Source organism: Mytilus edulis, unplaced genomic scaffold, assembly GCF_963676685.1.
Source record: "Mytilus edulis unplaced genomic scaffold, xbMytEdul2.2 SCAFFOLD_90, whole genome shotgun sequence".
Lineage (NCBI taxonomy): Eukaryota > Metazoa > Mollusca > Bivalvia > Mytilida > Mytilidae > Mytilus > Mytilus edulis.
The window spans coordinates 82,897-154,985 of record NW_027267187.1 but is presented as its reverse complement, the minus strand read 5'-3'; the positions used below and the strand labels follow the sequence as shown (position 1 = coordinate 154,985).

General features: G+C 35.0%; 1 protein-coding gene and 1 long non-coding RNA gene across 2 annotated transcripts; one reads left to right on the top strand and one right to left on the bottom strand.

Annotated features, from left to right (window-relative positions):
* Positions 1-39,578: 39,578 nt before the first annotated feature.
* LOC139504963 (uncharacterized) lies at positions 39,579-46,694 on the bottom strand (the record flags this gene model as incomplete). The annotated part of the gene is made up of 2 exons (XM_071294836.1): positions 42,429-46,694; positions 39,579-41,549 (listed from the first exon to the last, which is right to left on the bottom strand). Coding segments are annotated over exons 1-2 (6,237 nt in total), but the record flags the coding sequence as incomplete, so codon positions are not given.
* Positions 46,695-50,575: 3,881 nt separating this feature from the next.
* LOC139504964 (uncharacterized) lies at positions 50,576-54,783 on the top strand. The gene is made up of 3 exons (XR_011659466.1): positions 50,576-50,639; positions 53,136-53,182; positions 54,135-54,783. It is a non-coding gene; the product is annotated as an uncharacterized lncRNA (long non-coding RNA).
* The last annotated feature ends 17,306 nt before the right edge of the window (positions 54,784-72,089 follow it).

The following is a 72,089-nucleotide window of genomic DNA, read 5'->3' as shown; positions in this document are numbered from 1 at the left end:
ACAATTTAATTACACGCTTATCGATTGATTTCAGCTAATGTGTATATTTTTGCAGGTGTTCGATTAACGGATGTGTACTTTAATGCAAGTGCAGAAATGTCAATTATGTGTACTCTTCATGTTTCTCTCTCTCTCTCTCTCTCAGTGGCGATTTTCTCTTCAGAGCACGATTTTTGTATAGAATAGAAAGAAGAACGTTAAATTATATATTCGTTTTCTTCTAGCATATTCTAGAAGATGTTTTGCACATAGTCTTCATCACAGAATTTTGTCTCAAATTTTCCTTTTTTTTTTTTTTTTTTTTTTTTTTTTTTTTAAGGCTGTTTCCATGGCAACGGCGGCCATTTTGAAAATTTCGAAGACAGATGACAATACAATAGCATTTAAACGGGAATGAGCTTAAAATTTGTACGAAAATGTTACTTTGACGTTTTTTACCGTATGGGTCCAATGTGCACTTTTAGCGTTATCTCCATGGTAACAGCAGCTATCTTAAAAATTCCAACGGCAATGAATTCTACAGTTTATACTGCTGTTTTCTACTTACGGTTTTTTTTGCCGTATCTGTAGCGGTTTATTTTCTATGAATTAATTAAGGATTTATTTTCGTTTTTTTCACGTTTGGACCGTTTCCATGACAACGGTAGCCATTTTAAAAGTTCTTAAGATGGATGTCACGCCTTCTAACGATGAGTTATTAGTTCTGAAAGTTTCATTAAATTTGGACCATTTTTCGGTTTTTTACATTTTTGCCGTTTCCATGGAAACGGCGGCCATCTTGAACCATTCCATGCTTACTGCAACTTTGCACATGGGGATTGTCATTATGGTGCAGTTTTATAAATATATGTCAAGGCATCTCCGAGAAATCGGCTGGACAAAAAGTGTGGAAGAAAAAATTCGTAGAATAACAATATATCCCCCCTTTTTCAAAGGGGTGACATAATAATACGCGAAAGTCGATTGTTCAACAGAAAATTAAAGGTATTTTCTTTCATAAACTCAACGTAAAAGATATGTGGATTGGTTGGTTGATGGTTTGTGATCATGATTGATCAATCATTGATTGATTAATCGTTTGATTGATTGATTAATCGACTGATAGGCAGTTTGTAAAATGGTAAGGGGACGTTTTTTTTCGATAATTGCACTTGATTCATTACTTGTTTGATATCAAAACTTGATTGATTGATCACTTATCATGATTTGATCACTTGAATCATGATTTGATTGATTGATCAATACTTTGTATAGCATAAAGTGACACATTTTGCATTGGTTTATTCCTTGTCTATACGTTTTGTGCTGTTCAGTGACAAATATCTGTGAACAATTTTACACGTAAAATTGAGAAAAATACTCTATTTCCTGTTTTCTCATCAGAAAAAATGAATTGCGAATGAGTTATTCTAACACTAGATTTGCCATTGCAAGCAATAGCGGAGGATGTCACCCCGTTCTTGACATTGTCACAGTAGCAGCAACCAGTTTGAGTGTATCAAAGTCACATGGCACGTCTAGTATACATGCCTTTGACCCCCCCCCCTTTTCTCTTCTCGGAGACTAAGAGTGATGTCTATTTATAGTTGGGGAACTCTTTAAAATCTTAAATTAGACACACGCTTGAGGAAGAAAGGTGCTGTCACGTGATACTGAAGTATATTATCGTGGAGTTAGTACATTACTATTCTTTTTAGAGGGGACCTTGGACAGACAACATGTGTATATATTGACGGAGCGGCATACTAACTGTTCATTTTATTCTTCAATATCACGCGTATCACACGATATCTTGTACAATTTAATTACACGCTTATCGATTGATTTCAGCTAATGTGTATATTTTTGCAGGTGTTCGATTAACGGATGTGTACTTTAATGCAAGTGCAGAAATGTCAATTATGTGTACTCTTCATGTTTCTCTCTCTCTCTCTCAGTGGCGATTTTCTCTTCAGAGCACGATTTTTGTATAGAATAGAAAGAAGAACGTTAAATTATATATTCGTTTTCTTCTAGCATATTCTAGAAGATGTTTTGCACATAGTCTTCATCACAGAATTTTGTCTCAAATTTTCCTTTTTTTTTTTTTTTTTTTTTTTTTTTTTTTTAAGGCTGTTTCCATGGCAACGGCGGCCATTTTGAAAATTTCGAAGACAGATGACAATACAATAGCATTTAAACGGGAATGAGCTTAAAATTTGTACGAAAATGTTACTTTGACGTTTTTTACCGTATGGGTCCAATGTGCACTTTTAGCGTTATCTCCATGGTAACAGCAGCTATCTTAAAAATTCCAACGGCAATGAATTCTACAGTTTATACTGCTGTTTTCTACTTACGGTTTTTTTTGCCGTATCTGTAGCGGTTTATTTTCTATGAATTAATTAAGGATTTATTTTCGTTTTTTTCACGTTTGGACCGTTTCCATGACAACGGTAGCCATTTTAAAAGTTCTTAAGATGGATGTCACGCCTTCTAACGATGAGTTATTAGTTCTGAAAGTTTCATTAAATTTGGACCATTTTTCGGTTTTTTACATTTTTGCCGTTTCCATGGAAACGGCGGCCATCTTGAACCATTCCATGCTTACTGCAACTTTGCACATGGGGATTGTCATTATGGTGCAGTTTTATAAATATATGTCAAGGCATCTCCGAGAAATCGGCTGGACAAAAAGTGTGGAAGAAAAAATTCGTAGAATAACAATATATCCCCCCTTTTTCAAAGGGGTGACATAATAATACGCGAAAGTCGATTGTTCAACAGAAAATTAAAGGTATTTTCTTTCATAAACTCAACGTAAAAGATATGTGGATTGGTTGGTTGATGGTTTGTGATCATGATTGATCAATCATTGATTGATTAATCGTTTGATTGATTGATTAATCGACTGATAGGCAGTTTGTAAAATGGTAAGGGGACGTTTTTTTTCGATAATTGCACTTGATTCATTACTTGTTTGATATCAAAACTTGATTGATTGATCACTTATCATGATTTGATCACTTGAATCATGATTTGATTGATTGATCAATACTTTGTATAGCATAAAGTGACACATTTTGCATTGGTTTATTCCTTGTCTATACGTTTTGTGCTGTTCAGTGACAAATATCTGTGAACAATTTTACACGTAAAATTGAGAAAAATACTCTATTTCCTGTTTTCTCATCAGAAAAAATGAATTGCGAATGAGTTATTCTAACACTAGATTTGCCATTGCAAGCAATAGCGGAGGATGTCACCCCGTTCTTGACATTGTCACAGTAGCAGCAACCAGTTTGAGTGTATCAAAGTCACATGGCACGTCTAGTATACATGCCTTTGACCCCCCCCCCCCCCCTTTTCTCTTCTCGGAGACTAAGAGTGATGTCTATTTATAGTTGGGGAACTCTTTAAAATCTTAAATTAGACACACGCTTGAGGAAGAAAGGTGCTGTCACGTGATACTGAAGTATATTATCGTGGAGTTAGTACATTACTATTCTTTTTAGAGGGGACCTTGGACAGACAACATGTGTATATATTGACGGAGCGGCATACTAACTGTTCATTTTATTCTTCAATATCACGCGTATCACACGATATCTTGTACAATTTAATTACACGCTTATCGATTGATTTCAGCTAATGTGTATATTTTTGCAGGTGTTCGATTAACGGATGTGTACTTTAATGCAAGTGCAGAAATGTCAATTATGTGTACTCTTCATGTTTCTCTCTCTCTCTCTCAGTGGCGATTTTCTCTTCAGAGCACGATTTTTGTATAGAATAGAAAGAAGAACGTTAAATTATATATTCGTTTTCTTCTAGCATATTGTAGAAGATGTTTTGCACATAGTCTTCATCACAGAATTTTGTCTCAAATTTTCCTTTTTTTTTTTTTTTTTTTTTTTTTTTTTTTTAAGGCTGTTTCCATGGCAACGGCGGCCATTTTGAAAATTTCGAAGACAGATGACAATACAATAGCATTTAAACGGGAATGAGCTTAAAATTTGTACGAAAATGTTACTTTGACGTTTTTTACCGTATGGGTCCAATGTGCACTTTTAGCGTTATCTCCATGGTAACAGCAGCTATCTTAAAAATTCCAACGGCAATGAATTCTACAGTTTATACTGCTGTTTTCTACTTACGGTTTTTTTTGCCGTATCTGTAGCGGTTTATTTTCTATGAATTAATTAAGGATTTATTTTCGTTTTTTTCACGTTTGGACCGTTTCCATGACAACGGTAGCCATTTTAAAAGTTCTTAAGATGGATGTCACGCCTTCTAACGATGAGTTATTAGTTCTGAAAGTTTCATTAAATTTGGACCATTTTTCGGTTTTTTACATTTTTGCCGTTTCCATGGAAACGGCGGCCATCTTGAACCATTCCATGCTTACTGCAACTTTGCACATGGGGATTGTCATTATGGTGCAGTTTTATAAATATATGTCAAGGCATCTCCGAGAAATCGGCTGGACAAAAAGTGTGGAAGAAAAAATTCGTAGAATAACAATATATCCCCCCTTTTTCAAAGGGGTGACATAATAATACGCGAAAGTCGATTGTTCAACAGAAAATTAAAGGTATTTTCTTTCATAAACTCAACGTAAAAGATATGTGGATTGGTTGGTTGATGGTTTGTGATCATGATTGATCAATCATTGATTGATTAATCGTTTGATTGATTGATTAATCGACTGATAGGCAGTTTGTAAAATGGTAAGGGGACGTTTTTTTTCGATAATTGCACTTGATTCATTACTTGTTTGATATCAAAACTTGATTGATTGATCACTTATCATGATTTGATCACTTGAATCATGATTTGATTGATTGATCAATACTTTGTATAGCATAAAGTGACACATTTTGCATTGGTTTATTCCTTGTCTATACGTTTTGTGCTGTTCAGTGACAAATATCTGTGAACAATTTTACACGTAAAATTGAGAAAAATACTCTATTTCCTGTTTTCTCATCAGAAAAAATGAATTGCGAATGAGTTATTCTAACACTAGATTTGCCATTGCAAGCAATAGCGGAGGATGTCACCCCGTTCTTGACATTGTCACAGTAGCAGCAACCAGTTTGAGTGTATCAAAGTCACATGGCACGTCTAGTATACATGCCTTTGACCCCCCCCCCTTTTCTCTTCTCGGAGACTAAGAGTGATGTCTATTTATAGTTGGGGAACTCTTTAAAATCTTAAATTAGACACACGCTTGAGGAAGAAAGGTGCTGTCACGTGATACTGAAGTATATTATCGTGGAGTTAGTACATTACTATTCTTTTTAGAGGGGACCTTGGACAGACAACATGTGTATATATTGACGGAGCGGCATACTAACTGTTCATTTTATTCTTCAATATCACGCGTATCACACGATATCTTGTACAATTTAATTACACGCTTATCGATTGATTTCAGCTAATGTGTATATTTTTGCAGGTGTTCGATTAACGGATGTGTACTTTAATGCAAGTGCAGAAATGTCAATTATGTGTACTCTTCATGTTTCTCTCTCTCTCTCTCAGTGGCGATTTTCTCTTCAGAGCACGATTTTTGTATAGAATAGAAAGAAGAACGTTAAATTATATATTCGTTTTCTTCTAGCATATTCTAGAAGATGTTTTGCACATAGTCTTCATCACAGAATTTTGTCTCAAATTTTCCTTTTTTTTTTTTTTTTTTTTTTTTTTTTTTTAAGGCTGTTTCCATGGCAACGGCGGCCATTTTGAAAATTTCGAAGACAGATGACAATACAATAGCATTTAAACGGGAATGAGCTTAAAATTTGTACGAAAATGTTACTTTGACGTTTTTTACCGTATGGGTCCAATGTGCACTTTTAGCGTTATCTCCATGGTAACAGCAGCTATCTTAAAAATTCCAACGGCAATGAATTCTACAGTTTATACTGCTGTTTTCTACTTACGGTTTTTTTTGCCGTATCTGTAGCGGTTTATTTTCTATGAATTAATTAAGGATTTATTTTCGTTTTTTTCACGTTTGGACCGTTTCCATGACAACGGTAGCCATTTTAAAAGTTCTTAAGATGGATGTCACGCCTTCTAACGATGAGTTATTAGTTCTGAAAGTTTCATTAAATTTGGACCATTTTTCGGTTTTTTACATTTTTGCCGTTTCCATGGAAACGGCGGCCATCTTGAACCATTCCATGCTTACTGCAACTTTGCACATGGGGATTGTCATTATGGTGCAGTTTTATAAATATATGTCAAGGCATCTCCGAGAAATCGGCTGGACAAAAAGTGTGGAAGAAAAAATTCGTAGAATAACAATATATCCCCCCTTTTTCAAAGGGGTGACATAATAATACGCGAAAGTCGATTGTTCAACAGAAAATTAAAGGTATTTTCTTTCATAAACTCAACGTAAAAGATATGTGGATTGGTTGGTTGATGGTTTGTGATCATGATTGATCAATCATTGATTGATTAATCGTTTGATTGATTGATTAATCGACTGATAGGCAGTTTGTAAAATGGTAAGGGGACGTTTTTTTTCGATAATTGCACTTGATTCATTACTTGTTTGATATCAAAACTTGATTGATTGATCACTTATCATGATTTGATCACTTGAATCATGATTTGATTGATTGATCAATACTTTGTATAGCATAAAGTGACACATTTTGCATTGGTTTATTCCTTGTCTATACGTTTTGTGCTGTTCAGTGACAAATATCTGTGAACAATTTTACACGTAAAATTGAGAAAAATACTCTATTTCCTGTTTTCTCATCAGAAAAAATGAATTGCGAATGAGTTATTCTAACACTAGATTTGCCATTGCAAGCAATAGCGGAGGATGTCACCCCGTTCTTGACATTGTCACAGTAGCAGCAACCAGTTTGAGTGTATCAAAGTCACATGGCACGTCTAGTATACATGCCTTTGACCCCCCCCCCCCCTTTTCTCTTCTCGGAGACTAAGAGTGATGTCTATTTATAGTTGGGGAACTCTTTAAAATCTTAAATTAGACACACGCTTGAGGAAGAAAGGTGCTGTCACGTGATACTGAAGTATATTATCGTGGAGTTAGTACATTACTATTCTTTTTAGAGGGGACCTTGGACAGACAACATGTGTATATATTGACGGAGCGGCATACTAACTGTTCATTTTATTCTTCAATATCACGCGTATCACACGATATCTTGTACAATTTAATTACACGCTTATCGATTGATTTCAGCTAATGTGTATATTTTTGCAGGTGTTCGATTAACGGATGTGTACTTTAATGCAAGTGCAGAAATGTCAATTATGTGTACTCTTCATGTTTCTCTCTCTCTCTCTCAGTGGCGATTTTCTCTTCAGAGCACGATTTTTGTATAGAATAGAAAGAAGAACGTTAAATTATATATTCGTTTTCTTCTAGCATATTCTAGAAGATGTTTTGCACATAGTCTTCATCACAGAATTTTGTCTCAAATTTTCCTTTTTTTTTTTTTTTTTTTTTTTTTTTTTTTTTAAGGCTGTTTCCATGGCAACGGCGGCCATTTTGAAAATTTCGAAGACAGATGACAATACAATAGCATTTAAACGGGAATGAGCTTAAAATTTGTACGAAAATGTTACTTTGACGTTTTTTACCGTATGGGTCCAATGTGCACTTTTAGCGTTATCTCCATGGTAACAGCAGCTATCTTAAAAATTCCAACGGCAATGAATTCTACAGTTTATACTGCTGTTTTCTACTTACGGTTTTTTTTGCCGTATCTGTAGCGGTTTATTTTCTATGAATTAATTAAGGATTTATTTTCGTTTTTTTCACGTTTGGACCGTTTCCATGACAACGGTAGCCATTTTAAAAGTTCTTAAGATGGATGTCACGCCTTCTAACGATGAGTTATTAGTTCTGAAAGTTTCATTAAATTTGGACCATTTTTCGGTTTTTTACATTTTTGCCGTTTCCATGGAAACGGCGGCCATCTTGAACCATTCCATGCTTACTGCAACTTTGCACATGGGGATTGTCATTATGGTGCAGTTTTATAAATATATGTCAAGGCATCTCCGAGAAATCGGCTGGACAAAAAGTGTGGAAGAAAAAATTCGTAGAATAACAATATATCCCCCCTTTTTCAAAGGGGTGACATAATAATACGCGAAAGTCGATTGTTCAACAGAAAATTAAAGGTATTTTCTTTCATAAACTCAACGTAAAAGATATGTGGATTGGTTGGTTGATGGTTTGTGATCATGATTGATCAATCATTGATTGATTAATCGTTTGATTGATTGATTAATCGACTGATAGGCAGTTTGTAAAATGGTAAGGGGACGTTTTTTTTCGATAATTGCACTTGATTCATTACTTGTTTGATATCAAAACTTGATTGATTGATCACTTATCATGATTTGATCACTTGAATCATGATTTGATTGATTGATCAATACTTTGTATAGCATAAAGTGACACATTTTGCATTGGTTTATTCCTTGTCTATACGTTTTGTGCTGTTCAGTGACAAATATCTGTGAACAATTTTACACGTAAAATTGAGAAAAATACTCTATTTCCTGTTTTCTCATCAGAAAAAATGAATTGCGAATGAGTTATTCTAACACTAGATTTGCCATTGCAAGCAATAGCGGAGGATGTCACCCCGTTCTTGACATTGTCACAGTAGCAGCAACCAGTTTGAGTGTATCAAAGTCACATGGCACGTCTAGTATACATGCCTTTGACCCCCCCCCCCCCTTTTCTCTTCTCGGAGACTAAGAGTGATGTCTATTTATAGTTGGGGAACTCTTTAAAATCTTAAATTAGACACACGCTTGAGGAAGAAAGGTGCTGTCACGTGATACTGAAGTATATTATCGTGGAGTTAGTACATTACTATTCTTTTTAGAGGGGACCTTGGACAGACAACATGTGTATATATTGACGGAGCGGCATACTAACTGTTCATTTTATTCTTCAATATCACGCGTATCTCACGATATCTTGTACAATTTAATTACACGCTTATCGATTGATTTCAGCTAATGTGTATATTTTTGCAGGTGTTCGATTAACGGATGTGTACTTTAATGCAAGTGCAGAAATGTCAATTATGTGTACTCTTCATGTTTCTCTCTCTCTCTCTCAGTGGCGATTTTCTCTTCAGAGCACGATTTTTGTATAGAATAGAAAGAAGAACGTTAAATTATATATTCGTTTTCTTCTAGCATATTCTAGAAGATGTTTTGCACATAGTCTTCATCACAGAATTTTGTCTCAAATTTTCCTTTTTTTTTTTTTTTTTTTTTTTTTTTTTTTTAAGGCTGTTTCCATGGCAACGGCGGCCATTTTGAAAATTTCGAAGACAGATGACAATACAATAGCATTTAAACGGGAATGAGCTTAAAATTTGTACGAAAATGTTACTTTGACGTTTTTTACCGTATGGGTCCAATGTGCACTTTTAGCGTTATCTCCATGGTAACAGCAGCTATCTTAAAAATTCCAACGGCAATGAATTCTACAGTTTATACTGCTGTTTTCTACTGACGGTTTTTTTTGCCGTATCTGTAGCGGTTTATTTTCTATGAATTAATTAAGGATTTATTTTCGTTTTTTTCACGTTTGGACCGTTTCCATGACAACGGTAGCCATTTTAAAAGTTCTTAAGATGGATGTCACGCCTTCTAACGATGAGTTATTAGTTCTGAAAGTTTCATTAAATTTGGACCATTTTTCGGTTTTTTACATTTTTGCCGTTTCCATGGAAACGGCGGCCATCTTGAACCATTCCATGCTTACTGCAACTTTGCACATGGGGATTGTCATTATGGTGCAGTTTTATAAATATATGTCAAGGCATCTCCGAGAAATCGGCTGGACAAAAAGTGTGGAAGAAAAAATTCGTAGAATAACAATATATCCCCCCTTTTTCAAAGGGGTGACATAATAATACGCGAAAGTCGATTGTTCAACAGAAAATTAAAGGTATTTTCTTTCATAAACTCAACGTAAAAGATATGTGGATTGGTTGGTTGATGGTTTGTGATCATGATTGATCAATCATTGATTGATTAATCGTTTGATTGATTGATTAATCGACTGATAGGCAGTTTGTAAAATGGTAAGGGGACGTTTTTTTTCGATAATTGCACTTGATTCATTACTTGTTTGATATCAAAAATTGATTGATTGATCACTTATCATGATTTGATCACTTGAATCATGATTTGATTGATTGATCAATACTTTGTATAGCATAAAGTGACACATTTTGCATTGGTTTATTCCTTGTCTATACGTTTTGTGCTGTTCAGTGACAAATATCTGTGAACAATTTTACACGTAAAATTGAGAAAAATACTCTATTTCCTGTTTTCTCATCAGAAAAAATGAATTGCGAATGAGTTATTCTAACACTAGATTTGCCATTGCAAGCAATAGCGGAGGATGTCACCCCGTTCTTGACATTGTCACAGTAGCAGCAACCAGTTTGAGTGTATCAAAGTCACATGGCACGTCTAGTATACATGCCTTTGACCCCCCCCCCCCCCTTTTCTCTTCTCGGAGACTAAGAGTGATGTCTATTTATAGTTGGGGAACTCTTTAAAATCTTAAATTAGACACACGCTTGAGGAAGAAAGGTGCTGTCACGTGATACTGAAGTATATTATCGTGGAGTTAGTACATTACTATTCTTTTTAGAGGGGACCTTGGACAGACAACATGTGTATATATTGACGGAGCGGCATACTAACTGTTCATTTTATTCTTCAATATCACGCGTATCACACGATATCTTGTACAATTTAATTACACGCTTATCGATTGATTTCAGCTAATGTGTATATTTTTGCAGGTGTTCGATTAACGGATGTGTACTTTAATGCAAGTGCAGAAATGTCAATTATGTGTACTCTTCATGTTTCTCTCTCTCTCTCTCAGTGGCGATTTTCTCTTCAGAGCACGATTTTTGTATAGAATAGAAAGAAGAACGTTAAATTATATATTCGTTTTCTTCTAGCATATTCTAGAAGATGTTTTGCACATAGTCTTCATCACAGAATTTTGTCTCAAATTTTCCTTTTTTTTTTTTTTTTTTTTTTTTTAAGGCTGTTTCCATGGCAACGGCGGCCATTTTGAAAATTTCGAAGACAGATGACAATACAATAGCATTTAAACGGGAATGAGCTTAAAATTTGTACGAAAATGTTACTTTGACGTTTTTTACCGTATGGGTCCAATGTGCACTTTTAGCGTTATCTCCATGGTAACAGCAGCTATCTTAAAAATTCCAACGGCAATGAATTCTACAGTTTATACTGCTGTTTTCTACTTACGGTTTTTTTTGCCGTATCTGTAGCGGTTTATTTTCTATGAATTAATTAAGGATTTATTTTCGTTTTTTTCACGTTTGGACCGTTTCCATGACAACGGTAGCCATTTTAAAAGTTCTTAAGATGGATGTCACGCCTTCTAACGATGAGTTATTAGTTCTGAAAGTTTCATTAAATTTGGACCATTTTTCGGTTTTTTACATTTTTGCCGTTTCCATGGAAACGGCGGCCATCTTGAACCATTCCATGCTTACTGCAACTTTGCACATGGGGATTGTCATTATGGTGCAGTTTTATAAATATATGTCAAGGCATCTCCGAGAAATCGGCTGGACAAAAAGTGTGGAAGAAAAAATTCGTAGAATAACAATATATCCCCCCTTTTTCAAAGGGGTGACATAATAATACGCGAAAGTCGATTGTTCAACAGAAAATTAAAGGTATTTTCTTTCATAAACTCAACGTAAAAGATATGTGGATTGGTTGGTTGATGGTTTGTGATCATGATTGATCAATCATTGATTGATTAATCGTTTGATTGATTGATTAATCGACTGATAGGCAGTTTGTAAAATGGTAAGGGGACGTTTTTTTTCGATAATTGCACTTGATTCATTACTTGTTTGATATCAAAACTTGATTGATTGATCACTTATCATGATTTGATCACTTGAATCATGATTTGATTGATTGATCAATACTTTGTATAGCATAAAGTGACACATTTTGCATTGGTTTATTCCTTGTCTATACGTTTTGTGCTGTTCAGTGACAAATATCTGTGAACAATTTTACACGTAAAATTGAGAAAAATACTCTATTTCCTGTTTTCTCATCAGAAAAAATGAATTGCGAATGAGTTATTCTAACACTAGATTTGCCATTGCAAGCAATAGCGGAGGATGTCACCCCGTTCTTGACATTGTCACAGTAGCAGCAACCAGTTTGAGTGTATCAAAGTCACATGGCACGTCTAGTATACATGCCTTTGACCCCCCCCCCCCCCTTTTCTCTTCTCGGAGACTAAGAGTGATGTCTATTTATAGTTGGGGAACTCTTTAAAATCTTAAATTAGACACACGCTTGAGGAAGAAAGGTGCTGTCACGTGATACTGAAGTATATTATCGTGGAGTTAGTACATTACTATTCTTTTTAGAGGGGACCTTGGACAGACAACATGTGTATATATTGACGGAGCGGCATACTAACTGTTCATTTTATTCTTCAATATCACGCGAATCACACGATATCTTGTACAATTTAATTACACGCTTATCGATTGATTTCAGCTAATGTGTATATTTTTGCAGGTGTTCGATTAACGGATGTGTACTTTAATGCAAGTGCAGAAATGTCAATTATGTGTACTCTTCATGTTTCTCTCTCTCTCTCTCAGTGGCGATTTTCTCTTCAGAGCACGATTTTTGTATAGAATAGAAAGAAGAACGTTAAATTATATATTCGTTTTCTTCTAGCATATTCTAGAAGATGTTTTGCACATAGTCTTCATCACAGAATTTTGTCTCAAATTTTCCTTTTTTTTTTTTTTTTTTTTTTTTTTTTTTTTTAAGGCTGTTTCCATGGCAACGGCGGCCATTTTGAAAATTTCGAAGACAGATGACAATACAATAGCATTTAAACGGGAATGAGCTTAAAATTTGTACGAAAATGTTACTTTGACGTTTTTTACCGTATGGGTCCAATGTGCACTTTTAGCGTTATCTCCATGGTAACAGCAGCTATCTTAAAAATTCCAACGGCAATGAATTCTACAGTTTATACTGCTGTTTTCTACTTACGGTTTTTTTTGCCGTATCTGTAGCGGTTTATTTTCTATGAATTAATTAAGGATTTATTTTCGTTTTTTTCACGTTTGGACCGTTTCCATGACAACGGTAGCCATTTTAAAAGTTCTTAAGATGGATGTCACGCCTTCTAACGATGAGTTATTAGTTCTGAAAGTTTCATTAAATTTGGACCATTTTTCGGTTTTTTACATTTTTGCCGTTTCCATGGAAACGGCGGCCATCTTGAACCATTCCATGCTTACTGCAACTTTGCACATGGGGATTGTCATTATGGTGCAGTTTTATAAATATATGTCAAGGCATCTCCGAGAAATCGGCTGGACAAAAAGTGTGGAAGAAAAAATTCGTAGAATAACAATATATCCCCCCTTTTTCAAAGGGGTGACATAATAATACGCGAAAGTCGATTGTTCAACAGAAAATTAAAGGTATTTTCTTTCATAAACTCAACGTAAAAGATATGTGGATTGGTTGGTTGATGGTTTGTGATCATGATTGATCAATCATTGATTGATTAATCGTTTGATTGATTGATTAATCGACTGATAGGCAGTTTGTAAAATGGTAAGGGGACGTTTTTTTTCGATAATTGCACTTGATTCATTACTTGTTTGATATCAAAACTTGATTGATTGATCACTTATCATGATTTGATCACTTGAATCATGATTTGATTGATTGATCAATACTTTGTATAGCATAAAGTGACACATTTTGCATTGGTTTATTCCTTGTCTATACGTTTTGTGCTGTTCAGTGACAAATATCTGTGAACAATTTTACACGTAAAATTGAGAAAAATACTCTATTTCCTGTTTTCTCATCAGAAAAAATGAATTGCGAATGAGTTATTCTAACACTAGATTTGCCATTGCAAGCAATAGCGGAGGATGTCACCCCGTTCTTGACATTGTCACAGTAGCAGCAACCAGTTTGAGTGTATCAAAGTCACATGGCACGTCTAGTATACATGCCTTTGACCCCCCCCCCCCCCTTTTCTCTTCTCGGAGACTAAGAGTGATGTCTATTTATAGTTGGGGAACTCTTTAAAATCTTAAATTAGACACACGCTTGAGGAAGAAAGGTGCTGTCACGTGATACTGAAGTATATTATCGTGGAGTTAGTACATTACTATTCTTTTTAGAGGGGACCTTGGACAGACAACATGTGTATATATTGACGGAGCGGCATACTAACTGTTCATTTTATTCTTCAATATCACGCGTATCACACGATATCTTGTACAATTTAATTACACGCTTATCGATTGATTTCAGCTAATGTGTATATTTTTGCAGGTGTTCGATTAACGGATGTGTACTTTAATGCAAGTGCAGAAATGTCAATTATGTGTACTCTTCATGTTTCTCTCTCTCTCTCTCAGTGGCGATTTTCTCTTCAGAGCACGATTTTTGTATAGAATAGAAAGAAGAACGTTAAATTATATATTCGTTTTCTTCTAGCATATTCTAGAAGATGTTTTGCACATAGTCTTCATCACAGAATTTTGTCTCAAATTTTCCTTTTTTTTTTTTTTTTTTTTTTTTTTTTTTTTAAGGCTGTTTCCATGGCAACGGCGGCCATTTTGAAAATTTCGAAGACAGATGACAATACAATAGCATTTAAACGGGAATGAGCTTAAAATTTGTACGAAAATGTTACTTTGACGTTTTTTACCGTATGGGTCCAATGTGCACTTTTAGCGTTATCTCCATGGTAACAGCAGCTATCTTAAAAATTCCAACGGCAATGAATTCTACAGTTTATACTGCTGTTTTCTACTTACGGTTTTTTTTGCCGTATCTGTAGCGGTTTATTTTCTATGAATTAATTAAGGATTTATTTTCGTTTTTTTCACGTTTGGACCGTTTCCATGACAACGGTAGCCATTTTAAAAGTTCTTAAGATGGATGTCACGCCTTCTAACGATGAGTTATTAGTTCTGAAAGTTTCATTAAATTTGGACCATTTTTCGGTTTTTTACATTTTTGCCGTTTCCATGGAAACGGCGGCCATCTTGAACCATTCCATGCTTACTGCAACTTTGCACATGGGGATTGTCATTATGGTGCAGTTTTATAAATATATGTCAAGGCATCTCCGAGAAATCGGCTGGACAAAAAGTGTGGAAGAAAAAATTCGTAGAATAACAATATATCCCCCCTTTTTCAAAGGGGTGACATAATAATACGCGAAAGTCGATTGTTCAACAGAAAATTAAAGGTATTTTCTTTCATAAACTCAACGTAAAAGATATGTGGATTGGTTGGTTGATGGTTTGTGATCATGATTGATCAATCATTGATTGATTAATCGTTTGATTGATTGATTAATCGACTGATAGGCAGTTTGTAAAATGGTAAGGGGACGTTTTTTTTCGATAATTGCACTTGATTCATTACTTGTTTGATATCAAAACTTGATTGATTGATCACTTATCATGATTTGATCACTTGAATCATGATTTGATTGATTGATCAATACTTTGTATAGCATAAAGTGACACATTTTGCATTGGTTTATTCCTTGTCTATACGTTTTGTGCTGTTCAGTGACAAATATCTGTGAACAATTTTACACGTAAAATTGAGAAAAATACTCTATTTCCTGTTTTCTCATCAGAAAAAATGAATTGCGAATGAGTTATTCTAACACTAGATTTGCCATTGCAAGCAATAGCGGAGGATGTCACCCCGTTCTTGACATTGTCACAGTAGCAGCAACCAGTTTGAGTGTATCAAAGTCACATGGCACGTCTAGTATACATGCCTTTGACCCCCCCCCCCCCCTTTTCTCTTCTCGGAGACTAAGAGTGATGTCTATTTATAGTTGGGGAACTCTTTAAAATCTTAAATTAGACACACGCTTGAGGAAGAAAGGTGCTGTCACGTGATACTGAAGTATATTATCGTGGAGTTAGTACATTACTATTCTTTTTAGAGGGGACCTTGGACAGACAACATGTGTATATATTGACGGAGCGGCATACTAACTGTTCATTTTATTCTTCAATATCACGCGTATCACACGATATCTTGTACAATTTAATTACACGCTTATCGATTGATTTCAGCTAATGTGTATATTTTTGCAGGTGTTCGATTAACGGATGTGTACTTTAATGCAAGTGCAGAAATGTCAATTATGTGTACTCTTCATGTTTCTCTCTCTCTCTCTCAGTGGCGATTTTCTCTTCAGAGCACGATTTTTGTATAGAATAGAAAGAAGAACGTTAAATTATATATTCGTTTTCTTCTAGCATATTCTAGAAGATGTTTTGCACATAGTCTTCATCACAGAATTTTGTCTCAAATTTTCCTTTTTTTTTTTTTTTTTTTTTTTTTTTTTTTAAGGCTGTTTCCATGGCAACGGCGGCCATTTTGAAAATTTCGAAGACAGATGACAATACAATAGCATTTAAACGGGAATGAGCTTAAAATTTGTACGAAAATGTTACTTTGACGTTTTTTACCGTATGGGTCCAATGTGCACTTTTAGCGTTATCTCCATGGTAACAGCAGCTATCTTAAAAATTCCAACGGCAATGAATTCTACAGTTTATACTGCTGTTTTCTACTTACGGTTTTTTTTGCCGTATCTGTAGCGGTTTATTTTCTATGAATTAATTAAGGATTTATTTTCGTTTTTTTCACGTTTGGACCGTTTCCATGACAACGGTAGCCATTTTAAAAGTTCTTAAGATGGATGTCACGCCTTCTAACGATGAGTTATTAGTTCTGAAAGTTTCATTAAATTTGGACCATTTTTCGGTTTTTTACATTTTTGCCGTTTCCATGGAAACGGCGGCCATCTTGAACCATTCCATGCTTACTGCAACTTTGCACATGGGGATTGTCATTATGGTGCAGTTTTATAAATATATGTCAAGGCATCTCCGAGAAATCGGCTGGACAAAAAGTGTGGAAGAAAAAATTCGTAGAATAACAATATATCCCCCCTTTTTCAAAGGGGTGACATAATAATACGCGAAAGTCGATTGTTCAACAGAAAATTAAAGGTATTTTCTTTCATAAACTCAACGTAAAAGATATGTGGATTGGTTGGTTGATGGTTTGTGATCATGATTGATCAATCATTGATTGATTAATCGTTTGATTGATTGATTAATCGACTGATAGGCAGTTTGTAAAATGGTAAGGGGACGTTTTTTTTCGATAATTGCACTTGATTCATTACTTGTTTGATATCAAAACTTGATTGATTGATCACTTATCATGATTTGATCACTTGAATCATGATTTGATTGATTGATCAATACTTTGTATAGCATAAAGTGACACATTTTGCATTGGTTTATTCCTTGTCTATACGTTTTGTGCTGTTCAGTGACAAATATCTGTGAACAATTTTACACGTAAAATTGAGAAAAATACTCTATTTCCTGTTTTCTCATCAGAAAAAATGAATTGCGAATGAGTTATTCTAACACTAGATTTGCCATTGCAAGCAATAGCGGAGGATGTCACCCCGTTCTTGACATTGTCACAGTAGCAGCAACCAGTTTGAGTGTATCAAAGTCACATGGCACGTCTAGTATACATGCCTTTGACCCCCCCCCCCTTTTCTCTTCTCGGAGACTAAGAGTGATGTCTATTTATAGTTGGGGAACTCTTTAAAATCTTAAATTAGACACACGCTTGAGGAAGAAAGGTGCTGTCACGTGATACTGAAGTATATTATCGTGGAGTTAGTACATTACTATTCTTTTTAGAGGGGACCTTGGACAGACAACATGTGTATATATTGACGGAGCGGCATACTAACTGTTCATTTTATTCTTCAATATCACGCGTATCACACGATATCTTGTACAATTTAATTACACGCTTATCGATTGATTTCAGCTAATGTGTATATTTTTGCAGGTGTTCGATTAACGGATGTGTACTTTAATGCAAGTGCAGAAATGTCAATTATGTGTACTCTTCATGTTTCTCTCTCTCTCTCTCAGTGGCGATTTTCTCTTCAGAGCACGATTTTTGTATAGAATAGAAAGAAGAACGTTAAATTATATATTCGTTTTCTTCTAGCATATTCTAGAAGATGTTTTGCACATAGTCTTCATCACAGAATTTTGTCTCAAATTTTCCTTTTTTTTTTTTTTTTTTTTTTTTTTTTTTTTAAGGCTGTTTCCATGGCAACGGCGGCCATTTTGAAAATTTCGAAGACAGATGACAATACAATAGCATTTAAACGGGAATGAGCTTAAAATTTGTACGAAAATGTTACTTTGACGTTTTTTACCGTATGGGTCCAATGTGCACTTTTAGCGTTATCTCCATGGTAACAGCAGCTATCTTAAAAATTCCAACGGCAATGAATTCTACAGTTTATACTGCTGTTTTCTACTTACGGTTTTTTTTGCCGTATCTGTAGCGGTTTATTTTCTATGAATTAATTAAGGATTTATTTTCGTTTTTTTCACGTTTGGACCGTTTCCATGACAACGGTAGCCATTTTAAAAGTTCTTAAGATGGATGTCACGCCTTCTAACGATGAGTTATTAGTTCTGAAAGTTTCATTAAATTTGGACCATTTTTCGGTTTTTTACATTTTTGCCGTTTCCATGGAAACGGCGGCCATCTTGAACCATTCCATGCTTACTGCAACTTTGCACATGGGGATTGTCATTATGGTGCAGTTTTATAAATATATGTCAAGGCATCTCCGAGAAATCGGCTGGACAAAAAGTGTGGAAGAAAAAATTCGTAGAATAACAATATATCCCCCCTTTTTCAAAGGGGTGACATAATAATACGCGAAAGTCGATTGTTCAACAGAAAATTAAAGGTATTTTCTTTCATAAACTCAACGTAAAAGATATGTGGATTGGTTGGTTGATGGTTTGTGATCATGATTGATCAATCATTGATTGATTAATCGTTTGATTGATTGATTAATCGACTGATAGGCAGTTTGTAAAATGGTAAGGGGACGTTTTTTTTCGATAATTGCACTTGATTCATTACTTGTTTGATATCAAAACTTGATTGATTGATCACTTATCATGATTTGATCACTTGAATCATGATTTGATTGATTGATCAATACTTTGTATAGCATAAAGTGACACATTTTGCATTGGTTTATTCCTTGTCTATACGTTTTGTGCTGTTCAGTGACAAATATCTGTGAACAATTTTACACGTAAAATTGAGAAAAATACTCTATTTCCTGTTTTCTCATCAGAAAAAATGAATTGCGAATGAGTTATTCTAACACTAGATTTGCCATTGCAAGCAATAGCGGAGGATGTCACCCCGTTCTTGACATTGTCACAGTAGCAGCAACCAGTTTGAGTGTATCAAAGTCACATGGCACGTCTAGTATACATGCCTTTGACCCCCCCCCCCCCTTTTCTCTTCTCGGAGACTAAGAGTGATGTCTATTTATAGTTGGGGAACTCTTTAAAATCTTAAATTAGACACACGCTTGAGGAAGAAAGGTGCTGTCACGTGATACTGAAGTATATTATCGTGGAGTTAGTACATTACTATTCTTTTTAGAGGGGACCTTGGACAGACAACATGTGTATATATTGACGGAGCGGCATACTAACTGTTCATTTTATTCTTCAATATCACGCGTATCACACGATATCTTGTACAATTTAATTACACGCTTATCGATTGATTTCAGCTAATGTGTATATTTTTGCAGGTGTTCGATTAACGGATGTGTACTTTAATGCAAGTGCAGAAATGTCAATTATGTGTACTCTTCATGTTTCTCTCTCTCTCTCTCAGTGGCGATTTTCTCTTCAGAGCACGATTTTTGTATAGAATAGAAAGAAGAACGTTAAATTATATATTCGTTTTCTTCTAGCATATTCTAGAAGATGTTTTGCACATAGTCTTCATCACAGAATTTTGTCTCAAATTTTCCTTTTTTTTTTTTTTTTTTTTTTTTTTTTTTTTAAGGCTGTTTCCATGGCAACGGCGGCCATTTTGAAAATTTCGAAGACAGATGACAATACAATAGCATTTAAACGGGAATGAGCTTAAAATTTGTACGAAAATGTTACTTTGACGTTTTTTACCGTATGGGTCCAATGTGCACTTTTAGCGTTATCTCCATGGTAACAGCAGCTATCTTAAAAATTCCAACGGCAATGAATTCTACAGTTTATACTGCTGTTTTCTACTTACGGTTTTTTTTGCCGTATCTGTAGCGGTTTATTTTCTATGAATTAATTAAGGATTTATTTTCGTTTTTTTCACGTTTGGACCGTTTCCATGACAACGGTAGCCATTTTAAAAGTTCTTAAGATGGATGTCACGCCTTCTAACGATGAGTTATTAGTTCTGAAAGTTTCATTAAATTTGGACCATTTTTCGGTTTTTTACATTTTTGCCGTTTCCATGGAAACGGCGGCCATCTTGAACCATTCCATGCTTACTGCAACTTTGCACATGGGGATTGTCATTATGGTGCAGTTTTATAAATATATGTCAAGGCATCTCCGAGAAATCGGCTGGACAAAAAGTGTGGAAGAAAAAATTCGTAGAATAACAATATATCCCCCCTTTTTCAAAGGGGTGACATAATAATACGCGAAAGTCGATTGTTCAACAGAAAATTAAAGGTATTTTCTTTCATAAACTCAACGTAAAAGATATGTGGATTGGTTGGTTGATGGTTTGTGATCATGATTGATCAATCATTGATTGATTAATCGTTTGATTGATTGATTAATCGACTGATAGGCAGTTTGTAAAATGGTAAGGGGACGTTTTTTTTCGATAATTGCACTTGATTCATTACTTGTTTGATATCAAAACTTGATTGATTGATCACTTATCATGATTTGATCACTTGAATCATGATTTGATTGATTGATCAATACTTTGTATAGCATAAAGTGACACATTTTGCATTGGTTTATTCCTTGTCTATACGTTTTGTGCTGTTCAGTGACAAATATCTGTGAACAATTTTACACGTAAAATTGAGAAAAATACTCTATTTCCTGTTTTCTCATCAGAAAAAATGAATTGCGAATGAGTTATTCTAACACTAGATTTGCCATTGCAAGCAATAGCGGAGGATGTCACCCCGTTCTTGACATTGTCACAGTAGCAGCAACCAGTTTGAGTGTATCAAAGTCACATGGCACGTCTAGTATACATGCCTTTGACCCCCCCCCCCCCCCTTTTCTCTTCTCGGAGACTAAGAGTGATGTCTATTTATAGTTGGGGAACTCTTTAAAATCTTAAATTAGACACACGCTTGAGGAAGAAAGGTGCTGTCACGTGATACTGAAGTATATTATCGTGGAGTTAGTACATTACTATTCTTTTTAGAGGGGACCTTGGACAGACAACATGTGTATATATTGACGGAGCGGCATACTAACTGTTCATTTTATTCTTCAATATCACGCGTATCACACGATATCTTGTACAATTTAATTACACGCTTATCGATTGATTTCAGCTAATGTGTATATTTTTGCAGGTGTTCGATTAACGGATGTGTACTTTAATGCAAGTGCAGAAATGTCAATTATGTGTACTCTTCATGTTTCTCTCTCTCTCTCTCAGTGGCGATTTTCTCTTCAGAGCACGATTTTTGTATAGAATAGAAAGAAGAACGTTAAATTATATATTCGTTTTCTTCTAGCATATTCTAGAAGATGTTTTGCACATAGTCTTCATCACAGAATTTTGTCTCAAATTTTCCTTTTTTTTTTTTTTTTTTTTTTTTTTTTTTTTTAAGGCTGTTTCCATGGCAACGGCGGCCATTTTGAAAATTTCGAAGACAGATGACAATACAATAGCATTTAAACGGGAATGAGCTTAAAATTTGTACGAAAATGTTACTTTGACGTTTTTTACCGTATGGGTCCAATGTGCACTTTTAGCGTTATCTCCATGGTAACAGCAGCTATCTTAAAAATTCCAACGGCAATGAATTCTACAGTTTATACTGCTGTTTTCTACTTACGGTTTTTTTTGCCGTATCTGTAGCGGTTTATTTTCTATGAATTAATTAAGGATTTATTTTCGTTTTTTTCACGTTTGGACCGTTTCCATGACAACGGTAGCCATTTTAAAAGTTCTTAAGATGGATGTCACGCCTTCTAACGATGAGTTATTAGTTCTGAAAGTTTCATTAAATTTGGACCATTTTTCGGTTTTTTACATTTTTGCCGTTTCCATGGAAACGGCGGCCATCTTGAACCATTCCATGCTTACTGCAACTTTGCACATGGGGATTGTCATTATGGTGCAGTTTTATAAATATATGTCAAGGCATCTCCGAGAAATCGGCTGGACAAAAAGTGTGGAAGAAAAAATTCGTAGAATAACAATATATCCCCCCTTTTTCAAAGGGGTGACATAATAATACGCGAAAGTCGATTGTTCAACAGAAAATTAAAGGTATTTTCTTTCATAAACTCAACGTAAAAGATATGTGGATTGGTTGGTTGATGGTTTGTGATCATGATTGATCAATCATTGATTGATTAATCGTTTGATTGATTGATTAATCGACTGATAGGCAGTTTGTAAAATGGTAAGGGGACGTTTTTTTTCGATAATTGCACTTGATTCATTACTTGTTTGATATCAAAACTTGATTGATTGATCACTTATCATGATTTGATCACTTGAATCATGATTTGATTGATTGATCAATACTTTGTATAGCATAAAGTGACACATTTTGCATTGGTTTATTCCTTGTCTATACGTTTTGTGCTGTTCAGTGACAAATATCTGTGAACAATTTTACACGTAAAATTGAGAAAAATACTCTATTTCCTGTTTTCTCATCAGAAAAAATGAATTGCGAATGAGTTATTCTAACACTAGATTTGCCATTGCAAGCAATAGCGGAGGATGTCACCCCGTTCTTGACATTGTCACAGTAGCAGCAACCAGTTTGAGTGTATCAAAGTCACATGGCACGTCTAGTATACATGCCTTTGACCCCCCCCCCCCCCCCTTTTCTCTTCTCGGAGACTAAGAGTGATGTCTATTTATAGTTGGGGAACTCTTTAAAATCTTAAATTAGACACACGCTTGAGGAAGAAAGGTGCTGTCACGTGATACTGAAGTATATTATCGTGGAGTTAGTACATTACTATTCTTTTTAGAGGGGACCTTGGACAGACAACATGTGTATATATTGACGGAGCGGCATACTAACTGTTCATTTTATTCTTCAATATCACGCGTATCACACGATATCTTGTACAATTTAATTACACGCTTATCGATTGATTTCAGCTAATGTGTATATTTTTGCAGGTGTTCGATTAACGGATGTGTACTTTAATGCAAGTGCAGAAATGTCAATTATGTGTACTCTTCATGTTTCTCTCTCTCTCTCTCAGTGGCGATTTTCTCTTCAGAGCACGATTTTTGTATAGAATAGAAAGAAGAACGTTAAATTATATATTCGTTTTCTTCTAGCATATTCTAGAAGATGTTTTGCACATAGTCTTCATCACAGAATTTTGTCTCAAATTTTCCTTTTTTTTTTTTTTTTTTTTTTTTTTTTTTTAAGGCTGTTTCCATGGCAACGGCGGCCATTTTGAAAATTTCGAAGACAGATGACAATACAATAGCATTTAAACGGGAATGAGCTTAAAATTTGTACGAAAATGTTACTTTGACGTTTTTTACCGTATGGGTCCAATGTGCACTTTTAGCGTTATCTCCATGGTAACAGCAGCTATCTTAAAAATTCCAACGGCAATGAATTCTACAGTTTATACTGCTGTTTTCTACTTACGGTTTTTTTTGCCGTATCTGTAGCGGTTTATTTTCTATGAATTAATTAAGGATTTATTTTCGTTTTTTTCACGTTTGGACCGTTTCCATGACAACGGTAGCCATTTTAAAAGTTCTTAAGATGGATGTCACGCCTTCTAACGATGAGTTATTAGTTCTGAAAGTTTCATTAAATTTGGACCATTTTTCGGTTTTTTACATTTTTGCCGTTTCCATGGAAACGGCGGCCATCTTGAACCATTCCATGCTTACTGCAACTTTGCACATGGGGATTGTCATTATGGTGCAGTTTTATAAATATATGTCAAGGCATCTCCGAGAAATCGGCTGGACAAAAAGTGTGGAAGAAAAAATTCGTAGAATAACAATATATCCCCCCTTTTTCAAAGGGGTGACATAATAATACGCGAAAGTCGATTGTTCAACAGAAAATTAAAGGTATTTTCTTTCATAAACTCAACGTAAAAGATATGTGGATTGGTTGGTTGATGGTTTGTGATCATGATTGATCAATCATTGATTGATTAATCGTTTGATTGATTGATTAATCGACTGATAGGCAGTTTGTAAAATGGTAAGGGGACGTTTTTTTTTCGATAATTGCACTTGATTCATTACTTGTTTGATATCAAAACTTGATTGATTGATCACTTATCATGATTTGATCACTTGAATCATGATTTGATTGATTGATCAATACTTTGTATAGCATAAAGTGACACATTTTGCATTGGTTTATTCCTTGTCTATACGTTTTGTGCTGTTCAGTGACAAATATCTGTGAACAATTTTACACGTAAAATTGAGAAAAATACTCTATTTCCTGTTTTCTCATCAGAAAAAATGAATTGCGAATGAGTTATTCTAACACTAGATTTGCCATTGCAAGCAATAGCGGAGGATGTCACCCCGTTCTTGACATTGTCACAGTAGCAGCAACCAGTTTGAGTGTATCAAAGTCACATGGCACGTCTAGTATACATGCCTTTGACCCCCCCCCCCCCTTTTCTCTTCTCGGAGACTAAGAGTGATGTCTATTTATAGTTGGGGAACTCTTTAAAATCTTAAATTAGACACACGCTTGAGGAAGAAAGGTGCTGTCACGTGATACTGAAGTATATTATCGTGGAGTTAGTACATTACTATTCTTTTTAGAGGGGACCTTGGACAGACAACATGTGTATATATTGACGGAGCGGCATACTAACTGTTCATTTTATTCTTCAATATCACGCGTATCACACGATATCTTGTACAATTTAATTACACGCTTATCGATTGATTTCAGCTAATGTGTATATTTTTGCAGGTGTTCGATTAACGGATGTGTACTTTAATGCAAGTGCAGAAATGTCAATTATGTGTACTCTTCATGTTTCTCTCTCTCTCTCTCAGTGGCGATTTTCTCTTCAGAGCACGATTTTTGTATAGAATAGAAAGAAGAACGTTAAATTATATATTCGTTTTCTTCTAGCATATTCTAGAAGATGTTTTGCACATAGTCTTCATCACAGAATTTTGTCTCAAATTTTCCTTTTTTTTTTTTTTTTTTTTTTTTTTTTTTTTAAGGCTGTTTCCATGGCAACGGCGGCCATTTTGAAAATTTCGAAGACAGATGACAATACAATAGCATTTAAACGGGAATGAGCTTAAAATTTGTACGAAAATGTTACTTTGACGTTTTTTACCGTATGGGTCCAATGTGCACTTTTAGCGTTATCTCCATGGTAACAGCAGCTATCTTAAAAATTCCAACGGCAATGAATTCTACAGTTTATACTGCTGTTTTCTACTTACGGTTTTTTTTGCCGTATCTGTAGCGGTTTATTTTCTATGAATTAATTAAGGATTTATTTTCGTTTTTTTCACGTTTGGACCGTTTCCATGACAACGGTAGCCATTTTAAAAGTTCTTAAGATGGATGTCACGCCTTCTAACGATGAGTTATTAGTTCTGAAAGTTTCATTAAATTTGGACCATTTTTCGGTTTTTTACATTTTTGCCGTTTCCATGGAAACGGCGGCCATCTTGAACCATTCCATGCTTACTGCAACTTTGCACATGGGGATTGTCATTATGGTGCAGTTTTATAAATATATGTCAAGGCATCTCCGAGAAATCGGCTGGACAAAAAGTGTGGAAGAAAAAATTCGTAGAATAACAATATATCCCCCCTTTTTCAAAGGGGTGACATAATAATAATAAGAAAAAAAGAAACGAACAATAACAATATGTCACCCCAACTCCGTTGAGGGTGCCATAACTAGATTTGCCATTGCAAGCAATAGCGGATGGCACCCTTCCCCCATTGCCAGGTGAGCGGCAGCCATTTTGAAAATTCCAAAATCATAGAGTGCATCTACTCATGCCAACTGTCAATTTTGTAAAGTTTCATTAAGTTTGGAGAACTTTGAAATTTTTGAAATTTTTGCTGTTCCCATGGTAACGTCGGCCATTTTGAATATTCCAAAGTCAAACCCCCGCTGCAATTTTTTCCCTCCATAATCATATATACCATCATATACCATTTAATGTCTCTAGAATAAATTTAACATTGATGTTCTGGAATGTTCTGTGAAAATTCAAAGTTTTGACCTTTTTGCATTGTTTTCATGGTAACAACAGATATTTTGGAAATTCAAACGCCAAATTCCACATCTTCCAATGTTGCTCATCGTTACTGTGGAGTTTCATTAAGTTTTGAGCATTTTGATATTTTTGAAATTTTTGGTGTAGTTTCCATGGCAACATAGTAGGTCCAATGTGTGCCAAAATCATCCAACACCTGTATATAGTGGGCACCTACATTGTATTAACATATGATGATTCTGAGTGTAAGCATATTCAAACAGTTCACCAAAACAAAAAACAGAAATTTTTCACATTTGTTTCGTTTCCATGGCAACGGCAGCCATCTTGATGATGCCATACCTCACTGCACTATTTAATGTGGTGGTCAACATTATGGTATAGTTCCATCAATATTGTTTAAGCCAATTCTGAGAAATAGTATGGACAAAAAAGTGTGGAAGAATAAATATAATAAAAATAAGACAAAAAGAAACGAACAATAACAATATGTCACCCCAACTCCGTTGAGGGTGCCATAACTAGAATTGCCATTGCAAGCAATAGCGGATGTCACCCTGGTCTGCAAATTGACACTAAACAGCAGCCATTTCGAAATTGTCCATCAGTGAATGCAGATTTTTGCATGACAACAGATATTTCTGTTTTAAATTCCAATGAATTTGGAACATTTTGATATTTTTTGTATTTTTGCTGTTTCCATGGTAACGGCCGCCATTTAAAAAATTCCAAAGTCAAACTACTGCTGCATATTGTTCTTCCCATAATAATATACAATTATATAACATTTAATGTCTGTAGAACTATTTTAACACTTATGTTCTGGAATGTTCCATGAAAAATTGACCCCCTCAAATTATGTCTAGAGACCCCCCAGTTGAAAAAAAATTGTACCATGTTGAAGTGTGCATGGGTCTCTTAATATCATAGAAGTTTCATATACATTGGAACACATTTCTATTTTTCACATTTTTGCTGTTTCCATGGCAATCGCAGCCATTTTTTTAATTCCAAAGTAAGATGCAAAACTACACATGGTGATTAACATTATGTTATAGTTCCATCAACATTGGTCCATTCAGTTCCGAGAACTAAGCTGGACAAAAAGTGCGGAATAAGAATAATAAGAAAAAAAGAATCGTACAATAACAATATGTCACCCGACCTCCGTCAGGGTGACATAACTAGATTTGTAATTGCTAGCAATAACGGATGGCACCCTTCCCCCATTGCCAGGGTAACGGCAGCCATTTTGAAAATTCCTCAGTCAAAGAGTGCATCTACACTTGCAAATTAATATTTTTTTCAAGTTTCATAAATTTTGGAGCTTTTTGAAATTTTTGAAAATTTTGCAGTTTCCATGGTAACGGCGGCCATTTTGAAAATTCCGAAGTCAAACTGTTGATCAGCACATGCCAGTTACCATTCTTGTGAAGTTTTTTCCACTTTAGAACACTTTGATGTTTTTCGCATTTTTGCTGTTTCCATGGTAACGGTGGCCATCTTGACCATTCCAAAGTCAGAGGGACAACTTTGCATGGTGTTCAACATTATACCATAGTTCCATCAACTTTGGTCCATTCAATTCTGAGAACCGCTCCGGACAAAAATAGTGGAAGAAAAATAATAAAAACTAGATTTGCGATTGCAAGCAATAGCGGATGGCACCCTTTCCCTATTGCCAGGTGAGCGGTAGCCATGGTAACGGCGGCCATTTTGAAAATTCTAAACTCAAAAGTAAAGTCTACATTAGCTAAGCAACATTTGTTATAAGTTTCAATAAATTTGAAGCATTTTGAAGTTTTTCGTATTTTTGCTGTTTCCATGGTAACGGCGGCCATTTTGAAAATTCCAAAGTCAACCTGCTCCTGCAATTTGTTCTGACCATAATTATATACCATCATTTAACATAAAATGTCTCTGGAATAAATTTAACACAGATGTTCTGGAATGTTCTATGTTAAACATTTCGCTTGTTTCCATGGCAATGGCAGCCATTTCGGAATTTCTAAGTATTGTTGGTACCTCGGGGCCCCACCACCAACATTTGCAAAAAGTTTCATAAGGTTGGCTCTTATAACGAAAGAGTTGGAATTTTTATTTTTTTTTACATTTTTTGAGTTTCCATGGTAACCGCGGCCATCTTGCACATTCCAAAGTCAGGTGCACAACTTCACATGGTGGACAACATTATAGCATAGTTCCAACAAGATTGGTCCATCCAATTCCGAGAACTGTCTTGGACAAAAAGTGTGGAAGAATAAAAATAATAAAAATAATAAGAAAAAAAAGAAACGAACAATAACAATATGTCACCCCAACTCCGTTGAGGGTGCCATAAAAAGAAACGTAGAATAACAATATGTCACCCAACTCCGTTGAGGGTGCCATAACTAGATTTGCCATTGCAAGCAATAGCGGATGGCACCCTTTCCCCATTGCCAGGCCAGCGGCAGCCATTTAGAAAAAGTTTGCTGTTTCCATGGCAACGGCGGCCATTTTGAAAATTCGAAACTCAAAAGTTAAGTCTACATAAGCTAGGCAAAATTTGTTAAAAGTTTCATTATATTTAAAGCATTTTGACGTTTTTCATAATTTTGCTGTTCCCATGGTAACGGCGGCCATTTTGAATATTCCAAAGTCAAACCCCCGCTGCAATTTTTTCACCCCATAATCATATATACCATTTAATGTCTCTAGAGTAAATTTAACATTGATGTTCTGGAATGTTCTGTGAAAATTCAAAGTTTTGACCTTTTGCATTGTTTCCATGGTAACTACAGATATTTTGGAAATTCCAACGCCAAATTCCACATCTTCCAATGTTGCTCATCGTTACTGTGAAGTTTCATGAAGTTTGGAGCATTTTGATATTTTTGAAATTTTTGGCGTAGTTTCCATGGCAACATAGTAGGTCCAATGAGTGCCAAAATCATCCAACACCTGTATATAGTGGGCACCTACATTGTATTAAAATATGATGATTCAGAGTTAAAGCATATCCAAACAGTCCACTAAAACAAAAAACTGGATTTTTTCACATTTGTTTCGTTTCCATGGCAACGGCAGCCATCTTGATGGTGCCAAACCCCACTGCACTATAGAATGTGGTGGTCAACATTATGGTATAGTTCCATCAATATTGTTCCAGCCAATTCGGAGAAATAGTATGGACAAAAAAGTGTGGAAGAATAAATATAATAACTAGATTTGTAATTGCTAGCAATAACGGATGGCACCCTTCCCCTATTGCCAGGTGAGCGGCGGCCATTTAGAAAATTCCAAACTGAAAAGTCAAGTCTACACACGCTAGGCAACATTTGTTATAAGTTTTCTTAAATTTGAAGCATTTTGAAGTTTTTCATATTTTTGCTGTTTCCATGGTAACGGCGGCCATTTTGAATATTCCAAAGTCAAACCCGTGCTGCATTTTTTGCCCTCCATAATAATATACCATTTAATGTCTCTATAATAAATTTAACATTGATGTTCTGGAATGTTCTGTGAAAATTCCAAGTTTTGACCTTTTTGCATTGTTTCCAAGGTAACAACAGATATTTTGGAAATTCCAACGCCAAATTCCACATCTTCCAATGTTGCTCATCGTTAATGTGAAGTTTTCTGAAGTTTGGAGCATTTTGAGAATTTCGAAATTTTTGGTGTAGTTTCCATGGCAACATAGTAGTTCCAATGATCACCAAAATCATCCAACACCTGTATATAGTGGGCACCTACATTGTATTAAAATATAATGATTCTGAGATAAAGCATATGTAAAAAGTTCACCAAAACAAAAAACTGGATTTTTTCACATTTGATCTGTTTCCATGGAAACGGTAGCCATCTTGAACCATTCCATGCTTCCTGCAACTCTGCACCTGGGGGTCCTTACTATAGTAGAGTTCCATCAACATTGGTCCATTGGATTTCGAGAAATCACCTGGACAAAATTTGTTGCAAGAAAAATAATAATAACTAGAATTGCCATTGCAAGCAATAGCGGATGTCACCCTTCCCCCATTGCCACTAAGCAGCAGCCATTTCAAAACAATTTAACAGTGAATGCAGATCTATGAATTGCGATATATCTTTCTATAAATTTTCAGTACATTTAGACCATTGTAAAAAGTTTCATACTTCTGCTGTTTCCATGGCAACGGCAGCCATTTTGAAAATTCCAAAGTAAAAAATCTCATCTATACATGCCACTTAACGATAATATTAAGTTTGATTAAGTTTGGAGCATTTCGAAAATATTTGACATTTTTGCAGTTTCCATGGCAACGGCGGCCATTTTGGAAATTCCAACTTCAAAAGTCTGATGCAGTCTTGACAGTCAACAATCATATTAAGTTTCATTAATTTTGGAGCATTTTGAAATTTTTGATCCTGTATCCATGGTAACATAGTAGTTCCAATGATTGTCAAAATCATTCAAAACCTGGATATAGTGGACAACTATATTGCATTAAAATTTCATGATTCTAAGTTCAAGCATACCAAAGTTATTCACCAAAGCCGGAAGTTTTTGGAGCATTTTGACCTTTTTGCATTGTTTCCATGGAAACGGCAGACATTTTGGAAATTCCAACGCCAAATTCCACATCTACCAAAGTTGCTCATCGTTATGCTAAAGTTTCAAAAAATTTAGACCATTTTCATAATTTTGAAATTTTTGGTGTAGTTTCCATGGCAACATAGTAGTTCCAATGATTGCCAAAATCATCCAAAACCAGTATATGGGTGGCACCTTCATTGTATCAAAATATAATGATTCTGAGTTCAAGCATCTCCAAATTATTCACAAAAACCAAAAAGTGGAATTTTTCACAATTGTTCCGTTTCCATGGAAACGGCAGCCATTTTTTATGGTCTTAGACCCTACTGCAACCCGGAATTTTGTGTTCCCTATTATACTTAACTATCATTAAGATTGGTTCCATTGGCTCCGAGAAAAGTGGCGGACAAAATAGTTGGAAGAATAATAATAATAACAAAGAAACAGAGGAAAAGCAATATGTCACCCGACATTGTCGATCGGGTGACATAACTAGTAATCCTGTGTTAGGATGCTCACACAAAAGTCACCAAAACGGACCCCACATCATTGTTCTGCGGTATCATTGATGCCAAATAATGTGTGTGTAAAGTTTATTTCAATATGAAGAATTTTACTTTTTTTGACATTTTTGCTGTTTCCATGGCAACGGCGGCCATTTTGAAAATTTCAATCTCAAAATTAAAGTCTACACAAATAAGGCAACATTTGTTAAAAGTTTCATCAAATTGGAAGCATTTTGAATTTTTTCATGTTTTTGCTGTTTCCATGGTAACGGCGGCCATTTTGAAAATTCCAAACTCAAAAGTCAATTCTACACAAGTTAGTCAACATTAGTTATAAGTTTCATTAAATTTGAAGCATTTTGAAGATTTTTCATATTTTTGCTGTTTCCATGGTAACGGCGGCCATTTTGAATATTCCAAAGACAAAGTGCTGCTGCAAATTGTTCTCTCCATAATTATATACCATCATATACCATTAAATGTGTCTAGAATAAATTTAACTTTGATGTTCTGGAATGTTCCATGAAAATTCACCCCCCTAAAATTATGCCAGGAGACCCCCTACTGAAATAAAAAAAGTTCCATGTTGAAGCAGACATGTGTCTCTTAATATTCATAGAAGTAATCATTATTCCATCTACTCTACATACAGTAGGAAATTTAAGAAATGTAAAATAAAATTGACCCCACCCATCTTTGAGCCCCCCTAATTATGCCAAGATGACACCCTGGTATCACGAACATTGGGTTCTGCAACCCCCATGATGCAGACCCATACCCAGAAAAAATATAAAGTTTCCATCCTCTACTGCTTCCCAAAAAATGGTAGGACAGTTTAAGGGGTCAGAAAGAGAAGAATAAGAATAATAACTAGAATTGTAATTGCTAGCAATAACGGATGGCACCCTTCCCCCAATGCCAGGTGAGCGGCAGCCAGTTTGAAAATTCCAAAGTCAAATAGTGCATCTACAGATGTCTAGTAACATTTTTTGCAAAGTTTCATTAAGTTTGAAGCATTTTGAAATTTTGGATAATTTTGCTGTTTCCATGGTAACGGCGGCCATTTTGAAAATTCCAAACTCAAAAGTCAAGTCTACATAAGCTAGGCAACATTTGTTATAAGTTTCCTTAAATTTAAAGCATTTTGAAGTTTTTCATATTTTTGCTGTTTCCATGGTAACGGCGGCCATTTTTAATATTCCAAAGTCAAACCCGCGCTGCAATTCTTTGCCCTCCATAAACATATACCATTTGATGTCTCTAGAATAAATTTAACATTGATGTTCTGGAATGTTCTGTGAAAATTCAAAGTTTTGACCTTTTTGCATTGTTTCCAAGGTAACAACAGATATTTTGGAAATTCCAACGCCAAATTCCACATCTTCCAATGTTGCTCATCGTTACAGTGAAGTTTCCTGAAGTTTGGAGCATTTTGAGAATTTCGAAATTTTTGGTGTAGTTTCCATGGCAACATAGTAGTTCCAATGATCACCAAAATCATCCAACACCTGTATATGGTGGGCACCTACATTGTATTAAAATATAATGATTCTGAGAAAAAGCATATCCAAACAGTTCACCAAAACAAAAAACTGGATTTTTTCACATTTGTTCTGTTTCCATGGAAACGGTAGCCATCTTGAACCATTCCATGCTTCCTGCAACTCTGCACATGGGGGTCCTTACTATAGAAGAGTTCCATCAACATTGGTCCATTGGATTTCGAGAAATCACCTGGACAAAATTTGTTGCAAGAAGAAAAATAATAATAATAAGAAAAAAAAGAAACGTAGAATAACAATACGTCACCCCAACTCCGTTGAGGGTGCCATAATAATAAGAAACGATACAAAAACAATAAGTCCCCAAAACTCCGTTTTGGTGACTTAACTAGATTTGTAATTGCTAGCAATAACGGATGGCACCCTCGTCCCCCCATTGCCAGGATAAAGGCAGCCATTTTGAAATTTCCAAAATTGAAGAGCGCATTTACAGATGTCTATCAACGTTGTTGTAAAATTTCATCAATTTTGGAGCATTTTGAAATTTTTGATTTTTGTGTTGTTTCCATGGAAACGGCGGCCATTTTGGAAATTCCAAAGTCGAATACCAACTCTTGATGTGCCACTTAACATGTCTGCCAATTTATAGAAAGTTTGGACCAATTTGAATTTTTTGGACATTTCTGCTGTTTCCATGGTAACGGTGACCATTTCCAAAATTCCAAAGACACCTACCACATTGGCACATGATAAGGAACATACCATTAAAGTTTTAATGGTTGGATATACCATATTAAGAGTTTAAATACTACTTTAAGATTTTCCCCATAGGGTTTAATGCTAAACATATTTAGTTTCCATGGCAATATAGCAGTTCCAAAGATTCCCAAAATCATCCCAAACCTGTATATGGTGGACACCTACAATATATAAAAATTTGATGATTTTCAGTTCAGGAATATTCAAATTATTCACCAAAAACCAAAAAAATATTTTTTACATTTGTTCTGTTTCCATGGTAACGGCGGCCATCTTGCACATGCCAAAGTCTGCTGCACAACTTCACATGGTGTTTCACATTGTGGTATAATTCCATCAACATTGGTCCATTCAATTCCGAGAAATAGCGTGGACAAAATGTGTGGAAGAATAAAAATAACTAGATTTGTAATTGCTAGCAATAACGGATGGCACCCTTCCCCTATTGCCAGGTGAGCGGCAGCCATTTTGAAAATTCCAAAGTCAAAGAGCGTATCTACAAATGTTTATCAACATTGTTGTAAAATTTCATAAAGTTTGGAGCAATTTGAAACTTTTGAAATTTTTGCTGTTTCCATGGTAACGGTTACCAATTCCGAAATTCCAAAGACAGGTGCCACTTTGAAACATGCCATGTTACATATCGATGTAGTTTCATTGAGTTTGACCTTCCTTGTTAACGGAGTATATGCTACTTTAAGGTTTTCCCATAGGGTTTAATGCTAAATGTATTTAGTTTCCATGGCAATATAGTAGTTCCAAAGATTCTCGAAATCCCCTAAAACTTGTATATAGTGGACACCAACAATATATAAAAATTAGATGATTCCATGTTCATGCATACTCAAATTATTCACCAAAAACAAAAATTTTATTTTTCACATTTGTTCTGTTTCCATGGTAACGGTGGCCATCTTGAAAATGCCATACCCCGATTGCAAATCTGCACATGCTGGTTAACATTATGGTATAGTTTCATAACATTTGGTTCATCCAATTCCAAGATATAAGCTGGACAAAAAAAGTGGAAGAAAAACTAGAATTGCCATTGCAAGCAATAGCGGATGTCACCCTTCCCCTATTGCCACTAAGCGGCAGCCATTTTGAAATTTTTTAACAGGAGTCGATATGTATGCATAGGTATACAGTATTTAAATTTTCATAACATGAAAAGCATTTTTGGAAATTGAAAAATTGACAATTTTGCAGTTAACATGGGCAGGTGGCCGTTTTGGAAATTCCAAAGTTAAAAGTCTTATTTAGAGTTGGCAGTTAATAATATTTCAACAAAGACTATTTACACTTTAAAGAAGATTTAGTGAACTGAAGTTAATTACATATTAAGCAGTGGATAAAACAATGGGAAATGGTTTCAAAGGGACTATTTACATTTCTAAGACAAATAAGGAACTCAAAACATTACATTTTATTCACATTTAAAGCAGCAGTTAAAACAATGGGCAATGATTTGAACCAATACTATTTACAGTTCAAACAAGATTAAGTGAACTCAAGTTGTTCACATTTCTAAGCAGCAGTTAAAACAATGGGCAATGATTACAATAAAAAGACTATTTACATTTCAAAGATATTAAGGGAACTGGAAACATTCACATTTTTAAATAGCAGTTAAAACAATGGAGATTGGTTTCAACAAAGACTATTTATACATCAAACAAGATTTAGTAAACTCAAGTTATTCACATTTTGAAGCAGGTGTAAAATTAAAAGACACTGGTTTCAAAAAGAGTATAAGTGAACTCAAATCATTCACATTTCTAAGCAGTAGTTAAGAACAATGGACAATGTTTTAAAAAAAAACTATTTACATTTCAAACACGATTTTGTGAACTCAAATCATTCACATGTTCAAGCAGCAGTTAAAACAATGGTTCATGGTTTCAGAAAGGTTATTTACATTTCAAAGAGTATTTAGTGAACTCATATCATTAACATTAAACAATGAGCAATGGTTTCAAAAAGACTTTTTACATCTTCAACACTATTAGTGAATTCATTACATTTACAGTTTCAAGCAGTCGTTCAAACAAAGAGCAATGGTTTAAAAAAAACTATTTACATTTAAAATTCATTACATTTACATTTTCAAGCAGCAGTTAAAACAAGGGGCAATGGTTACAAAATGACTATTTACATTTGAAAGACGATAATGGCACTGGGAACTTTCATATTTTCATGTAGCCGTAAAAAATAGGCAATGGTTCAACAAAACCATTTACATTTCAAATACGATGAAGTGAAATATAATCTTTCACATTTTCAAGCAACAGTTAAACGAATGGGCAATGGTTTCAAGAAAGACTATCTACTTTTCAAACACAATTTTATGAACTCAAATCATTCAGTTTTAAGCAGGTGTTAAAACAATAGGCAGTGGTTTCAAAAAGACTATTCACATTTCAAACACTAGTAGGTAACTGAAATCATTCACATTTGCAAGCAGCAGTTAAAACAAGGGGCAATGGTTTCAAAAAGACTATTTACATTCAAAACACGATTGAGTGAACTGGCAAAAAATCAAATTATCAAGCAGGTGTTAAGACAATGGGCAACGGTTTCAAAATCACTACTTACATTTCAAACACAATTTAGTGAACTGAAATCATTCACATTTTCAAGCAGTTGTTAAAACAATGGACAATGGTTTCAAAAAGACTATTTACATTTCAAACACAATTAAGTGAACTGAAATCATACACATTTTCAAGCAGGTGTTAAAACAATGGGAAATGGTTTCAAAAATATTATTTACATTTCAAACACGATTTAGTGAAATTGAATCATTCACATTTCAACCAGCAGTTAAAAGAATTGGCAATGGTTTAAAAAAGACTACTTACATTTCAAACACGATTTAGTGAACTCAAATAATTTACATTTTCAACCAGCAGTTGAACCAATGGGGTATGTTTCCAAAAAAGACTATTTACATTTAAAACACGATTGAGTGAACTGAAAAAAAATAACATTTCTAAGCAACAGCTTAAAGAATGGACAATGGTTTCAAAAAATACTAATTACACTTCAAACAAGGTTTAGTGAACTAAAATCATTCACATTTTTAAGCAGCAGTTAAGACAATGGGCAATGATTTCAAAAAGACTTTACATTTAAAACACGATTGTGTGAACTCAAATCATTCACATTTTCAAGCAGGTGTAAAAACAATGGTCAATGGTTTCAAAAAGACTATTTACATTTCAAACATGATTTAGTGAACTCAAATCATTCACATTTTCAACCAGCAGTCAATACAATGGGCAATGGTTTAAAAAAAAACTATTTACATTTCAAACACTAGTAGGTAACTGAAATCATTCACATTTGCAAGCAGCAGTTAACACAAGGGGCAATGGTTTCAAAAAGACTATTTACATTCAAAACACGATTGAGTGAACTGACAAAAAATAAAATTATCAAGCAGGTGTTAAGACAATGGGCAACGATTTCAAAATCACTACTAACATTTCAAACACAATTTAGTGAACTGAAATCATTCACATTTTCAAGCAGTTGTTAAAACAATGGACAATGGTTTCAAAAAGACTATTTACATTTCAAACACAATTAAGTGAACTGAAATCATACACATTTTCAAGCAGCAGTTAATACAATGGGCAATGGTTTAAAAAAAACACCACTATTTACATTTTAAACACGATTGTGTGAACTCAAATCATTCAGATTCTCAAGCAGGTGTAAAAACGATGGGAAATGGTTTCAAAAAGACTATTCACATTTCAAAAAACTGAACTGAAAAAATAACATTTTCAAGCAACAGTTTAAACAATGGGCAATGGTTTAAAAAAAAAAGACTATTTACATTTTAACACTATTTAGTGAACTCAAATCATTCACATTTTCGAGCAACAGTTAAAACTATGTACAATGGTTTACAAAAAGCCGACTATTTACATTTCTTTCAAATACGTTTAAGTGGATTAACTTTTTCACGCAGCCGTTAAAACAAAGGACAATGTTTTCAAAAGGAAGATTAACATTTCGAACACGATTAGGGAACTCAAATCATTCATCATTTCAAGCAGGAGTTAAAACAATGGACAATGGTTTCAAAAAGACTTTACATTTCAAACACAATGAAGTGAACTGAAATCATACACATTTTCAAGCAGGTGTTAAAACAATGGGAAATGGTTTCAAAAATACTATTTACATTTCAAACACGATTTAGTGAAATTAAATCATTCACATTTGAACCATCAGTTAAAGGAATGGGCAATGGTTTCAAAAAGACTACTTACATTTCAAACACGATTTAGTGAACTCAAATAATTTACATTTTCAACCAGCAGTTGAAACAATGGGGCATGTTTGCAAAAAAGACTAATAACATTTAAAACACGATTGAGTGAACTGAGAAAAAAAAATAACATTTTTAAGCAACAGCTTTAAGAATGGACAATGGTTTCAAAAAATACTATTTACACTTCAAACAAGATTAAGTGAACTCAAATCATTCACATTTTTAAGCAGCAGTTAAGACAATGGGCAATGGTTTCAAAAAGACTATTTACATTTCAAACATGATTTAGTGAACTCAAATCATTCACATTTTCAACCAGCAGTTAATACAATGGGCAATGGTTTAAAATAAACTATTAATATTTTAAACACGATTGAGTGAACTGAAAAAAATAACATTTTCAAGCAACAGTTTAAACAATGGGCAATGGTTTCAAAAAATACTATTTACACTTCAAACAAGATTAAGTGAACTCAAATCATTCACATTTTTAAGCAGCAGTTAAGACAATGGGCAATGGTTTCAAAAAGACTATTTACATTTCAAACATGATTTAGTGAACTCAAATCATTCACATTTTCAACCAGCAGTTAATACAATGGGCAATGGTTTAAAATAAACTATTAATATTTTAAACACGATTGAGTGAACTGAAAAAAATAACATTTTCAAGCAACAGTTTACACAATGGGCAATGGTTTCAAAAAATACTATTTACACTTCAAACAAGATTAAGTGAACTCAAATCATTCACATTTTTAAGCAGCAGTTAAGACAATGGGCAATGGTTTCAAAAAGACTATTTACATTTAAAACACGATTGTGTGAACTCAAATCATTCACATTCTCAAGCAGGTGTAAAAACAATGGGCAATGGTTTCAAAAAGACTATTTATATTTCAAACATGATTTAGTGAACTCAAATCATTCACATTTTTAACCAGCAGTTAATACAATGGGCAATGGTTTAAAATAAACTATTTACATTTTAAACACGATTGAGTGAACTGAAAAAAATAATATTTTCAAGCAACAGTTTAAACAATGGGCAATGGTTTAAAAAAAAAAAGACTTTACATTTTAAACACTATTTAGTGAACTCAAATCATTCACATTTTCAGGCAACAGTTAAAACTATGTATAATGGTTTACAAAAAGCCGACTATTTACATTTCTTTCAAATACGTTTAAGTGGATTCACCTTTTCACGCAGCCGTTAAAACTATGGACAATGTTTTCAAAAGGTAACATTTCGAACACAATTAGGGAACTCAAATCATTCACCATTTCAAGCAGCAGTTAAAACAATGGGCAATGGTTTCAAAAAGTCTATTTACTTTTAAACACGATTGAGTCAACTCAAATCATTTACATTTTCAACATTGTTGAAACACGATTTAGTTATCTCAATTGACAGGAATCTGCAATTGCACCATGTTGTGATAACTATAATAGGTTTGTAGCATGTCATATGAAATTGACAATTTTCCACGAACATATACATGATCAATGAGAGTATCTCCATCAGTTGTTGCTTTGTTTAATATTTGTTTGAACTCATTTTGTTCCATAAATAACTGTATTGGTGATTTTGATTTTAGAATGTCCTCATTAAAATCACCCATCACTATTGTTGATCCGTCTTCAGGTGGTAAAGCATCAATAACATGTTGTAACTGTTCCAAAAATATAGATGTAGTGTATGATACTGGTCTATAGATGACAAGTATGTTGGTTTTGATGATATCAATATTCACACCAATACATTCAATATTACAAGATTGTAATGATAGTTGAGTATACTGCTGCTGATTTCTGACATAAATACCAACACCACCATGTTTTTTGTTACTGAGGTCATGAAAGATACTTTTTGTTGATGTATATGATTCCGATCTTGGTTTATGTATCAAATGAAAATGTTCCAAATTCGGCGAAGCAGATTTATTTTCCATCCAGGTCTCTGTTAAACAGATAAATTTCACATTTTGAATATCACAATTTGCCTGCAGGTCTTCAATATGTGGGACCAATCCTTGAATATTATGAAGCAATATACGTATTAGATTTTGCTTTAAGTTCAGCTCATCTTGTCTTTGAACTAAATACTTTGGCATCCTTTGCAGTGCAGTTGAAATCTGTTCAGTGCAGTAAATCTTGTCTGCATCAAGGTCTTGAATTACCAAACCGTCCAATGATCTAACACGACTGAGCGCAACATAAGCCATACCAGCAGCAAATATGTTCTTCATTGAGACAACAGCTTTATCGGTGGTGAGTCCCTGTACTTTGTGAGTAGTACAGGCCCATGCTAACTGCAACGGAAATTGATGTCTGACAGCATTTTTCTTCAAGTTTTCCTCAATTGGCGTAATGTCAATTGGTATATGTTCTCTTGGCTGTGATGATGAGACAGGTTTTCTCCCGATGCTTTTGTTGTCAAAAAGTACTTTTACTGCACATGGCAAAGAAGACTCCTTGAGGCCAGGTAGTATGCTTATGACCGTCCCAATAACACCATTGACCAAGCCTATTGTGATATCAATATTCCTTATAAGCATAACTCTGGCTTTTGGGCCAATTATTAACTGTGGAGGTAAGAAATCATGTGAAGTATCATATGGTGACGTTTGGAGAATAAATTCGCCTGTCCTTGGATTTCGATCATAATCCTGTGCCATTATTGTTTCTGTTTCTTGGCAAACTTTGGCTATCATCTTACTGTTATGAAAATCTATTTCTTTGTTAGTGGCAAAGATGTGAAGACTTTCTTCGGGAACAGAATGTGTCAAACAGGATTTTAATAAACAATAATCACCGGGTAGCAAATGCTCAGTTTTCTTTTTTACACGTAATCTGTTCAATAAGTGAGCAAATTCGGAACCCTCCTTTTGTCGCATTATTTGATTCAATTCAACCAATGAAAAATTTGAACTCCATAGTGGGAAAAAGTTTTCCGGTCTTAAGTCGTATAGACACTTCTGTTTCACGGGTGGAAGCTGGTAAAAATCTCCGACAGCAACAACACATATGTTTCCAAAAAGAGCATTTCCACTTTGCTTGATTTGGCGTAGTCGCTCACTGACATACAGAAGGACACGTTGACCAACCATGGATATTTCATCTATAATTAAAATATGAAGGTTCTGAAGTTTACTGCGAAGCTTATTTATTTCCTCATCACGCATGTAAATATAGGGAAATGGTAGTGATTTAGAAAGTGAAAAGGCTTGATGAAGAGTTGTTCCACCGATATTGAAAGCAGCAGTTGCTGTAGGTGCTGTGACAAGCACGACAATATCGTCTGGATTTGGTGCATGTGGAGACAAGATTTTGTTTGCCTCATAACACAAGCACTTAATCAGGTGACTCTTCCCTGTACCAGCACCACCATTAATGAATATCTTAAAAGGATCTGGATTTTTGCCATTCACTTCATCTAGGCACCACTGTCTTATCTGATAAACAAGAGGCTGTCACAACGACAGCAAACCGGATTTATTAACATTTATTTGTGTCCTGGCAATATCACAAGAACCATTACTGATGAATGGTGAAAGTGAAAATCGTCAATATCAAATTTGACCTCCATTTTGTCATCAGTATCAACATATTAAAATTTGAAAAGCTTAGATTGAATGGTTCATGAGTAAATGCAACAACGTGAATGGAAACGCCATTTTAAGATCTTTCAAGAACCATAACTCCTGAACGGTAAAAGTCAAAATCGTCATTATTGAACTTGACCTCCATTTTGTCATCAGTAACAGCATATTAAAATTTCGGAAGCTTTGGTAGAACAGTTCATGCATAAATGCACGGACACGACTGGAAACTCCATTTTTCAATCTTTCAAGAACCATAACTCCTGAACGGTAAAAGTCAAATTCGTCATTATTGAACTTGACCTCCATTCTTTCATTAGTAACAACATATTAAAATTTGGGAAGCTTTGGTAGAACAGTTCATGTGTAAATGCACGGACAACTCCATTTTTCAATCTTTCAAGAACCATAACTCCTGAACGGTAAAAGTCAAAATCGCCATTATTGAACTTGACCTTCATTTAGTTGTCAGTAACAACATATTAAAATTTTAAAAGCTTTGGTTGAACGGTTCATGAGTTAATGCACGGACAACATTTGATTGCCGCCCGCCCGCCCGCCCGCCCGCCCGCCCGCCCGACTGCCCGACCGCCCGCCCGCCCGCCCGCCGTACATCCCCAAATCAATAACCGACATTTTTGTCACAAAAATCCGGTTAAAAACCATTTTCTGTTCTGTATTTAGTTGTCGCAACAGGTGTTTTAATTCTTGCGAAGTAAATAAACTTTGCCTAATTTCAAACTCTACCCCTCCTCTGTGTTTTTTGTTTGAAGTGTCTAAATCGGGTATTTCTACGCTATCTTCATGACCAAGGTGTTCTTTCTCACTCTGTGTTTCTATACGTTCAGCTTCTGATTCTGGAGCGATCAATGCCCATGCATCTTCGAGGGGCCCTTGTTTTTCTAACAACTCCTGAGCTTCATCTAACTCGTCTACATTGTGCTCAAATACCTGTCTGTTTGATTCTACAATTGCTTTTACTTTTTGTGGTTTCTTTGATACGTCAAGGGCAACTGCTCCATTGAAATACATTTCTTCATAGGTTTTAAATTTAAGTGGCTTTAGTTGGCCATCCATTCTATGAGGCAAAAAAAGCTGTAGACTTGATTTAAAATATAGCTCAGGATTCTTGTTTTTAGAAAATCTTGGATATGCTACAACAGCTGCCTCTGTCCGAGAATGTTTACGAATGTATCCAAGATCGCTCTGCAGTTTAAAAACATATTGTGAAGGTTTTTTCGGGATTTGTGAAGGTGACAGAACACGATACTCAGATGAAAATGATGCATAACATATAATATCAAACTCTGAACTGAGTGGGCGAGCCTTGTATCTATCATACAGAGAATGCATCCATATACTATCATCTAACTGATTGGCCTTCATTTGAATGATATTAAGTGGTAAGCTCATTTTTACTGGATTATTACCAACAGGAAGAAACTGGACCTTTCTTGATGATTCCTTTAGGTGCAGACCGCATGCTCTATATGTAGCTTCTTGTGCGCTGACTTCTCGCTGCCGAAAGTAGGCACCTCCTATTTGCTTCATGGCATCCTGAGCATCACAATTACCTTCTGCTGCTTCTTTTCTGGCATTTTCTAAAACTACACCCATTTCTCTTTCTGCTTTTGAAATATAAGAGATGATATACATAACACATGAATAGGCATCAGTTATGTATTGCAGATCCATATTTGCATTCCAACAACGGAGTAGACTTGGGTTGTACTGATTGATCCAGCTATCAGCGGGTTTACGTTTCAAAGTGATGTTGGTTCTTTTTGTTAGAATGTTTGATGCTGATTCAAATTCTTCTTGACTTATTCCAGCTGCAGTAAAAAGGTTTTCTGTTGTTATATGTTCTAAGTTTGCATTATTGATAGTATTCCATAGTCTTAGTAATACGTCTTTTGCAAATGAATGTGTCTGTTTTGATGATCTTTGTACTGTTGGTCCTGTTGTACTTGGAGTACGAGATATGAACGTATTTTCTGATGGCGGTCGTGGGAAATTAAATCTGCATTTTGTCCCTTTTTTTGCACATGATTTCGAGTGATTTTTGCTGTGTTGCTGCACATGAGTAACTATTTCATGTAATTCCGGGTCAACAATAACATCAGGTAGGTCGCAAGTTACGTATTTGTCTACAAAATCACACACTGTCTTGTCGTCATGGGTGTCAAGTAATGGTGCGTCTTTAATCCAAAATAGACAATGTGCATGTGGAGATCCGCGTTGTTGAAACTCAATCCGATGAAAATGGTCCTTGACATTACCAATGATATTTCTTTTGATTATGATTTCTTTAAGGAAGGTGTTAAACCTATAATCAAACATGACAGCGCTCATTACTGGATTGTTCTGTAATACTTTGGATTTGCCAGTCCAATCAAGATCTTCCAAAGATTCTGTGCTCTTTTGTTGCTCCAAGAGAACTTGAAGTGTTTCTTCCCATCTCAAGTCAGCTGCAGAGAATGTTGCAAACCAAGTAGGAATGCCTAGTTGGCGTATACTAGCCATTAAATCACGGAGTGTTGCTTGCCAATATGGAGGTGTTCCTCTGATTGGTGTCATGAATTTATATCCCTGGTCAGTGGTCAAAATTTTTTTCAGTTGGTTCTTATCTGTGAGCATACTTGCTGTAATGATGTTTCCTGTTTGATCTTTTCCACTACTTTTGCGCAATGCTATTGACACTTTCGATATTACCTGCTCAAGTTCAGACAAGTACTGAGCATAAAAAATGTATGATGTGTCACTTGAAAATCGGGAGTCAGCACTGAAAAGTCTAGCATGGAAATATTTTGATCGAGTAAGATGCATAGATCTCTTAGCATCAAATGATCCAAATGATCCCTCAGGAAATTGAACAGGAAATGACATTGCTTCATTTCCTTCTTCTTGCAACATGCGTACAGGTGTATTCCCTTCTCCTGGAGCAACACAGAAGATATGATCAAAATGCTGGTCGAGAATTTCCTGTCCAATATCCACAGGTTGTAGGCACGTGTCCGAAGGTAAGCCTCTGTTCTTCACTGACTCGTCTTCATCATTGTGATTGTCAATTCTATCTTCCTCCTGTGGTACGAATTCAGTATGTTCTGTCTCTTCGACCACTAAGTCCTCAAAATCTGAAGGAGTATTGTCTATCCATTGTTTATTCAACAACTTATCATGATAATATGGATTTTTTTCCTGTAAATATTTCAAACCGTTGCAAATTTTCTTTCGACTAACATATTCATACTGAGTATACCCTTTGTATTCCAGTTTTCTTTTGAGTTTACATCTGATCAGTTCTGTTTCAGTTTCACACCTTGGCAGCACATTGGTGGTCTTCTCAACATCTGTAGGAACAGAAACACATGGCCCAATAAACCCTCGTTGATTTCCTTTTGGAAGCTGTATTATTTTCATAAATGGTATCCTTATAGAAATTAGTTGTTTTTCTAATTTATTCAAGGAATTAAGTTGATCTGGAATATGTGGCAATTGAAGACCATTAACATAAGCATCTGCTGGCAGTTGTCCTTTCAAAACGTGGTAGTGGCAGGTAAAACATATCCATTGCTTGTGATTTATGATTTCACATGTGTTTTGACATTGATTCGCACAACTGGAAAGGAATTGTTGAGTAATGCAGTGATTTGCCATTGCTATGCTGTTTGTGCCTTTTTTTGAGTATTTAAGTTTGTCACATATGACAACCTGTTTCTTGAACTTAAACTTGTGGCAAACTGAGCACACATATGTTGGCCCGTCTCTAACTTGCTGTCTGAAGAACATTGCAATATCGTTCATATTGTGGTTTTTATTCAAACGTCTTTGTTTCATCATCAACATTTTATTTTGTCTTATGAGCAGGTCATGTTTGTACTGCCTACGTAGTCTTTCTTTGTATTTTTCTCTGACAATCACTTTCTGTCTATACCTTAACAAATTCATTCTCTTCAATTTTTCATGAAAACCGCTGTCAAATGCATACTTTTGTACACTTGCTTTTTTAACTGCCTCTCTAAATTGGATATTCGACCTGTACTTAGTTTTGCTCCTTTGTTTCACTGCTTGTTGAAATGGTAGGTTCATATGATATTTGGTTATACTCCTTTTTTTCTTTTCTTGTTGAAATGGTAGGTTCATATGATATTTGGTTATACTCCTTTTTTTCTTTTCTTGTTGAAATTGTACATCTAAATGATACTTCGTTTTACTTCTGTTCTTCACTTCTTCCTGAAATTTTTCATTCAGTCTATACTTTTCTTTACTCTTATCTTTCTTTGCTTCTTTATAAGGCATATTTGAATAGTATTTTTCCACGCTATATCTTTTTTTATATTGTCTATAAGACGGCTTATCCTTATACATTTTCTGCCATTGTGTTTCAGACAGTTGCTTAGTAATACTAATACTTTCTTTTTCCATATTTCTCTGTTTTCTTTTGCGTTCTTTGTCTTTTTCTCTTTTGCCTCTGGTAGATTGTTGTGTCTTGTTCTTATGTGACTTCTTAGGTTTATCTTTTTTGTATTTTGGTATTATTTTGCCATCATCAGGACTCCCTTCGTTGTTTTCTTTCGCTTGTTTCCTTTGTTCGATTAAATCATTGAATGGTAGATTAAAGTCTTGTATGAGTGTACTTTGATACCGTACTTCATCTTTAAGTGCTGACACAGCTTTATTTAAAATATTGCTTTCAGGCGTATGTAAATTAGAATAACTAGAACCTACTGATTGGATTTTTTTGCCATGACATTGAAATTTCTTTGACGAAATTCCTTGAACTAGTTGATACTCAAAGGGCAGTTGAAACTCTTGCTTGTGTTGAGAGTGTAACAATATTTCTGTCTTTAAATTTTGCATAGTTTCTTGAAATTTTATGCTGCAAGCATTGCGAGTAGGCGTTTGGTTATGTTCAACAACTAGATAGTTATCGGGCAGTATAAACTCATGTTCATTTTTAGAATTTAGAGCTACGCTATCTCTAACTTCCTTGATAATTTGCGTCAAATCCATAGCACTATTTTGCATTCAATATACAAGTGATGAAATTCAGGTTTTATTCGTGGTCTATAAAACAAATACGTTTTGTGGTTAGCTACATTCCCAACTTAAAATGTAGCTTTCAATTTCAGTTTATTGATATACAATAAGTTGCAAATAAATACTACCAGAAGTTTAACAGCAGCCTTTGTAACTTCTTTTGACTTCAAGCGAAATGAATTATTGTTTGACATTTGCATATCAAAAGCAAATCAATAAATGCTTATTTCGAGTGTGCGTCAACATACATTCGAAATTCTAAATGAACGATTGTAATTTTGCACTATGATCTTTGTATAATTTGTATGAAATTCAAGATTTAAATTTTTCTTTTTTATTTATTATGTTCCACGTTCAACAGCAATGGGTTGGTCCTTTATAGCTTCAACAAAAGGCGACTAATAGGTTTTTTTCTATCACAAAGAAAAAAAATGATTTTTTGTTAAAGGTCTCATTGTAGTCACTGTACGTGGGTAAGTACTTATACATCCAGTACAGACAAATACACGAGAAACCCTCGTACTGTCAATTCAATGAAAACAGATGTGACAAGATGATTTTGATTTGCCAATTTATTGTTGCTTTTGGAAAGTCCTGTAGCAATAACTTCATGCCAGTTATTAGCAAAGTTATTTCAACTGATCGGACTGAGCTTACGTTTCAATTTGCATAAGGACAGTCTATTTAAAGATGTGTGTGATAAGAATGATGGCCGTTATAATTATAGTTGATTTCTAATCACCTCTCTGTGTCACCAAACCGATATAAATTGAACTGAGTGTATTCTTTGTTAGGAAGAACTGGACACTTCATTACTGAGTGTATCCCGAAACACCTGTCTAAAGATTAAGTACTGGTCTTAAATAAGCGAACTGGTTAAATCCCGCCCAGTCAAATGAAATAAGTTAAGTAATAACATGGTTAAGGACGAAAACAAATTTATAGCACATTCAATGTGATAGAATGAGAAAATTTCAATGTTCCAATAGTGACCAAATGTGCACGTGGATGCGTACTTTGACATCCCATACTTTTAAAGAGACAAGGGTTTATTGCCAGTTGAATGAAGACGAACGTCAAGTGGCAATTACTATATGCATGTTCAGGTAGAGAACAATTGATAACACATGTAATTATACATGAGGTAGGACGTACTTAATTTCAGTTATAGTTTTGAACTCACGTGGCAGGATATTTAGACATCAGTGGAGCCAAACAGACACCAGCTTTCACTGAGACAATACATTATCTGATAACTTGTAATGGTAGGAACGTGTCAATTCCAACCATAAAATCTCCGATCTAACCGCTCGTGCATGGCTGTGTATTTAGAAAACCCGTATCGTTAAATAATGAAAGGCGTTACTGGCAGTTGGATGAAGACATACATGACATAAGTGACCAGATTGTTTTAATTTGTTGATTTATTGTTTGTAATTACCATGATTACTACATGCATGTTCAGGACGAGAATTCAATTGATAACAGAAACAAGGAATAGGAATCACTTAAGAACTTCTCTTAGTATTTAGACATCCGTACAGCCAAACACATTGAAGCCCTCATTGAGGGTTAAATTGCTAATTAGAAAAGGTAGAAAGTTTAACATGTCAATTGCGACACAGAAAATCCTATTCTACACGTTGGTGCGTACTCAGGTATCCCTCACCGGTTACAAGACAAGTGCTTTACTGCAATTAGACGAAGACGGAACAAATTAACCAGATTTGTCTAATGTGTGGATTTATTATTTGCTTAACGTCCAGTGGCATTTGTTACATGCGTGTTCAGGTTGAGATCGAACCATTTGATACGACATATGATACAACATGTACAAACTGTAGGAATTACAACAAGTCCATAAGGTGATCGAACGTGGATGCGTAGTTAGACATCACTATATGTACAACCCAAGAGACCGTGTCAGCTCTCACTGAGACAAGGGGTAAATATTAATTGGAAAATGTTGGAACGTGTTAATTCGAACAATAAACATCCATTTTTAACCACACATGGCTACGTACTCAGACAACAGCATGACCAGTAGAGCCAAACAGAATCCAGTACTAACTGAGAGAAATTGGAAAAATGTGGGGACGTGTCAATTCCAACAAAAAAAAACACGTTCAAATTACACGTGGCTGCGTACTTGTACATCTTGTACCCTTAAATAGACAAGTGATTTACAGTAAGTTGAACATTGTTGAATGAAGTGAAAAGTGATAAGATTGTCAATTTATTGCTTGTTTACGTCCAGTAGCGTTTGTTATAAATGTTATATGCAAGTTCAGTATAAGAACAAATACACTTCCGATTCTAAAAGCATCTGTTTGCTTAATTAGACAATCAATTCAGTGAAGTAGATGCCCTCATTGTTGATCTGTGTTTTACAGCCAGAAACGACCAAATTGTTTTGTGTATTGTTTGATTGACCTCCAGTGGCTATATAATAGTTCCTGCATAATCAGGGCATGGAAAAAGTGAGAATACGGTCGGGGAATAAATATTGACTGAAAGGGAGTGCTTTAGATTTTAGTATTTAACCAAAGGAAACATAGGTACCATACATCGCTACCTCTAGTTACGCAAATACGGGTATGGAAAAAAGATCGACTGAGAGTTCCGAAAAATTTGTTTGCCAAAGGAATTATGATACTGGGCTGCGTATATATATGACATAAATCTCAGTCTGCTACTAAATGAGGCGACCAGTTTCATTGACTTACTAGCTGAAAGTCCTCTGAACTCATGCGATGTCGGAATTATTAGTTATATGAGTCGTTGTATAAATGTAGTGTTTAGTACTTCCTAAATTTGACTTTCCAACAATCTTTTTCTTACAGATAAGACAGCCTGATAAGGCCATTTTTGCGAAAATATATAAATTCGGACACCTTTATCGATCTGTAACCGTATACGGTTTCTTTTTCGTGCAGATTCTGCCAAGGTTGTTTTTGGGTTGAATTAATCCTAATTACCACAATTTGGTAAGTGAACTGCTATAATTGTTTATTATTGTTTAAGAATAAAGTAAGAGGCAAAGAGGACAAGCTGTTGAAAACTATTATCTTTTTTTGTCATCTAAATTTTTTACTCATACATACTAGATACATGTATAGTCAGTATTTACATAAAAGCAAATTAAAAGAAGAACGAAAGAAACCAGAGGGAGAGTCAAACTCATAGGTTGAAAATAAACTGACAACGCCATGGCTAAAAATAAAAAGACAAACATACAAACAATAGTACAAATATGACACAACATCGAAAACTAAAGACTAATTAGTTAAGCAAGACGAACCCCACCAAAAACTGGGGTGATATTAGGTCCCCGGAAGGGTAAGCATATCCTACTGTAAATGTGGCAATCGTCGTATTGCTTATGTTATTACAAATCCGGCAATAGTCTAATTTTGTAGATCACATTCGTGAAAAGGGAAGGGTATTGTAGTTACGACATAAGGAACATATCCTATATCATATGTGAAATGCTTATTAAAAGAACAAGATGATTCTAAAACTACTTCTTCTGTGGATCTGTACATCCTTTATAGGCTAACCATACGTTCGTATGTCAAACAGTTCCACCACAAAAAAAAACCCAAGAATAATCATCGGGAAATTAACAATCATAACACACAAACAATAATACCAAATTAGAAGTAATCATACATAATAACATTTATTAATTATAGTAATTCCCTTATTCTAATTCAATTCTTTTAATTTTATTTTGGTAAACATGGTTAACTTAAAACAGAAAAGAATATAATAATTCATGTGGAATTTGAATTAAAATTGGGTACGAACGAACCAAAGTGGCGAACGAGTAAGTTGCGAAAGTTTATTTGGGGCGAATTAACCTGATACCGCACAGGCGCAGTCGCAGTAATGGCCGGAAAATCCTAAGGATCCTGTGTAAGTGCCTCATCATTTTGCCAAATTAGTCAATATCCACCCATTTTAGTGGAACGCATAATTGTTCAATGAAAAATGATACTGACGTTGAACGTGTCCATGTGATCTTCTCCCTTTTAAGTATAAACACAGGCACCCGATGTTGTTTTCACATAAAAAGAGGGAGGATCTGGACAATTTTCAACTTCAACTCCTATATTTAAAAGTAAGGCGAAGGGACACGGGGCGAAATGTTATTAAGACAATAGACGCGACCCCACACTGACCAAATGGTGTACAGTAACATATGCATGCACTCCATCCCTTTTCCCCCTGTATAGAAAACAACTGTCCTTAAAAGAAAAGGGTGTTGAAGTGATCAGTTTCGTGACGGCTCTGGCCAAGGCGTGACCAATGAAAATGCACCACAATCATATTTATAATACATGACATAAATTCAAAATATTTTTCACCAAAATGCAGGCTGAAATGTTGTAAATAAGTGGTGTGCACTCTTCAAACACACTTGTAGACTGAAATTGGTACTGTGCAGTATGCGTACGGTACCACATAAAAAATTTGGGACTGAAGTTGTCACAATACATCCTGCACACAAATTTCTACTGTAAACATGTTAATGCTCAACCATGCTAGCTAACTACAGTATAATCTGTTATGATAATAGATATTATATACAGTAAAACCTGTTGAAACTGAACACCTTTGGAACTGAAGATTTTGTTCAGTTAAGACTGGTTTCACTGATTTAGTTCATTGTGGTTACTGTATGTATAAATATACAACAAGAGCAGTGAAGAGTGCACATGCTGAAATGTCTAGCCTTCTTACTAACCATTGATATTATGTTGCTACATGTATAAAAAAAAAGATGTGGTATGATTGCCAATGAGACAACTATCCACAAAAGACCAAAATGACACAGACATTAACAACTATAGGTCACCGTACGCATTCAGGGGTGCTACTTAAACAAGTGATTTCATTATCACCTATTTCAGTGATTTTTTATATTCAGTTATCACCTGTTTAAGTGATTTTGGTGTTTTCTTTGATCTTCAAATGCCAATTTCATTGATTTTCCATATATTAACAAACTTTTCTATAATTTTCGTACATAAATCAATTATCCCTTTTTCTTTTGATATCAATTTCACCAGTGCGCTTGGGCAGTAAGTTAGTGCGCTAAAGCTTATAAAAGTACCCTTGGGAATTGTTCTGTAATCAAATATGCATTAACTACTCTTACTATCAGACAAAGGTCAACAGTATTAGGTGACCTGATTGGTTTTCTTTAGAATTAGAATGATTTATTTTAAGGTTATGTCCTGATCTACAAATTATTCCAGTTTATGTATATTCAAATAAACTGTAAACACTGGCAGGCTTATCATGCAAATGACAATTTCTGCATGTACATAGTTGTTTTTTCAATGGAATTCTGGTCTTTTTACCAATAAAAAAATCAAGCTTGTGGGAAAAATATCCAAAAAATGTTATAAACACTTATTGAAGTGATTAAATTTTAACTTCTCAAATTACTTGTTTCAGTGATTTTGAAAAGTCTGTGCAAAAATTTTAAATATTTCACAGCCAAAATCACTCAAAGAAGTGATTTTGAAATCACTTGTTTAAGTACCACCCCTGACTGGTATGGCCTTCAACAATGAGCAAAGCCCATACCGCATAGTCAGCTATAAAAGGCCCTGATAAGACAATGTAAAACAATTCAAACGAGAAAACTAACGGCCTTAAATGTATTTATGTAAAAAAATGAATGAAAAACAAATATGTAACACATAAACAAAAGACAACCACTGAATATACAGGGTACTGACTTGGGACAGGCACATACATAAATAATGTGGCGGGGTTAAACATGTTAGCAGGATCCCAACCCTCCCCCTAACCTCGGACAGTGGTATAGTTCTAAATGTAAATCTGGCACACAGTGATGTATAATTTTTGTCAAGTTACCTGTAAAGATTTTTAGTAAAAACATTATTGGTAAAGTTTTAAACAAATTCTTAAATGTTTGTTTGGTACAACAGGTACAATGTATAAAATTGTAGGTAAAATTTGATCATTTGAGTTCAAACCAGTTCAGCTAAGATAGTTTACACCACATGATTAACACTCATCACTCAATTTAGAAAACACATGTACTAAAGTGCCTACTCGATACACTCGCTGGTACATTTTTTTTGTACATAACAAATTTTTGACTCTTTATACATAAAAACTATAGTATACATGTACAGTAACTAGAGATATAACTAAGCAACGCAACACTATAATATGAATCATTTCACCAAACTGTTTACATATGTTCTCGTGGTACTATATATACATGTATCCATAAAAAAATCCCCTACACAATTTCTCACAAATTATTCTTGATATATGTGTGACAACCAATACCATAAAATAATTATAAAAACATGAAGACTTATAACTGTAATGATTTTCAATTAACATATGCTTTTCAATTTATTTCAGGTACTTGTAGATATCCAATTCAAAGTCCCAAATGGCTGATGTACATGGTACAGTGTATTTACATTTATATACTACACCTTAGGACAAAGTGTTGTACAACATTTATAAGGGTCTCTGTCAAAAAAAAAATCATCAGTACATGAAGTACACAAGAAACCTGTCTTACGTGTACACTTGATTGAATATTGATTGATTTAATACGGACACTTCCATCAATTTTTCAGTCATATTATGACAACAATTTTAGTGGCAAAGGAAGCCAGAGTATCTTGAAGGAACTGCCAACCTTGAGCAAGTTCATGGCAAATTGAAAAAAGTTTTTTTATAAAAACATATACAAAGTGTGGTATGAACTAATATTATAGTTGTAATTGTCATTTCATAAAAAGTAAAAAAACAAACATTTATAACACATGACGACCATTTGTTGATTAATTTTAAGAAGAACTAACACCATGTATGAGAACGACATTGGACTTCTTACACAACGGTTCCTGGTTCGATTCCTATTCCAGGATGAAAATTTCCGGGACTGATTTTCAGCTCTTCCTTGACACCATTTGTGAGTATGGTCTTGAGGAAACGATGATAGTCCATGAGAAGGGGACAATAAATTGCTGACCCTTGTTAAGAGAGAGCCATATAGAGAGCCATATCTCTTGCAAATTAAAGACACTCCTGTAGATTTTGAGAAAGAGCAGGCTAATGCAGCTACAATGCACTTGCACCCGCAAAGTGGAAAGGGATTAATATAAGTTGCAAAATTTGTTTTCCAATCCACTATAAATCATGTAAATAAATATGTTTAAACTAACACTATGTACACTGTTACGTTAAATTCCAAACGCATACTATCTATTGCTAAGTATCAACACACAACAAATCTACTTTAATGAAGCAAGCATGATCCATCATTCAGTAATTAAATTTTGAATATATGAAAATTTTATTTCAAGCTCTTTAAACATATATATATATGTAAATTTTATGTATTTTCAGGTGATCAGCACAATAGGAATACCAGTTTTAAATGGCCACTGCAATGTCAAGTACAACAAGTTGTTGATAAAATTTTTACTAATGCATGATGCCTTGAAAAGCACCATCGCATTAGAAGTATGGATTGAAAAAAAGAAATTTTCAAGAAATCAAACAGGGAACCTCAACACTAAAGGAAAAGATTCAGACCTAATTATACCATAGAAAATCTGAACAGCCTCAAATCAAAGTTCTTCATAAAATTCGACTAAAGCGCTTTATTCATGGCATTAGAATTAGGGATTGAAAAAAAGAAAACAGCCTCAAATCAAAGTTCTTCATAAAAATTTCGACTTAAGCATGAAGCTTTGAAAAGTAGGATGCATGGCATTAGAAGTATGGATCAAAAAAAGAAATCAAACAGAAATCAAACAGGAAGCCTCCAAACTACAGCAAACCATTCAGACCTCCTAAGCATGCTAAGGAACAAAATGAACAAATCGACAGAAAACCAGATTGAAAGTATAAAGTACTTCTCTACAACAAATTTTGATCAAAATGAAAAAGTTCAGGACAGGCAAGAAGTTCGGTAAAGATTTAAGTAACTGAAGTATTAACTTGATTTGTACAATATTTTTTCAAAATGTACATCTTCCACAACCTTTTGAAATTTGTTGTTTTTTGTTGTTTATCATTTTAATACTGAATGGATATCACACATCAGTTTCTTTGAAAGTGTATTTTCTTCATACTGTAACAGCAAGGATCATCAGTCTACCCTTACTATTTGAAGAGATGCATATGTATGAATTGTAAATGGCAACAACACTTCTATTGTTCTTCGTTGTCTTGAAGTCATCATGAGGTGTTCAACAATAAGCAATAAATTATACAACATAGTGAGTTCAAGATGTCTTCCAGCACCATTTGATTGAAGTTTGAAAATTTGAAACAGTGTATAAAATTGAGAAAGGAAATTGGGAATGTATCAAAGCCACAACCCGACCATAGTTCTCATTTTTTGCATTTTAAAGTCATTAGTCTCATTTCTACTTGCCAGTAAAAAATACTATCAAGTTTCATTATGGTTTAAGCATTTTGAACATTTTGACATAATGCAGTTTCCATGGCAATGGTGGCCATTTTGGAAATTCCAAAGTCAAAAGTCTCATCTATACATGCCAGTTAACAATAATATCAAGTTTCATTAAGTTTGGAGCATTTTGAAAATATTTGACATTTCTGCAGTTTCCATGGCAACGGTGGCCATTTTAAAAATTTTAAAGTCATTAGTCTCATTTCTACTTGCCAGTAAAAAATACTATCAAGTTTCATTATGGTTTAAGCATTTTGAACATTTTGACATAATGCAGTTTCCATGGCAATGGTGGCCATTTTGGAAATTCCAAAGTCAAAAGTCTCATCTATACATGCCAGGTAACAATAATATCAAGTTTCATTAAGTTTGGAGCATTTTGAAAATATTTGACATTTCTGCAGTTTCCATGGCAACGGTGGCCATTTTGGAAATTCCAACTCCAAAAATTTCATGCAGACTTAACAGTCAACAATCATATTAAGTTTCATTACTTTTGGAGCATTTTGAAATTTTTGAAAGTTTTGACATTTTGGCTGGTTTCTATGGTAACACAGACCATTCCAAATTTTTAATGGCAGATACTCCATTGGTACATGGGAGGGAACATACCATCAGAGTTTCAATGAATTTGACCTACCATTTTAAGGAAGTAAATGCCACTTTTAAGGTTTTTTAAAGCGTTTTGACCATTTTTGCCTTGTTTCCATGGTAACACAAGACATTTTCGAAATTCCAACGCCAAATTGCACATCTACCAATGTTGCTCATTGTTACTGTGAAGTTTCATTAAATTTGGAGCATTTTGATATTTTGGAAATTTTTGGTGTAGTATCCATGGCAACATAGTAGTTCCAATGAATGCCAAAAATCATCCAAAACAAGTATATAGTGGGCACCTACATTGTATCAAAATATAATGATTCTAAGTTAAAGCGTCTCCAAATAATTCCCTAAAACCAAAAAGTGGAATTTTTCACAATTGTTCCGTTTCCATGGTAACGGCAGCCATTTTTATTGGTCTTTAGACCTACTGCAACCCGAAATTTTGTGTTCCTCATTATAGTTGACTATCACTAAGATTGGTTCCATTGCCTTCAAAAAATCTGCTGGACAAAAATCATTGGAAGAATAAGAAGAATAATAATAACAAAGAAACGGAGGAAAAGCAATATGTCACCCGACATTGTCGATCGGGTGACATAATAATAAGAAAAAAAGAAACGTAGAATAACAAGATGTCACCCCAACTCCGTTGAGGGTGCCATAATAAGAAAAAAAGAAACATAGAATAACAATATGTCACCCCAACTCCGTTGAGGGTGCCATAACTAGATTTGTAATTGCTAGCAATAACTGATGGCACCCTCGTCCCCCTATTGCCAGGCGAGCGGCAGCCATTTTGAAAATTTCAAAGTCAAAGAGTGCATCTACACATGCAAGTCATCATTTTTGCAAAATTTCATTAAGTTTGAAGCATTTTGAAAATTTTGATATTTTTGCTGTTTCCATGGTTACGGCGGCCATTTTGGAAATTCCAACTTCAAAATGGAACTCCGCACATGTCAGTCACTATTCCTGTAAAGTTTCATCCAGTTTGCAGCACTTAATTTTTTTTGGAAATTTTGAACATTTGTGCTGCAACCATGGTTACAGTAGATAATTCCAAAATTCTAAAAGCGTACGTCTCATTGCCACATGTCATGTTATATATCAGTACAGTTTCATTTACTTTGGTGCACTACTCTCTGAGAAAATGCTGATTTTATGCATTTTTCCATAGGGTCAATGCAAAACTTGGCCCCAGTTTCCATGACAACGGCGGCCATTTTGAACTATCCAAATATTGTCTTGACATCTTGGCATACTGGAGAACATTTTCATAAAGTTTCATCCAGCTGGATCTTATAACGAAAGAGTTAGAATTTTTGATATTTTAGCTGTTTCCATGGTAACGGCAGCCATTTTGAAAATTCCAAAGTCAAACTGGAAATCAGGAGATGCCAGTAAACATTCCTGTGGCGTTTCTTCCAGTTTGGAACACTTTGATTTTTTTCGCATTTGTGCTGTTTCCATGGAAACGGCGGCCATTTGTTACCATTCCATAGCAAGGTGCACATCTTCAAATGGGGTTCCTCCTTATAGTTGAGTTCCATAAACATTGGTCCGTTCAATTCTGAGAACTCGCGCGGACAAAATGTGTGGAAGAAAAATAAAAATAACTAGATTTGCCATTGCAAGCAATAGCGGATGGCACCCTTCCCCTATTGCCAGGTGAGCGGCAGCCATTTTGAAAATTCCAAAGTCAAAGATTGCATCTACAGATGTGTATTAACATTGTTGTAACGTTTCATTAATTTTGGAGCATTTTGAAATTTTTGAAATTTTTGCTATTTCCATGGTAACGGGTACCATTTCTAAAATTCCAAAGACGGGTGCCACTTTGGAACATGCCATGTTACATATCTATAAAGTTTCATTGGGATTGATGCTATATTCTTCAAGAAAATGCATCTTTAATGTATTTTCCCATAGGGCCTATGTTAAACTTTCGCCCCGTTTCCATGACAATGGCGGCCATTTTGGAATTTTCTTATATTGTCACAACATCTAGGCATACCAAGGAACATTACCACTAAGTTTCATCCAGGTAGGTCTTATAATGAAAGATTTAAAATTTGCATTTTTTTTCACATTTGATCAGTTTCCATGGCAACGGCAGCCATTTTTTACCATTCCAATGTCTCTTGCACAACTTAACATGGCGGTTCATATTATGGTATAGTTCCATCAACATTGGTCTGACCAATTCTGAGAAATAGTATGGACAAAATGTGTGGAAGAATAAAAATAATAACTAGATTTGCCATTGCAAGCAATAGCGGATGGCACCCTTCCCACATTGCCAGGCGAGTGGCAGCCATTTTGAAAATTCAAAAGTCAAAGAGTGCATGTACACATTCAAATTATCACTTTTGTAATGTTTCATTAAGTTTGGAGCATTTTGAAATTTTGGATATTTTTGCTGTTTCCATGGTTACGGCGGCCATTTTAAAAATTCCAACTTCAAAAATCAACTCTGTTTATGCCAATGACCATTTATGTCAAGTTTCATCCAGTTTGCAGGATTTTTATTTTTTTTTTAAATTTTTGACCTTTTTGCATTGTTTCCATAGTAACAAGAGCTGTTTTGGAAATTCCAACTGCAAATGCCACATCTTCTCATGTTGCTCATCGTTTTTGTTAAGTTTCAGGTAGTTTGGAGCATTTTGAGATTTTTGAAATTTTTGGTGTTGTTCCCATGGCAACATAGTAGTTCCAATGAGTGCCAAAATCTTCCAACACCTGTATATAGTGGGCACCTACACTGTATCAAAATATAATGATTCTGAGTTTAAGCATATCCAAACAGTTAACCAAAACAAAAAACTGGATTTTTTTACATTTGTTTCGTTTCCATGGTAACGGCAGCCATCTTGCACATCCCAAAGTCAGGTGCACAACTTCACATGTTGGTCAACATTATAGCATAGTTCTACCAAGTTTGGTCCATGTAATTCTGAGAAAAAGCTTGGACAAAAAGTGTGGAAGAATAAAAATAAAAACTAGAATTGCCATTGCAAGCAATAGCGGATGTCACCCTTCCCCCAATTGCCACTAAGCGGCAGCCATTTAAAAATTGTTTAACAGTGAATGCACATATATGCATGGCAATACATTTTTCTGTAAATTTTCAGTACATTCAAAGCATTTTTAAAAATTCACATTTCTGCTGTTTCCATGGCAACGGCAGCCATTTTGAAAATTTCAAAGTCAAAAGTCTCATCTTTACTTGTCAGGTAACAATAATATCAAGTTTCATTAAGTTCAAAGCATTTTGGGAATTTTTGACATTTTTCCAGTTTCCATGGCAACGGTAGCCATTTTGGAAATTCCAACTTCAAAAGTCTCATGCAGACTTGACAGTCTACAATGATATGAAGTTTCATCAATTTTGAAGCATTTTGAAATTTTTGAAATTTTTGACATTTGTGATGGTTGCTATGGCAACAGAGACCATTCCCAAAATTTAATGGCATATACCACATTGGTACATGGGAGGGACCATACCATCAAAGTTTCGTTAAATTTGACCTACCATTTTAAGAAAGTAAATGCCACTTTAAGGTTTTTGGACCATTTTGACCTGTTTTGCATTGTTTCCATGGTAACGGCAGACATTTTCGAAATTCCAACGCCAAATTCCACCTCTACCAATGTTGCTCATCGTTACTGTGAAGTTTTATAAAATTTGGAGCATTTCCATATTTTGGAAATTTTTGGTGTAGTATCCATGGCAACATAGCAGTTCCAATGATTGCCAAAATCATCCCAAAGCAGTATATAGTGGGCACCTACATTGTATTAAAATCTAAAGATTTTAAGGTTAAGCATTCTCAAACAATTCACCTTTCTCCAAAATTATATTTTTTCACCATTTTTCCGTTTCCATGGTGATGGCAGCCATTTTTTTAGTGCCAATATTGAAAAGCAACAGGAAAGTCAGGGTTCCTTGTTATAGTGCACCATCATTCAGATTGGTTCCTTTGGCTCTGAGAAAGCGAGCGGACAAAATTAGGTGGAAGAAAAATAATAATAATAATAATAGAGAAAAAGAAACAGAGGAAAAGCAATATGTCACCCGACATTGTCGATCGGGTGACATAATAATAAGCTAGATTTGTAATTGCTAGCAATAACGGATGGCACCCTCGTCCTCTTATTGCCAGGCGAGCGGCAGCCATTTTGAAAATTTCAAAGTCAAAGAGTGCATCTACACATGCAAGTCATCATTTTTGCCAAATTTTATTAAGTTTGAAGCATTTTGAAAATTTTGATATTTTTGCTGTTTCCATGGTTACGGCGGCCATTTTGGAAATTCCAACTTCAAAATGGAACTCCGCACATGTCAGTCACTATTCCTGTAAAGTTTCATCTAGTTTGCAGCACTTAATTTTTTTTTTGAAATTTTGAACATTTGTGCTGCAACCATGGTTACAGTAGATAATTCCAAAATTCTAAAAGCGTACGTCTCATTGCCACATGTCATGTTATATATCAATACAGTTTCATTTACTTTGGTGCGCTACTCTCTGAGAAAATGCTGATTTTATGCATTTTTCCATAGGGTCAATGCATAACTGGGCCCCAGTTTCCATGACAACGGCGGCCATTTTGAACTATTCAAATATTGTCTTGACATCTTGGCATACTGGAGAACATTTTCATAAAGTTTCATCCAGCTGGATCTTATAACGAAAGAGTTAGAATTTTTGATATTTTAGCTGTTTCCATGGTTACGGCAGCCATTTTGAAAATTCCAAAGTCAAACTTGAAATCAGGAGATGCCAATTAACATTCCTGTGGAGTTTCTTCCAGTTTGGAACACTTTGATTTTTTTCGCATTTGTGCTGTTTCCATGGAAACGGCGGCCATCTTTTACCATTCCATAGCAAGGTGCACAACTTCAAATGGGGTTCCTCATTATAGTTGAGTTCCATAAACATTGATCCGTTCAATTCCGAGAACTCGCGCGGACAAAATGTGTGGAAGAAAAATAAAAATAATAAGAAAAAAAAGAAACGTAGAATAACAATATGTCACCCCAACATCCGTTGAGGGTGCCATAACTAGAATTGCCATTGCAAGCAATAGCGGATGTCATCCTGGTCCGCCAATTGCCACTAAGTGGCAGCCATTTCGAAACTTTTAACATTGAATTAACTTAATTCACTTTACAATACATCATTTTGCGAATTTTCCGAAAATTTAAAGCATTTTGAAAATTTGGATGTTTGTACTGTTTCTATGGCAACGGCCGCCATTTTGGAAATTCCAAAGATGGATTTCAAGTCTTCGCATGCCAAGTAACATTTCCACAAAGTTTTATTCATTTTGGAACACTTTCCGATTTTTCACATTATTTCTGTTTCCATGACAACGACAGCCATCTTGGAAATGCCAACCCCCGATTGCACATCTGCACATGGGGGTTAACATTATGGTACACTTCCATCATCATTGGTCCATGCAATTCCGAGAAATAGTCTGGACAAAAAAGTGTGGAATAATAAAGAAAAAAAAAAGAATCGTACAATAACAATATGTCACCCGACCTCCGTCAGGGTGACATAACTAGATTTGTAATTGCTAGCAATAACGGATGGCACCCTTCCCCCATTGACAGGTGAGCGGTAGCCAGTTTGAAAATTCCAAAGTCAAATAGTGCATCTACAGATGTCTAGTAACATTTTTGCAAAGTTTCATTAAGTTTGAAGCATTTTGAGATTTTGGATATTTTTGCTGTTTCCATGGTAACGGCGGCCATTTTGAAATTCCAAACTCAAAAGTCAAGTCTTCATAAGCTAGGCAACATTTGTTATAAGTTTCATTAAATTTAAAGCATTTTGAAGTTTTTCATATTTTTGCTGTTTCCATGGTAACGGCGGCCATTTTTAATATTCCAAAGTCAAACCCCAGCTGCAGTTTTTTCCCTCCATAATCATATACAATTTAATGTCTCTAGAATAAATTTAACATTGATGTTCTGGAATGTTCTGTGAAAATTCAAAGTTTTGACTTTTTGCATTGTTTCCAAGGTAACAACAGATATTTTGAAAATTCCAACGCCAAATTCCACATCTTCCAATGTTGCTCATCGTTACTGTGAAGTTTCATTAAGTTTTGAGCATTTTGATATTTTTGAAATTTTTGGTGTAGTTTCCATGGCAACATAGTAGTTCCAATGAGTGTCAAAATCATCCAACACCTGTATATAGTGGGCACCTACATTGTATTAAAATATAATGTTTCTGAGTTAAAGCATATCCAAACAGTTCACCAAAACAAAAAACAGGATTTTTTCACATTTGTTCTGTTTCCATGGAAACGGTAGCCATCTTGAACCATTCCATGCTTACTGCAACTCTGGACATGGGGGTCCTTACTATAGAAGAGTTCCATCAACATTGGTCCATTGGATTTCGAGAAATCACCTGGACAAAATTTGTTGCAAGAAGAAAAATAATAATAAGACTAGAATTGCCATTGCAAGCAATAGCGGATGTCACCCTGGTCTGCAAATTGACACTCAACAGCAGCCATTTCGAAATTGTCCATCAGTAAATGCAGATTTTTGCATACATTGTATCTTCTGTTTTAAATTCCAATGAATTTGGAGCATTTTGATATTTTTTGTATTTTTGCTGTTTCCATGGTAACGGCCGCCATTTTAAAAATTCCAAAGTCAAACTACTGCTGCATTTTGTTCTCCCCATGATAATATACAATAATATAACATTTAATGTCGGTAGAACTAGTTTAACACTTATGTTCTGGAATGTTCCATGAAAAATTCACCCCCCTCAAATTATGTCTAGAGACCCCCCAGTTGAAAAAAAATGTACCATGTTGAAGTGTGCATGGGTCTCTTAATATTATAGAAGTTTCATATAAATTGGAACACATTTCTATTTTTCACATTTTTGCTGTTTCCATGGCAATGGCAGCCATTTTTTTAATTCCAAAGTCAGGTGCAAAACTACACATGGTGATTAACATTATGTTATAGTTCCATCAACATTGGTCCATTCAGTTCCGAGAACTAAGCTGGACAAAAAGTGCGGAATAAGAATAAGAAAAAAAGAATCGTACAATAACAATATGTCACCCGACCTCCGTCAGGGTGACATAAAAAAAAAGAAACGTAGAATAACAATACGTCACCCCAACTCCGTTGAGGGTGCCATAACTAGATTTGCCATTGCAAGCAATAGCGGATGGCACCCTTTCCCCATTGCCAGGCCAGCGGCAGCCATTTAGAAATTTTTTGCTGTTTGCATGGCAACGGCGGCCATTTTGAAAATTCGAAACTCAAAAGTTAAGTCTACATAAGCTAGGCAACATTTGTTATAAGTTTCATTAAATTTAAAGAATTTTGAAGTTTTTCATAATTTTGCTGTTCCCATGGTAACGGCGGCCATTTTGAATATTCCAAAGTCAAACCCCCGCTGCATTTTTTTCCCTCCATAATCATATATACCATCATATACCATTTAATGTCTCTAGAATAAATTTAACATTGATGTTCTGGAATGTTCTGTGAAAATTCAAAGTTTTGACCTTTTTGCATTGTTTCCATGGTAACAACAGATATTTTGGAATTCCAACGCCAAATTTCACATCTTCCAGTGATGCTCATCGTTACTGTGAAGTTTCATTAAGTTTGGAGCATTTTGATATTTTGGAAATTTTTGGAGTAGTTTCCATGGCAACATAGTAATTCCAATGAGTGCCAAAATCGTCCAACACCTGTATATAGTCGGCACCTACATTGTATTAAAATATAATGATTCTGAGTAAAAGCATATCCAAACAGTTCACCAAAACCAAAAACTGGATTTTTTCACAATTGTTCCGTTTCCATGGTAACGGCAGCCACCTTGAAAGTGCCAACCCAAAAAAGCAAATCTTCATATGGTGGTTAACATTATGGTAGAGTTCCATCTTCTTGGGTCCATTCAAATTAGAGTTCCAGACTGGACAAAAATGTGTGGAAGAAAAATAATAATAAAAATAAAAAAAACAAAAAGAAACGTAGAATAACAATATGTCACCCCAACTCCGTTGAGGGTGCCATAACTAGATTTGTAATTGCTAGCAATAACGGATGGCACCCTCGTCCCCCCATTGCCAGGATAAAGGCAGCCATTTTGAAATTTCCAAAATTGAAGAGCGCATTTACAGATGTCTATCAACGTTGTTGTAAAATTTCATCAATTTTGGAGCATTTTGAAATTTTTGATTTTTGTGTTGTTTCCATGGAAACGGCGGCCATTTTGGAAATTCCAAAGTCGAATACCAACTCTTGATGTGCCACTTAACATGTCTGCCAATTTATAGAAAGTTTGGACCAATTTGAATTTTTTGGACATTTCTGCTGTTTCCATGGTAACGGTGACCATTTCCAAAATTCCAAAGACACCTACCACATTGGCACATGATAAGGAACATACCATTAAAGTTTTAATGGTTGGATATACCATATTAAGAGTTTAAATACTACTTTAAGATTTTCCCCATAGGGTTTAATGCTAAACATATTTAGTTTCCATGGCAATATAGCAGTTCCAAAGATTCCCAAAATCATCTCAAACCTGTATATAGTGGACACCTACAATATATAAAAATTTGATGATTTTCAGTTCAGGAATATTCAAATTATTCACCAAAAACCAAAAAAAATATTTTTTACATTTGTTCTGTTTCCATGGTAACGGCGGCCATCTTGCACATGCCAAAGTCTGCTGCACAACTTCACATGGTGTTTCACATTGTGGTATAATTCCATCAACATTGGTCCATTCAATTCCGAGAAATAGCGTGGACAAAATGTGTGGAAGAATAAAAATAATAAGAAAAAAAGAAACGTAGAATAACAATATGTCACCCCAACTCCGTTGAGGGTGCCATAATAAGAAAAAAAAGAAACGTAGAATAACAATATGTCACCCCAACATCCGTTGAGGGTGCCATAACTAGAATTGCCATTGCAAGCAATAGCGGATGTCACCCTGGTCCACCAATTGCCACTAAGCGGCAGCCATTTCGAAATTTTAACATTAAATTAATTTATTTACTTTACAATGCATCAGTTTGCAAAATTTTAGAAAGTTTAAAGCATTTTTAAAATTTTGATGTTTTTACTGTTTCTATGGCAACGGCGGCCATTTTGAAAATTCCAAAGTCGTACTTCTGCTTCATATTGTACTCCCCATAATATTTTACAATCATATAAAATTTAATAGCTGTACAACACTTATGTTCTGGAATGTTCCATCACATTTTCTCATTTTGATGTTTTTGCCTTGTTTCCATGGTAACGGCAGCCATTTTGGAAATTCCAAAGTTGAATGCCACATCTAGATTTGCCAGGCAACATTTCTGTAAAATTTTTATATATTTTTAAAGAATTTTCAAATTTTTGATATTTTTGATCAGTTTCTATGGCAACATCGTAGTTCCAATGGATCTCAAAAACATCCACAGCGTGTATATAGAGGACAGCTACATTGTATAAAAATATGATGATTAAATGTTTTGTCATAGTCAAATTATTCACCAAAAACTAAAACTTCATTTTTTCACTCTTTTTCTGTTTCCATGGTAACAGCAGACATCCTGGAAGTGCCAATCTCGACTGCACTTCGGACAATGGTTATTAACATTCTGGTATAGTTCCATTACAATTGGTCCATACGTTTTCAAGAAATAGTCTGGACAAAAAAGTGTGGAATAATAATAATAACTAGAATTGCCATTGCAAGCAATAGCGGATGTCACCCTTCCCCCAATTGCCACTAAGTTGCAGCCATTTCAGAATCGTTTAACAGTGAATGCACATATATGCATGGCAATACATCTTTCTGTAAATTTTCAGTACCTTCACAGCATTTTAAAAATTTCACATTTCTGCCGTTTCCATGGCAACGGCAGCCATTTTGAAAATTTCAAAGTCAAAAGCCTCATCATTACTTGTCAGATAACAATAATATCAAGTTTTATTAAGTTTAAAGCATTTTTTTGAGAATCTTTGACTTTTTTGCAGTTTCCATAGCAACGGTGGCCATTTTGGAAATTCCAAAGTCAAAAGTCTCACCCAGACTTGGCAGTCAGCAATAATATTAAGTTTCATCAATTTTGGAGCATTTTGAAATTTTTGAAATATTTGATCCTGTATCCATGGTAACAGAGTAGTTCCAATGATTGTCATAATCATTCAAAACCTGTATATAGTGGACAACTATATTGTATAAAAATTTGATGATTTTAAGTTCAAGCATACTAAAGTTATTCACCAAACCCTGAAGTTTTTGGAGCATTTTGACCTTTTTGCATTGTTTCCATGGAAACGGCAGACATTTTGGAAATTCCAACGCCAAATTCCACATCTACCAAAGTTGCTCATCGTTACTGTGAAGTTTTATAAAATTTGGAGCATTTCCATATTTTGGAAATTTTTGGTGTAGTATCCATGGCAACAAAGCAGTTCCAATGATTGCCAAAATCATCCCAAAGCAGTATATAGTGGGCACCTACATTGTATTAAAATCTAAAGATTTTAAGGTAAAGCATTCTCAAACAATTCACCTTTCTCCAAAATTATATTTTTTCACCATTTTTCCGTTTCCATGGTGATGGCAGCCATTTTTTTAGTGCCAATATTGAAAAGCAACAGGAAAGTCAGGGTTCCTTGTTATAGTGCACCATCATTCAGATTGGTTCCTTTGGCTCTGAGAAAGCGAGCGGACAAAATTAGGTGGAAGAAAAATAATAATAACTAGAATTGCCATTGCAAGCAATAGCGGATGTCACCCTTCCCCCTATTGCCACTAAACGGCAGCCATTTCAAACTTGTTTAACAGTAAATGCACAAATATGCATGGCTATTCATCTTTTTGTAAATTTTCAGTATATTCAGAGCATTTTTAAGTATTTCACATTTATACCGTTTCCATGGCAACGGCAGCCATTTTGAAAATTTCAAAGTCAAAAGTCTCATCTTAACTTGTCAGTTACCAATAATATCAAATTTCATTAAGTTAAAACCATTTTGAGAATTTTTGACATTTTGGCAGTTTCCATGGCAACCGTGGCCATTTTGGAAATTCCAACTTCAAAAGTCATATCTAGACTTGACAGTTAACAATCATATCAAGTTTCATCAATTTTGAAGCATTCTGAAATTTTTGCTCCTGTATCCATGGTAACATAGTAGTTCCAATGATTATCAAAATCATTCAAAACCTGTATATAGTGGACAACTATATTGCATAAAAATTTGATGATTTTAAGTTCAAGCATACCAAAGTTATTCACCAAACCCGGAAGTTTTTGGAGCATTTTGACCTTTTTGCATTGTTTCCATGGAAACGGCAGACATTTTGGAAATTCCAACGCCAAATTCCACCTCTACCAAAGTTGCTCATCGTTATGCTAAAGTTTCAAAAAAATTGGAGCATTTCCATATTTTTGAAATTTTTGGTGTAGTTTCCATGGCAACATAGCAGTTCCAAAATGTGCCAAAATCATCCAAAACCAGTATATAGTGGGCACCTACATTGTATTAAAATCTAAAGATTTTAAGCTTAAGCATTCTCAAATAATTCAAGGAACTCCAAAATTATATTTTTTCACCATTTTTCCGTTTCCATGGTGATGGCAGCCATTTTTAAGTTCCAAAGTTGCACAGACTCTGGGGAGTCAGGGTTCCTTGTTATAGTGCACCATCATTCAGATTGGTACTTTTGGCTCTGAGAAAGAGGGCGGACAAAATTAGGTGGAAGTATAATAATAATAATAATACAGAAAAAGAAACAGAGGAAAAGCAATATGTCACCCGACATTGTCGATCGGGTGACATAATAATAGGGAAAAAGAAACAGAGGAAAAGCAATATGTCACCCGACATTGTCGATCGGGTGACATAAAAACTAGATTTGTAATTGCTAGCAATAACGGATGGCACCCTCGTCCCCCCATTGCCAGGCGAGCGGCAGCCATTTTGAAAATTCCAAAGTCAAAGAGTGCATCTACACCGACAAGTTATCATTTTTGCAAAATTTCATTAAGTTTGGAGCATTTTGAAATTTTGATAATATTGCTGTTTCCATGGTTACGGCGGCCATTTTGGAAATTGCAACTTCAAAATGCAATTCCGCTCATGTCAGTCGCTATTCCTGTAAAGTTTCATCCAGTTTGCAGCACTTAATTTTTTTTGGAAATTTTGAACATTTGTGCTGCAACCATGGTTACAGTAGATAATTCCAAAATTCTAAAAGCAGACGTCTCATTGCCACATGTCATGTTATATATCAATAAAGTTTCATAGACTTTGGTGCACTACTCTCTGAGAAAATGCTGATTTTATGCATTTTTCCATAGGGTCAATGCAAAACTTGGCCCCAGTTTCCATGACAACGGCGGCCATTTTGAACTATCCAAATATTGTCTTGACATCTTGGCATACTGAAGAACATTTTCATAAAGTTTCATCCAGTTGGATCTTATAACGAAAGAGTTAGAATTTTTGATATTTTAGCTGTTTCCATGGTAACGGCAGCCATTTTGAAAATTCCAAAGTCAAACTGAAAATCAAGACATGCCAGTTAACATTCCTGTGGAGTTTCTTCCAGTTTGGTACACTTTGATTTTTTCGCATTTGTGCTGTTTCCATGGAAACGGCGGCCATTTTTTACCATTCCATAGCAAGGTGCACAACTTCACATGGGGGTCCTCATTATAGAAGAGTTCCATCAACATTGGTCCATTGGATTCCAAGAACTCGCGCGGACAAAATTTGTGCAAGAAAAATAATAAAAAAAAAAAGAAACGTAGAATAACAGTATGTCACCCCAACTCCGTTGAGGGTGCCATAAAAAGAATCGTACAATAACAATATGTCACCCGACCTCCGTCAGGGTGACATAAAAAAAGAATCGTACAATAACAATATGTCACCCGACCTCCGTCAGGGTGACATAAAAAAAGAATCGTACAATAACAATATGTCACCCGACCTCCGTCAGGGTGACATAACAAAGAAACAGAGGAAAAGCAATATGTCACCCGACATTGTCGATCGGGTGACATAACTAGATTTGCCATTGCAAGCAATAGCGGAGGATGTCACCCCGTTCTTGACATTGTCACAGTAGCAGCAACCAGTTTGAGTGTATCAAAGTCACATGGCACGTCTAGTATACATGCCTTTGACACCCCCCCCCTTTTTTCTCTTCTCGTAGACTAAGAGTGATGTCTATTTATAGTTGGGGAACTCTTTAAAATCTTAAATTAGACACACGCTTGAGGAAGAAAGGTGCTGTCACGTGATACTGAAGTATATTATCGTGGAGTTAGTACATTACTATTCTTTTTAGAGGGGACCTTGGACAGACAACATGTGTATATATTGACGGAGCGGCATACTAACTGTTCATTTTATTCTTCAATATCTCGCGTATCACACGATACAAGTATTTTATCTTGTACAATTTAACTACACGCTTATCGATTGATTTCAGCTAATGTGTATATTTTTGCAGGTGTTCGATTAACGGATGTGTACTTAAATGCAAGTGCAGAAATGTCAATTGTGTGTACTCTTCATGTTTCTCTCTCTCTCTCTCTCTCTCTCAGTGGCGATTTTCTCTTCAGAGCACGATTTTTGTATAGAATAGAAAGAAGCACGTTAAATTATATATTCGTTTTCTTCTAGCATATTCTAGAAGATGTTTTGCACATAGTCTTCATCACAGAATTTTGTCTCAAATTTTCGAGTTTTTTTTTTTCTTTTTTTTAAGGCTGTTTCCATGGCAACGGCGGCCATTTTGAAAATTTCGAAGACAGATGACAATACAATAGCTTTTAAACGGGAATGAGCTTAAAATTTGTACGAAAATGTTACTTTGACGTTTTTTACCATATGGGTCCAATGTGCACTTTTAGCGTTATCTCCATGGTAACAGCAGCTATCTTAAAAATTCCAACGGCAATGAATTCTACAGTTTATACTGCTGTTTTCTACTTACGGTTTTTTTTGCCGTATCTGTAGCGGTTTATTTTCTATGAATTAGTTAAGGATTTATTTTCGTTTTTTTCACGTTTGGACCGTTTCCATGACAACGGTAGCCATTTTAAAAGTTCTTAAGATGGATGTCACGCCTTCTAACGATGAGTTATTAGTTCTGAAAGTTTCATTAAATTTGGACCATTTTTCGGTTTTTTACATTTTTGCCGTTTCCATGGAAACGGCGGCCATCTTGAACCATTCCATGCTTACTGCAACTTTGCACATGGGGATTGTCATTATGGTGCAGTTTTATAAATATATGTCAAGGCATCTCCGAGAAATCGGCTGGACAAAAAGTGTGGAAGAAAAAATTCGTAGAATAACAATATATCCCCCCTTTTTCAAAGGGGTGACATAACTAGATTTGCGATTGCAAGCAATAGCGGATGGCACCCTTCCCCTATTGCCAGGTGAGCGGTAGCCATGGTAACGGCGGCCATTTTGGAAATTCCAAACTCAAAAGTCAAGTCTACATTAGCTGAGCAACATTTGTTATAAGTTTCAATAAATTTGAAGCATTTTGATTTTTTTTGTATTTTTGCTGTTTCCATGGTAACGGCGGCCATTTAAAATATTCCAAAGTCAAACCCCTGCTGCAATGTTTTCCCTCCACAATCATATACCATTTAATGTCTCTAGAATAAATTAAACATTGATGTTCTAGAATGTTCTGTGAAAATTCAAAGTTTTGACCTTTTTGCATTGTTTCCATGGTAACAAGAGCGATTTTGGAAATTCCAACGCCAAATTCCACATCTTCCAATGTTGCTCATCGTTACTGTGAAGTTTCATTAAGTTTGGAACATTTTGAGATTTTTGAATTTTTTGGAGTAGTTTCCATGGCAACATAGTAGTTCCAATGAGTGCCAAAATCATCCATTACCTGTATATAGTGGGCACCTACATTGTATTAAAATATAATGATTCTGAGTTAAATAGTATCCAAATAGTTCCCCAAAACAAAAAACGGGATTTTTTCACATTTGTTCCGTTTCCATGGTAACGGCAGCCATCTTGAAAGTGCCAACCCCAAAAAGCAAATCTTCATCTGGTGGTTAACATTATGGTATAGTTCCATCTTCTTGGGTCCATTCACATTAGAGTTCCAGACTGGACAAAAATGTGTGGAAGAAAAATAATAATAACGTAGAATAACAGTATGTCACCCCAACTCCGTTGAGGGTGCCATAACAAGTAATCCTGTGTTAGGATGCTAACACAAAAGTCACCAAAACGGACCCCAAATCATTGTTTTACGGTATCCATGATGCCACATAACCTGTGTGTAAAGTTTGATTAAATTTAAAGGATTTTGATTTTTTTCACATTTTTGCCGTTTCCATGGTTACGGCGGCCATTTTGGAAATTTTAAAGTCAAAAGTAATGTCTACATATGGCAGGCAACATTTGTTTTAAGTTTCATCAATTTTGAAGCTTTTTGAAAATTTTCACATTTTTGGAGTTTCCATGGCAACGGCGGCCATTTTGGAAATTTCGAACTAAAAAGTGAAGTCTACATTAGCTTCACAACATATGTTATAAGTTTCATTTAATTTGAAGCATTTTGATGTTTTTCTTATTTTTGCTGTTTCCATGGTTACGGCGGCCATTTTGAAAATTCCAAAGTGTCACTTCTGCTGCAAATTGTTCACTCCATAATTATATACCATCATATACCATGAAATGTCTCTAGAACAAATTTAACATTGATGTTCTAGAATATTCCATGAAAATTCACCCCCCTCAAATTATGCCATGGAGACCCCCTACTGAAATAAAATTAGTGCCAAGTTGAAGCAGACATGTGTCTCTAAATATTCATAAGAGAATATATAATTCCATCTACTCTCCATACAGTGGAAAATTTAGAAAATGTAAAAAAAAATTAACCCCACCCATCTTTGAGCCCCCCTAATTATGCCAAGATGACACCCTGGTATCATGGACATTGGGTTCTGCACCCCCCATGATGCAGACCCTTACCCAGAAAAAATATAAAATTTCCATCCTCTACTCCTTCCAAGAAAATGGTAGGACCGTTTTAGGGGTTAGAAAAAGAAAAATAAGAATAATAATAATAACTAGATTTGTAATTGCTAGCAATAACGGATGGCACCCTTCCCCTCATTGCCAGGTGAGCGGCAGCCATTTTGAAAATTCCAAAGTCGAAGAATGCATTTACAGATGTCTAGTAACATTTTTGCAAAGTTTC